The 72,089-nt window shown below is 30.6% G+C and overlaps 4 protein-coding genes, 1 long non-coding RNA gene and 2 other non-coding genes across 9 annotated transcripts; 3 read left to right on the top strand and 4 right to left on the bottom strand.

Moving 5' to 3' along the window:
• Positions 1–17,602: 17,602 nt before the first annotated feature.
• On the top strand, positions 17,603–22,427 carry LOC114416623 (glycine-rich cell wall structural protein 1.8-like). 3 transcript variants are annotated; one of them, XM_028381564.1, is made up of 5 exons: positions 17,603–17,766; positions 18,357–18,507; positions 18,626–18,694; positions 18,815–18,921; positions 20,503–22,427. In XM_028381564.1, the coding sequence occupies exons 2-5, from the start codon at positions 18,366–18,368 to the stop codon at positions 22,162–22,164; spliced, it is 1,980 nt and encodes a 659-aa protein (XP_028237365.1). In that variant the 5' UTR covers positions 17,603–17,766; positions 18,357–18,365; the 3' UTR covers positions 22,165–22,427. The 3 variants fall into 3 exon arrangements, with proteins under 3 accessions (XP_028237365.1, XP_028237366.1, XP_028237364.1); XM_028381563.1 differs by lacking the exon at positions 17,603–17,766 and adding an exon at positions 17,782–18,250; XM_028381565.1 differs by lacking the exon at positions 17,603–17,766 and having other exon boundaries at positions 17,781–18,507; positions 18,626–18,701.
• A 5,013-nt stretch (positions 22,428–27,440) lies between these two features.
• Positions 27,441–31,772, bottom strand: LOC114416622. The gene is made up of 3 exons (XM_028381562.1): positions 30,172–31,772; positions 28,944–29,365; positions 27,441–28,222 (listed from the first exon to the last, which is right to left on the bottom strand). The coding sequence occupies exons 1-3, from the start codon at positions 31,070–31,072 to the stop codon at positions 27,518–27,520; spliced, it is 2,028 nt and encodes a 675-aa protein (XP_028237363.1). The 5' UTR covers positions 31,073–31,772; the 3' UTR covers positions 27,441–27,517.
• Positions 31,773–61,301: 29,529 nt separating this feature from the next.
• Positions 61,302–62,163, top strand: LOC114414159. Its single transcript, XR_003667137.1, has 4 exons — positions 61,302–61,355; positions 61,733–61,786; positions 61,925–62,002; positions 62,109–62,163. It is a non-coding gene; the product is annotated as an uncharacterized LOC114414159 (long non-coding RNA).
• A 1,611-nt stretch (positions 62,164–63,774) lies between these two features.
• Positions 63,775–63,970, bottom strand: LOC114417580. The gene has a single exon (XR_003667840.1). It is a non-coding gene; the product is annotated as a U2 spliceosomal RNA (small nuclear RNA).
• A 938-nt stretch (positions 63,971–64,908) lies between these two features.
• LOC114417568 lies at positions 64,909–65,069 on the bottom strand. The gene has a single exon (XR_003667829.1). It is a non-coding gene; the product is annotated as a U1 spliceosomal RNA (small nuclear RNA).
• LOC114416621 lies at positions 64,930–69,023 on the top strand. The gene is made up of 5 exons (XM_028381561.1): positions 64,930–65,061; positions 65,260–66,029; positions 66,134–66,430; positions 66,641–66,814; positions 68,824–69,023. Exons 3-5 carry the CDS (start codon positions 66,170–66,172, stop codon positions 68,842–68,844), a joined length of 456 nt encoding a protein of 151 aa, XP_028237362.1. The 5' UTR covers positions 64,930–65,061; positions 65,260–66,029; positions 66,134–66,169; the 3' UTR covers positions 68,845–69,023.
• On the bottom strand, positions 66,988–68,284 carry LOC114416620 (glutamine--tRNA ligase-like). The gene is made up of 4 exons (XM_028381560.1): positions 68,142–68,284; positions 67,962–68,048; positions 67,167–67,364; positions 66,988–67,077 (listed from the first exon to the last, which is right to left on the bottom strand). Exons 1-4 carry the CDS (start codon positions 68,280–68,282, stop codon positions 66,994–66,996), a joined length of 510 nt encoding a protein of 169 aa, XP_028237361.1. The 5' UTR covers positions 68,283–68,284; the 3' UTR covers positions 66,988–66,993.
• Positions 69,024–72,089: the final 3,066 nt, after the last annotated feature.

The following is a 72,089-nucleotide window of genomic DNA, read 5'->3' as shown; positions in this document are numbered from 1 at the left end:
AATTTGTCTTGTTAAAACTCTATTGGTTTAGATTTTATTTCATTTTTTTTTTGTGTTTGGTTATTGCTTGTCTCTTTGTTTCCTTGCTTGTGAGTTGCCATATAGGGAATTGGAAAGGAGGATTGGTGCCATATCTTGAAGAATTTGAGTCAAGAAGCAAGGGGCCAACCACCTTAAGAGCTATTGGACTAAGAAAAACTCCAAATTGAGTGAAATACTAAAGAGATAATAGCCACCACAATTGAGGACTTTTTTTTTGTAATTTTGTAATTGGCAATTTGTTTTGCTTTCAAATTTTATAACAAAAAGGCCTTTCATTGGAAGTAAGTTGGGAGCCTCCAATAGGTCACCCTACTTCCATTTGTGTGTAATAATTTTAGGCAATTTTTCCTTAGGATAGTGAGTGTTTTGTTGGGAACCTTAAATGAGGTCATCCAAACACTCTTAGGATCCGCCTAGTTTGCATTTCTTGCACTTTAATTTCTTGCTTATTTTCATAGCTTATTTCCTTTACCCTCCATTGTCAAACCGCCTAGATAGCTTGCCTTTTACCAATTAGTTTTTACCTTATCTTTCACACCTCTTTTAGTGTTTATTTTGGCTAGTTTCAACCATAGTTTATTTTTCCTTTTGTTTTCAAACCCCCAACAAGAAAGAACCATAACTTAGGAACCAACATGAGTCTTCATTCTTCATCTAGTGTTAATGGTGAGGGTTCTACTCCTAAGGACCCCTTGTATAAGATATTAGATGAGTTGAGATCCCTTAAGTTGTGGAAAGAAAAACAAGAGAGAAAAGAAAAAGGTAAAAAAAGAGTGGAAGAAATAAGTCAAGATGAAAGAGAGAAAATAAGAGAGGAAGAAAGAAGAAAAATAATGAAAGAAATGAAAAGAGAAAAACATGTCTCCTATAGTAGTTATAACTCTTGCAAGAGCCTAAGTGAAGAACTTCGTGACTATTATGAAGGAAGGCATAGGTCACATCTTAGACCTCACTCCCATAGGAGAGAAAATGAAAGAAAGCCTCAAGAGGTTAACATTAAACTCCCATACTTCCATGGGAAGGACAATGTAGAGGCTAATTTAGATTGGGAAATAAGGGTAGAGCAACAACTTAAAAGGAAGTCTACTTCAAAATCTTATGGCTCTCACTCTCATCCAAAGAAAGACCAAGGTCAAGGAATCTTAGGGGTGAGACCTTCTAAGCCCAAAGATGATAAGGCGAAGACAATAGAAAAGCAACCCCTTAAGGCTAGTATGCAAGAGAAGACTAGCTCCATGAAGTGCTTTAAATGTCTTGGAAGAGGACACATTACTTCTCAATGCCCCACCAAGAAAACCATGATTATGAGGGGCCAAGACATTTATAGTAGCCAAGATGAGGCTACTACTTCACCTTCCTCTAGTAAAAGTGAAGAAGCAAAAGGGGAGGAATCTAGTGAAGAGATCTACCCCCAAGAAGAAGGACAACCTTTAATGGTTAAGGAGGAGTGTAAGGAGGTAAGTGTCTCCTCCAAGAGGTTAGCTAAGAAGGAAAGACATTTTGAAATAAAGACAAATATTAAAGAAATTTCCCTTCTTAGACAACCTCCACATTTTCTCCTTTGTAAAAAGACACTTGTTAGCATTGCCACATCTCTTAGGCTTGAGTTTATTCCTCAAGTAAAGGAGTTGTTGGATGAGGGTTTGGTTCGCAAGAGATTAAATCCTTGTGCTTTTTTGGTGCCCAAAATAGGTATTATTAGGCACCAAATCCCTAAAATAGGTGGTGTGATGAATGCTTTGGGTGGTGCAACACTCTTTCGTAAAATCACTCGTGCACCCAACATCTTCATGATTTGTGTACATAGGGACTCATTAGGTAGGTTTGTTCTTATTTTTAGTTTCAATACAAACTTAGGCATTCATATGGGACACCTTAGGTTTGTCATACTTTTTGGTAAGAATAATCAACATGAAAATACAGAAAAAGGTATGTTCTATTGCTTTACTTTTCTTAATTTTTTAAATTGTGATCAAGGGGTTCCCATGAACCCTAAGAGAACAAAGGTCATTCCTGAATGGCCCGCTCCACCAAGTGTAAGAAAAATTTAGGGCTTCCAAGACTTAACAAACTTTTACAAAAGGTTTGCCCCATATTTTTCTATACTTGTAGCACCACTCATTGAGTTGGTGAGGAACCATGTTCCTTCATGGGAAGATGCCCAGGAAATGAGTTTTCAGACCTTACCTTACTTCAACATACTAAACACCACTAATACATATGTTTTTGTTCTTTTTACAGGTGTTGAGAAAAAAAGCCCAGAGTTTCAAGAACCTCGGGATTTGAGGTCAAATCCTTTTCAAGGGGGAGGGAATGATGCAATCCTACCCCGCAAGGGCATTGGATAGAAAACTCCAAGTTGATTGGGCCAGAGATGCAAGAGAAGGCCCTAGGGTTCTTATGAGCCTTAGGGTAGATTTCGGGCCCATGGGCTAAGTGTGAGCCCACTTATCTTTGTAAATATTAGATTAAGGTTTCATTATTTTTTGGCCTTGTATTTAGGGCTCCAAAATGTAGGTAGGGTACCCTAGAAATATAGGATTTTTCAGCCCTTGTATTTTAGGGCACCTATACTAGTTTTTGTATTAGGGGTAGTTTTGTAATTTCACATGCACTAAGTGGATATTTGATGTGTGTGGTTGGAAATAAATTTAATTGAATTGGTAGAAGCCCAATCCAATTAAATTTTAGAGGGGGAGGTGAGCATTTGCTTACTACACCCCATTGCCACATCATATAGTCACACTTTGTGCATGTCTTTCATGCTTTTCATGCCTCATGACACCTAAGCACACTTAGTGGAGAATCTTGGAATTGATCTTGGATTAGTGGGTTGAACCATAACTAAAATTCACTAATCATAATTAGTGAAATTTTGGCTCCAAAGTTTGGCTCCACAAATTCAATTTCAAATTCAAGTGAAATTTGAATTTCCCTCCAATTTTGTGTGACACTTAGGCTATAAATAGAGGTCATGTGTGTGCATTTTTTTCAACTTTGATCATTTGAATATTAAACTTCAAAGTTCAGAGCTCTCTTAGAGCACAAAATTTCGTGCTCTTCTCTCCCTCTCCCTTCATTCATCTCCTTCTTCCCCCAAGCTCTTATCCATGGCCTTCTATGGTGGTGAGCTTCTTCTAGACTCATCTTCTCCTTGAAGTGGCATCTCCTCTCTCTCTCTTCCTTCTCCATTCCGCTGCCATTCATTTTCCAAGAAGCAAAGGAATCCATTGATGAAGAAGATCCTAGGCCTACAAGCTCCAATGGAGCTTGCATCAGTTCGTCTAATGGAATTTGGACCTTTAGTTGTGGTTGTCATGCTTCTTGAGGAGTGAGTATACCAAGGGGGTGCCTTGGATTTTGTAGGAGTGCGTACCAAGGGTGGACCTCGGGATTTTGTACCAAGGTCAGACCTTGAGTTTTTTATGTTCTTGTATTCTTGCACAGATAAAAGTTAGGAATAGGAAAGATTGTTAAGGGTAGACCTTAGGTTTGATGAGCCTAACGCACGTGTCGTGCTCTTGCATACCTATCACTCGTGGAGTGTCACGTACTAGAGACGTGGTGTGTGAGCCTGTAGGACTCACCAAGGGCAGACCTTAGGTTTTGCGAGCCCTTCGGAGAAATGACCTACGACTCATCCATCCTGGATTTTGGCGAGACTCGCCAAGGGTGGACCTTGGGTTTGACGAGCCTGTGGAGTTGTGACCATGGATGTACCTATCTTAAATACACAAGAAAATTATGAAAATGAAGGGATGTAGAATTTTATTCAATGTATTTGATTGTATACAAATTCCCTTTGTTATCCCAGATATGCCTTATTGAAACCTTTCAAGCCAAAACCTTGATTGTGTACAACATCTGGTTTTGCATTAGGTCAACTGAAGTAGAACTTCAAGTGGGTGGCGTTCCATGTTCTTGGAATTGCTTTTCCATCCAATTCTTGCAGTCTGTACGCTTCATTGTTTAGGCTTGTTGTGACCCTGAATGGGCCTTCCCAGTTAAGACCAAGCTTTCCTGCTTAAGGGCTTTTCTAGCTTCACCTCAGACTAGCCATACGAGGTTGTCGAGTTGAAAGGCTCATGGTTGAACCTTTGTGTTGTATCTCCTTGTTGCTCGAAGCATGGCAGCTTTTTCCTTGATTTGTCCATTTCTTAGACTTTGTCTGTTGTTTCAAGCTCTATCCTCATGTTTTCTTTAGTTTGTTGTTGCTGGAACAACAACCTCCTTGTCAATGGTTCCCTGCCTTCAATGGGAATTATAGTGTTTGTGCTATATGTGAGTCGGTAAAGAGTTTCATTCATCGTTGTCTGGGGTGAACAATGGTAGGCCCAAAGTATACTAGGGAGTTCTTCTTTCCATAGGCCCTTAGACTTATCGAGTCTCGTGCGCAGGGCCCTGAGGATGACTCTGTTGGCTTCCTCTGCATGGTCGTTGGTCTAAGGATGTTTGACAGAGGTGACAAGGTGCTTGACGCCTAGCCTAGTTAGGAAGTCTTCATAGGTCTCAACTTTGAATTGGGTGTCGTTGTTAGTGACAATGGCATATGGGAGGCCATACTTGCATATGAGGTGTTTCTAGGTGAACTTCTCCACCTCATTGGCTATAATTTCTCGCAGTGGTCTTGCCTCGATCCACTTGGTGAAGTAATTGATGTCACTAGTAGGTATTTAACTGCTCCTAGGGCCTTTGGCAGTGGTCCCAATATGTCCATTCCTTATATGGCAAAGTGCCAATGGGAGCTCAAACTGTGGAGATTATCAAGAGGGGTGTGTGGAATGTCTGCAAACTCTTGGCTTCTTCTACATCTCTTTGTGAAGTCAAGGGCATCTGCCCTGAGTATTGACCAGTAGTAACCAACATGCATCACCTTTGTTGCAAGGGATTGTCCCCTTGTATGGAAACCACAAATTCCTTCGTGGAATTCTCTCATGACATAATATGCCTGTTGGTTGTTCAGGCGCTTTAATAAGGGTGCTTTCAACCCTCTTTTGAATAGCACGCCATCAAGGATGGCGTAGTAGCTGGCCTTTCGTTTCAAGCTTCGGGCTACATTCTCGTTTGATGGCAACACCCCCTGAATTAGGAAATTCTTGTAAGGGGTCATCAAGTTTGGTTCATCCTCTTCTTCGGCCATAACTTCTTCACTATCTATGGTAGGAGTTTGGAGCGTGTCCTAGATGATAGTCTTGAGATGTCCGATTTTTTTAGTGCTAGCCATCTTGGAGAGCAAGTTTGTTCTGGTGTTGCTCTCCCTAGGTATGTAGTACATCTCAAAGCATGCGAAGTTGGCAATGAGAGTTTTGGCAACGTAGTAGTACTTGAGCAACATTGTCTCCTTGGTCTGGTATTTGTTGGCAACCTGCCCCTGGACAAGCTACGAGTCTATGTAGCATCGTAGCTTTTTGGCTTTGACTTTTCTTGCTAGTTTTAGACCTACAGCGAGTGCCTCGTACTTAGCCTAATTGTTTGAGGCTTTGAAGTTGAGCTTGAGGGCTTGCTCTAGGGTGACATTATCAGGGCCTTCGAGTGTGTAGCATCATAGCTTTTTGGCCTCGACTACTCTTGCTAGTTTTAGACCTACAATTAGTGTCTCATACTCGATCTGATTGTCAGAGGCTTTGAAGTCGAGCTTAAGGGCTTGCTCTAGGGTGACATTGTGAGGGTCTTCGAGGATGATTCATACCCTGCTTCCCTTCATGTTGGATGTGTCGTCAACATAGAGGCTCCACCAGTCTGGGTGGTTTGGTCGTTCCTAGCGAATTCTGTCAAGAATTTTGCCATGAACTGTGTTTTCATGGGGACATGGGGTTCGTACTAGATATCAAATTTTGAAAGTTCTACGAACTAGGCCACCATCCTCTCTGCTAATTAAGGCTATTGCAAAACCTATTTAATGGAGTAGTTCATCTTGACTACCACTTGATGACTCTGAAAGTAGGGCCTAAGTTGTCGAGTCAAGGTAATGAGTGCTAGTGCCACCTTTTCTATCATTTGTAGCGCTTTTCGGCGTCATAGAGTATGCGGCTGGTGAAGTAGATAGGGAGCCTGTACAAGGGTTGAGCTAATGGCTTCGTCAGGTACTAAGAGATATAGGAGTAGGGGTACTCCTAGCCTAGGTCAACTCATGATCGACTGTGTAGCAATGGTCCTCTTGAAGGCTAAGAAGGCTTGTTCATTGATTTCGTTCCATAGGAATGACTCAGTTTTCTTGAGCAATTTGTAGAATAGCTTTGTTTTTTTGGCGAGCTTGGGGAGAAACCTGGATAGGGAACAAGTCTTTCATTCAGCTTCTGGACTTCCTGGACATTAGTAGAACTGTGCATCTCCAAAATAGTAGTGTAACATCCTATTTTTTGTAAAATAAATTAAAAAGTTTTTTATTTAAAAATAAATAAATTTTTAGAAAAATAATGAGGTTTTTGTAATTAAATAAATAAGGAGAAATAGTTTTATTAATTAAAGTAATGGTTTTAAGGTAAATAAAATAAATGTGTTTTTAGAAAATAAAAAGGATATTGTATTTATTCATTTGATAGGGAGAAAATAGAGTTCATTTTTATAAAACAATAAAATAAAGAAAAATAGAGTAAATAATAGCCCAAAGTACCCTAGTTATAAATAAAAACATATTAGGTCAGTTCTTACATTAAGATGTGTTTTTACGCTCTCTCTTCCTCCCAAATTCGTTTTCTCTTATTCCTCCACCAAAACCCTTTCTTTTTTCTGCATACACTCAATTTTTTCCTAGTAAAACTACGATCCTAGACTCATTAACCATTGGATCATCTTGAAATTTGGACACTAGGTTCAAAACTCATTTACACATTTTCACCGTTGGGATTTTCGAAACAATATCTGTAGAGAAAAAATTCCCTTGCACGAAGACAATGAAATTGAGGCTCTAATCTCTTCTCCTTCTCTCTAATGCTTGGAAACCCTAGCAGAGCAACCAGAGGAAAAACTTGAGGAATCTTAGGAAACTGCTAGAGACACCGCTATCGCTGTCGGACTACGCATGTGAGCCCGCTTAGAGGTAAGGGATGAGTTACTCACTCTTGGGGATTAAAATGAACATGTGTAAGGATCCCTAGAGGATAAATTTTGGGTTATTTTTGGTTATTTTATGAATTTCAATTATGTTCTTATTCTTTTTTTCGTGAATTGATTGTGTTTGACGGACCAATTGATGTTCCGATGCGAAATTGTTGTGAAATTGATATGTACTTGTGTTGGGTGTGACACCTAAAAATTTGGTCTTTTCTAATTAGCTTGAATTGATGAAATTAAGTAAAGAATGATTTACCGTAAGAGTGAGTGAGATATTGATTTTGTATTTTTTCCTTTTTCGTGCTTTTTAGGGTTTTTTATAGTTTGAAATTAATATTATAATTTGGAATTATAATAGGCTAACCGAATGACATTCTTAATTATTGTTTTAGTTTTAATATTTATTATGAGTTTATATGTTGTTTCATATTTTTATTTTTTAAAATTGGCCAAAGTCCATTTAACTATATGGTTCTTCGAAAGTTTTAGTGAATCCTTGGTGCAATTTTGTTTGATTATATTTCACTTTGTAAATTCATGATTTGAATATTTGTGTGTTTAATTATTTATATATCATGTATGTTTATATATGTAATACTACTTGTATATTATGAATTGTGATTGAGATTGACTATAAGTGACAAGTTGAGCATGTGTTAATTTGTGAGATGCACGTGAACATGTGATGGTGGATTGTGACGTTGGGAGGTGCTAAATTGTGGACATGGGATATGGTTGTGAATGAGTGTGTGGTTAATACTTGATGTGATATTATTTGTGTTTTGAGTTGTGAATTATACAATAACCCAACTGATGTTTACCTTGATAAAAATGTTTATGTGCAAGGTGTTAAAAGGAAAGTATAGGGTTCCAAGTTAGGAACCTGAGATGTTAAATTGTGGCGCAATGCACAAGGTGTTAAAAGAAAAGTGTAGGGTTCCAAGTTAGGAACCTTAAGTGTTAATTTGTAGCGCAATGCGTGAGGTGTTAAAAGGAAAGTGTAGGATTCCAAGTTAAGAACCTGAGGTGTTTAATTGTAGTGCATTGTGTTAAACGTGTTTTGAAAATAAGTGTGAAGTCATGGGTATTGGATAATTCATTAGCAGTGTCTGCATGCAAAATTTATTTTAGGGGTTGGACCTGAATCAAGAAGGTGAAGCCCTAACAGATTCTTTGGAGTCTAGACCTTGGGGTTAAATACACTCAGTTTGAATGCTCTTTTAAGCTTATGTTGATCGCATATGATTGGAGCATTCTCATAAAACAGAGTAACCCTGACTGTTCACCTTATGATTTCATTTAGTGAAAGTGACCTAACATACCCATTGTGTGGTGTGTCTTGTCATGTACTCCTAGGCGCCCTGATGTTGTTTTTCACTGACATGGTATCACATTGCATATATGATTGAGTCTTAGTGTATCTGTTGCATAACACCAATGTAATGATCATTGTGACTTGTTACATGATGGTGGATAATGAATTGTGTGAGTGTGAGATGTTATGTTGTACTAGAGACGTGTTGTTTTGAACACATGATTAATGTGAAAGTGTGGAATGTGATTTGTGATTAAATCCTTGGGGGCAAGTGACGTTATGCAATGAGTGATAAAATTATGTGAATTGTGATAAGTTGAGCTTGTTATACTTATATTATATGTATATATGTGCTTTCTTTTATCTCTACCTATTTAGGAATGTGATAACTCACTCCATGTGTGTTGTTTGTATTTGGATCCTGTGATGATCTTAAATCTTGTGTTCGTGGGAGCAGATGACTAGGTCGATTGCTTTAAGGAACCTTGTGCTGAAGGACGTTAGGATACAATGCTCTGATAGGATGTGACATTGGAGCATGAGTTTCTATTTTAATTGCATGATATTCTAAACATGTTATTTTACTTTATTTTATTCTGCTGCTTAACTTGAATTCTTTTGTAAACTTGAACGACCTTGTTTTGAGTCGAAAATATTTCTAATAAGTTTTATTTGGTAACAATGAAGTGAAGTGAATGTGAACCTTTTATTCACGTGAACCCTTTTATGCTTAGAAAATAAAATCTCATTATATGAAATTTCGTATTTTCATGTATTTTATTATATAAATATGTATATCAAGGTAGAATGTGTCACAAGCAGTGCATTTGTCAGGGTTGACTTCTATTCCCCAATGTGTGATCATAAATCCCAAGAACTTGCCTCCGCCAACCCCAAAAGTACATTTTTCCGGGTTGAGGCGCATGTCATATTTACATAGCTCTTTGAAGACCTCTTCTTGTCTACCATGTGTTGGGCTATGCTGAGACTTGATGACTATGTTGTCGACATAGACCTCGACGTTTCATCCGATCTACTACTTGAAAATTTGGTCCATCAATCTCTGGTATGTAGTGCCTACATTTTTTAGGCCAAAGGGAATGACCCTGTAGCAGAAGTTGGCATCTTCAGTTATGAATGTCGTTTTTTCCTCATCTAGAGCATGTACCTGATCTGGTTGTATCAAATAAATCAAAGTTTACATTAAAATATAACAAAGTCATTACATGTTGAACGATAAACTAAAATAATAATATCCAAAACTAATTGGTTAGTTGTTGTGAAAACAAAGTCTCGAGACTTGTATGATGTGCCTGAGATAGCTACACCCGAGGCTTGTCAAGGAAATGATGATATTGGCTCGATCCCCTTTACATTTAATGCCCTAGATAATGATCAAGGATTGTCTTTGGACAGGAATGATTTAGTCCGACCCATAGTTAATGGAAAACCGGTGGTACCTTAAGAAGTTGTTGACCGTGAAGAAGAAAGTAATGATGGAATTATTGATTTAGCAAAAGATGAAGAAAATGATTATATTGACGAAGCTAATAATAGTGATGATGATTATTAGTATTGTATATATTAGTTTTTGTACACCAAACTTTATTATTAGTTACCTTTACTATTTTTTAACCATATATTATGTTTGTTGCTTGTTATAATAATTGTTATTGTGAAGGTTATACTTTCGTTATTTATTTTAAATAAAAAATTCTACGAATACAATCGAATTTAAAATTTTAATTTATATTTTTAGTTTGATAAAAATAATAGATGAAAAATTTGATTTAATAGGCTAATATTAAAAGGTAGGTGGTGTTTTAACTACCTCAAATCCACCACTAGAAGGTGGTTAATAGAGTAATGGATCTAAGGGAAAAGAAGGAAATCAGGTGGTTATGATCGTTATTCTAATAATACTTTAGTGATTTATTTGTTCACACAATGGAAGTTGATTGTCCAAAATTTGTTGTCACTAGTCCGGTAACATTCTATTAAAAAAATTACCCATAGAATCAAAAAATAATATTTTAAGGTCACTAAAAAATTAATATATGTGCTATAAAATTTCAGTAAATAATTTAAAAGATAATAAATAATTTAAAGTTATTTTACAACAAAAATTCAAAGGTTAGTAATAATTAATATACAGAAAATTAATGGAGTTTGAATAAAGTATGTGATAACCAATATATAATCGAAATATTTTAATATTTTAATTTTTTTACACATCATAAGTATTTTTAATTACTTATCTAAAATCTTAACACACCAAGTATTGTAATATGTTGATAGATATTTGTGTTCATGACCAGTAATTAATTTTAAAATATACATTTACAACATAACTAATATTTCATTGATTACATTTTATTATTTATATTTGCATCATTATATTTTTCTTATTTATATTTATATTATATTTTATTATTTATATATTTTGTTTATATTTTTATTTATGTTTTATTATTTATAAATAATAAAATATAATTAATAAATAAATAAAATTATATAACTAAAAAATATAAATAATAAAATACTAATAATGCAATATTAATAATACAATGTGTAACATAAATAGAATGTAAAGAGATTAATTGTCAGTTAAGTTAGCATAAACAAAGGTGGCTTAGTGGTTTGGTTTATTTTTTATAGTGAGAAGTTTTAAGTTCAACTTTTTTTCTGCTTTAAATTTTTAATGACGAATAATTTGTGAATAATAATTGAAAACAAATAGACTAATGAAATATAATATAATTTTTATGACAAACTCAATTTTTTTTTTTATCACAAATACCTTAATAATGTTGACTATTTGACTAGAACGTGCATTAGTGACAATTTTAAAATATGAAAGTAAAATATATAGGTATTAGTGACAAGTGACAAATATTTTTTTTGTCACTAATAATAAAATAAAATTACAGTGACAACTTTTTTGTTGTCTCTATTATAAATAATATTAATGATAAAATAAAATTTAGTCACTATAAGATATTATTTGTGACAACTTTAATTTTTGTCATAATTTTTTAGTCACTAAAAATCTTTATAATGATTGCATGATATGCGATAGATCTATTCATATTTTTTGTCATACTTTAATGAATAATAAAGAAAAAAAATGAGAGATTTTATCGTGAGAATGTGAGATATACAATATATTGAGTACATTTTTTGTTTGTTTTTGTTGATCTTATAATACAATTATTTATTTTATGAAAAACTAACGTCTTTAATATAATAAGAATATTTTAGTAATAATACATATTCTTAAGAGAAAAATAATTAGCTAAATATATGTCTTAATTATTTCGGAGAATATAAAAAATATTCTCAAGTATTTTATAGTTAGAAAATATTTTTTTATTAAATATCATAAATAGCATTCTCATATTTTATTTTCAAAGGATAATATTCTCGGAATTAAAAAAGTTAGCAAACGCCCCCAAAACGTTTATATATATATATATATATATATATATATGACCAGGACTCAACTTTATTGTGCGTAACTAAAAGCCTAAAAGAGCACTTAAAAAAATATTTGTCTTGCTTTATTTAATTTATTATTTTTAAGAAGAGAAGTTGGACTAAATATAAATTTTTAATTAAAAGAACTTTAGAAAAAAAGGTTAACTTTCAAGACTTTTCTTTCTCTTTTTTAATTCAAAATCAAGGTTTAAGAATATATTATTTAAAAATTTAACTTAGAAATAACTTTAAGCTAAAAAAATTATTAAATAGTTTTAACTTTAAAGTTATTTTATTTTTTAATTTAAATGGACTTTTTAAGTTAAATGCTATTAACTGCTCTCATATGCTCTCATATAATAAACTCTTGGGAATAGATGACGAACTTGATTATTTTGATAATAGCCGCCAAAGAACCACATATTTGAGAATATCTTGGAGTCCTATTAGAGAATTAAAGATTTTTAGAATGGTGGTTATAAAAAAAATGGGTAAATATATTTTTTGCTTTTACAATTTTATTTTTTTTATCCCTAAAAAAATATCATTTTAACTCTGACACGAAATGTGTTTATTTTTTTTTTTGTTAAATAGTAAAAAAACAAATAGTGAGAAAAATTATTTTGATAGTGAAAAAAATATTATCTAAAACATTTTAAGAATAAAAAACAAAACATACATTTTGTAATGACTAAAATAAAAAAAATTAAAAAACAAAAAATGAAAAATCTACAAATTTTATATTTAAACCTAAAAAAAATGTTACTAAATGCCGTTGAGAAGAGAACAGCGTTGCATGTGGGTATTCTTTTACTAAAATTTGTATACAACATTTACATTTAATATTTTGTCATAAAATACAAAATTTCAATGTTGGGATTTTTTAAAGAATTGTAAGGATCCAAAATAGTTTTTTTCTTTTATTTCTTTACCATACTGGTATAATTTACTTTTAATTATCTAACCAATACAATTATCTCGACTTATCTCGAAGTCGCCAAAAATAAAATAGAGCAAAATCGTATTCATCAACTACAAATACAATTTTTATATAAAAAAACTACAAAATACAAAAAAAAATAAAATGCATTAATTTGAAATTTTAAAATTAAAAAAAAAATTCACTAAAATATGAATCCTTAATCATATAAAGGCAAGGATACAATTGCATAAATATTTTTCGGGTGAACTAAATATTCATTTTTTAAGAGTCAATGACTAATTCTTTAATATACTGAAATTTATTCAAAGAATTGACATCATTCAATAGATATTTTTTCATACTTATAAGTTAAAATTAAATCCCTGACCACATACTTTTAGTTACTAATGGAGTATGCGAATTCTCTCTCTAACACTTAAAATTTTCAATAAGCAAAAGATACACACCAAGTTAATAAGTGTGTGGAATATTTTTGTCATTCAATCTTTATGTATCTTTCTCTTTATGAAAAATTTCAATGTTAGAGAAGATAAACACTCACTAATGAAGTAGATTCAGAACTTTAGATGAAAAAGATTAGTCTCTTATAATATAGCGAATAAAAATTTAATTCTTTTGTTGAGAAAATATTTATGCTTATTAGTGTCTAATTATAACTATAACAAAAGCTTTTGAAGGTGAAAGAACAAAAATAAAGCAGGGATTTAGGGAGGGACAAAAGAGTGGATAGACTAATTGAAGACAAATTCTATGGTGGATTATTGTGTTAAAACATGTGAGCTTAGTGCAATGCAATATTATTATTCTCGACTCTTTGGATCCTCAGTTCAAGTACAGAACATGAATGATACTCTGGTCTCTGAGGTTGTCGTTACATAACATTAATGCTTGTGACCCCGCAGCATTAATGTTTAGGATGCTATGCGTTATTCATCATCATTGGCAAGTAGCAACCAACCTTTCCATGTTCTGTGACTCTCGTTGACGATCATGCTATAAGTAGAAAGGTCGGTTGCTGTGTCTATTGTTCTCTTCCTTTGTTACCGAATGACAACATGGATCATATTAAAAGTGGTCCAACGTGATCAGATTTATTCAAATCGGTCAATAAATCAATAGAATTTAATTCAAATATACTTACTATAAAACATTAAATAATATAGAAAAATACCACTAGGTGACACAAGTGAGAGTCACTTCTATCCCTTAATCAAGTGATACTTCACACCAATACCAAAAAAAATATAAAATATAGGTTAATAGAATTAATTAATATGAAAAAATTGAAAATGATTTTGACAAAGAAAATAGCAATATAGTCTTATCAATTAAAATTGTTATTTTTTTAGTTTAGGAGACTAAAAATATATACTCCTATATAAAATTTAGTAGTGTATTTAGATGGAATAATTTAGCAGGCGAATTCATTTTTTTTGGAAATTTAAAATAATTCATAATAAAATAACTTGTTTGGATAAAATATTTGGAAAGGAATTAAAATTTTGATATTTCTATGAATCATTTCGAATATCTAAAACAATAAGATTTCAAATTCTCTCAAAAATTAAATAATTTGATATTCTTCTTTAAAAATTTTCGGAGACACTCACTCTCATTCATGTTCCCGCTCGTGACTCTCTCTTGACCCTCGCAACTAGGGTGGTCAAGGTTTTTATAACCGATAATGACATGAGTTGTTTTTCACCAATGACAACCAAGGTTTTTTAGGTTAGGATTTTTTGTATGAAGTCGGCCAAGGCATTTTTTTGGCCAATGTTGGCTACAATTTTTTTGGGACAATGTTGGTCGTGGCTATTTTCTGATTGACATCAGTCATGATAATTTTTTACCAATGTCAGAAAAGGAAATTCTTTGATCATTGTCATCCAAGTTTTTTCGATTGACCTCAACCAATAATGTTTTTGACCGATGACGTGTAGGTTTTTTTTACCAACATCGACCATGACTATTTTTTAGCCGACAGTTAGTGATGTTTTTCGATCAATGTCGGCTAGGGTTTTTTGGCCAATGGCGGCTAAGGTTTTTTTTTTTGCCTAGCATCGACTAAGAATTTTTTGGCTGACATCGATCAGAACTATTTTTTAGTCGATGTTAGCTAGGGTTTTTTCGTCAAACATTGACCAAGGCAATTTTTTAGTTGACATCAGTTAAGGTTTTGCAACCGACGTTGACTAGGGTTTTTTTGGCTGACGTAAGCTAGGGTTTTTTTGACTGACATCAACTAGGTTTTTTGGCTGACATCGGTCATGACTATTTTTTAGCCGACGCCAGTTATGTTTTTTTTTTGTCGATGTCAGTTAGGGCTTTTTCTACCGACATCGGCCACAACTATTTGAGCCGATGTGAACTAAGGTTTTTTCGGCTTACATTAATTATGTTTTTGTTTTTTGCTGACATTGGCTAGAGCTATTTTTTTTGCTTACATCAGTTATGGTTTTTTTAATAGACGTCGACTAGGGTTTTTTGATTGACATTAGCTAACAAGGGATTTTTTTGGTCGATGTCGTTTAAAAAACATCATCGACCAACATCATCAACTAAAAAATAATCTTAGTTGATATTAGTTGAAAAATAGCCTTGATTGAAAAATATTCTCAACATACTTTGGCAAAATAGACTATAGTCGACATTGGCTAAAAAATAAGCTTGATTGATGTTAGCCTAAAATCATCACTAGATGTGGTCGATTGAAAAAACCTGGACAAAATTATCAATATTTGTATTTTTAAATTATTAAATATTTAAAATATTTTTTAATTAAATATTTCAAAATTAGATTGTGTGTTTATTTTCTATAAAGTTTAATATTGAAATTTAATCTATTTAAAATATAAAAATGAAATTTGAATAGGGAGAAAGTTGAATTGTCCTATCCAAACAAAGAATTTAAAATTTAAGAAATTTTAATTTATTTATCTAAATAAAGAATTTATAAAATGAAGGAAATTAAAATAAAAGTAATTCAAATTCCTTGAAAATTTGAAATTCTTCCTCCAAACACAAGGTTAGTAGAAGTCCTTTATTTACTATGGTTATGTTCAACCATGTATTTCAATTAGTTTTTAATTTTTTTTACTAGTGGAAAAGTTTTTTTTTTACTATTTAGTAAACAAGTTTTTTTAATAACTTCTAACATTTTTTGAAATGATACTTTAAGTAACATTTTTCAATAGTTTTTCTTTTTATCCTTAATATATTTATTAAATTTTTTAATTATCTTTTTTAAATAAATCATAATTTTATTTTTTTAAACTACTTTAACAGCTGATTTTACTAAACATTTATAATTTAATAAATTAAATTTTAAACCTTCAATTATCAACTTTTAATTAGATTTTTAACTTCTAGTTAACTTTTGAAATAATATTTTTGAACAAACCTTCTATTTTAAAAGTATGTCCTCTTTAGTCATATGTCAACATTTCATCCGCCATGTGTCAACTGAAGCTCTAAATTTTCTTTTTAATTTTTTTTATATTTTTTTCTTTCATTTTCTCTTATGATTTTTTTAACGTTTTCTTCTTCTTTTTTATTTTTTTTTCTTTTTCTTTTTATGTTTTTTATTTCTTTAGTTTTTCTTTCTTTTTACTGGAGATTTTAAATTTTTTATTAAATATTTTGTAATATTTTATATAGTATCAGACACAATTAGAAAAAATAATTCTTAAGTTATTGACAATGATCAACTAGGGGATGTTTTTGGAAAAATAATTCTTCAACTCTTAAGTTATTTAATTTAAACTCACAATTCACTTTTATTGTAATTAGGATAGATAATATAAATAAAATAGTTAAGATATAATATTTGATTAAAAATATGCATTTTAAGAACAATTTTCAATTTATACACATTTTATGAAAAAAGCTATTTTCTTCTTTTTTTCTCTCCCATTTTCTTTTTTCTCTTTTCCTTTTATTAACACACAATTTTTATAGTAATATTTTTATTTTTATTAAAAATAGATTTAAATAAATATTTTTTGTAGATATAAATAAATCTTTAATAGTATCAAAATTTTAAAAAAAATCTATGATAAAGAACACAAATACCTTCTATAGGAGTAGTATTTACACTATTGCATACTCGACAATATCTTTTTAATTTGAAGATAAATTTGCATTGTCAATTTATAAAATATATAATTTTATTTTTATTCAGTTATTTTTAAGACTTAATACATATTTTTCTACTCTTACATAGTATTTCCAACATGTTAACTTATCTATCTCCTTCAACATTTTTTTTTCACCCGTCTACTTCTACAAATACTCACATCATTTTTTTTTATTGATTATTATAAAATCCAAAAAACGGAGTCCAAGTAAATATTTTTTGAAATCAATATTCTATCAAGACATGTAAAAGATTTTCGATAGACATAATACTAATTAATTTCTTAGAAGGAATTGTGCAAAAAATTGTCATTTAATATTACTGAAAATATGTTATTGCAAATATTAATTATGTTTCTAACAATATTTTTATTTATTATTATCTCACCTAAATATTTAATAAAATTACAATGCCTATTTAACTCTTTTAGTAAAGACAATTTTATAAAAAAAATATTTTAACTGAATTTAAGCTTTTTATTTATTTCACACCATTTATACTCAATAAGGAGTGAAAATAATAAAAAAAAAACTCCACGGTAACGAAAGCGTTGCATGGCGACTACTATTTCACAGCAAATGAATATTAATGTGAATAGCCAGATCCAGTTAAAATTAGGATATTTGATAGAGTATAGTGCAAACTCAGACTAAAAATTTCATGGGAAATTAGACTATGTCTTTTAAAATGTGCCCTAACATAACCTATTTCCACCCTTACTTAAACCCATTGGAGTAGGGTTTTAGCATATCTTCACAGAAGACAACACGGAAGAAGAACAGAGAAAAGAAAGAAAGAAAGGCATCTACTCTTTGATCAATAATCATCATCATTCCTCGCGCTTTGATTCTTCTCTTTTTCTTCATTTCCTTTATAACTATTTCCTTTTCTTTATGCTTCTAGCTGTATTTATAATATTTTTGGTTTTTGTTTGTTGGCCAATGTGTGTGGCTGTAACTACTCTTTCTGAATCAAAACTGCAAGAAACAGTGCATGAGAATGTTTTGAAGCTTTTTTTTTTTTCAATTGATAGGAGGATCTATTAATTAATTAATTAATCAATGATGACTTGTAAATTATTCTGTATTTTTGTGGGGGCGTAAGCAGGTCCCAATTGTCGACAATTTTAATTTTTCTGTATTTTGTTGGCACAAAATCAACGATTTTTTTTTTTTTTTGTAGTGACAGCCAAAGTTTAAATAACTTGGAAGATTTTTATTTTTTTGGACGATCTATGTTAGATAGTTCATTAATATTTCCTTTAGGGTTGCGTGGAGAATTTGGGGTATTATTGATGTTTGATGTATAGATTAATTGTTCAAAATGTTGTGTATATTGTGCTTTGAATGTGGTGTGCAGAATATAACTTCAGTGTTTATGTCGTTTCTCAGGTTGCAGGAATGGCTTTCTTTGGTAGAGTCGGGAATATACTGAGACAAGCAACGAATCAGAAGATCGGTTTGGAGATACGTTCTTTGTCATCTGTTTTCCAGGCTACACGGTGGATGTCAAATGCTCCAAATTCAAGGCTGTTTATAGGAGGTGTGTTTGAACTAACATTTGCTCTGTTTTTAATCCATGAAGTAGGTTATTTGTGTCTTTTCTTTGGTTGATGATTGTAACGATTGAGAATGAATGTGTTGTCATTTTTCTGTTGCAGGTGTTTCGTATTCTATTGACGCGCAAAGTTTGGGGGAAATTTGTTCACAATATGGCCAAGTTGTTGATGGTAAATGGTCAGATTTGTTGCTTTCTTTTTCGTGTACTATAATTTCTTCTTCGTCCTTTTTTGGCAAGGTTGTTTCCAATTCAACTCTATTAATTGTTGTTTACTCTCATCTTTTTGTAGCAAGGATAATTATGGATCGTGAAACTGGTAGGCACAGAGGATTTGGTTTTATCACTTACAGTAATGTTGATGAGGCATCGCGTGCCCTTCAAGCCTTGGATGGACAGGTAAAGCAGATTTTCACCCTTAGTATTAGAATTTCATTATTAGCAATGACAGTGCTGTGCAGAATTATCATATATACTTATGTATGCTGAAGCTACGTACATAAGCTATTGAGTATTTGAATCAGCTGAAACTTGTATATGTACTTCAGTATAAATTGTGTCTGTCTTTGACAGTCAGTGCTTTGTCTTTGAATTTGTTGAGTTTGAAATATTGATTTGTGGTCCCATTTCCTAGGAAATGCAGTGGTTTTTATTAACATATCTAGGTTTTGGATTATGTTAACTCTTAGGTGATGACTTATTTATGTGACTGCCACTGTGGCTATTGCTATTAGTCGGTCACAATGACAACAAAAACTAAAGTCATTTTTTCATTAGGTGGGGTTGGTTACATGATTCAAGATGCCATAATCTCTATTTGTCTATAGACAAATTGTCGATCATAATAGCAGTTATCAGGAAATATTGCAAAACTCATGTAAAGATAAAACATCCAGGCAGATGCCTGCTATTGTTGTTTTTTTTTATTTGATAGGCATATCCTGTTAAAAGATATTCGTGTGGTGGTCTCCAGTTAAATTGTCATTGTTAGGAACTTACAATAGATCTGCTCGTTGTATTTTATATGTAAATCTTCAGTAACTTATCTGCTGTGTAAGCTACTTTTGAACTTTGCCAGTGATGCTTAGGGCCTGTTTGGATGCATTTTTCTAAAAGCACTTCTAGTAGAAAAAATAAGAAGAGAAAAAGGAAATGAGCTTCTCCATAAACTAAAATGAGCTTTCCATTAGTTAATTTATAGAAGCTCTCTCATATAGCTTCTCTAAAAGATGAGAGGACATCTACAAATTAGCTAATAGAGAGCTCATTTTAGCTTACGGAGAAACTCATTTTCTTTTCTTCTTATTTTTTTCTCCTAGAAGTACTTCTAGAGAAGCTTACCCATACAGGCCCTTAGTATCTTATAGTTCATACTTTTAACTCATTCATTGACACAGTTCATGTTAATTTAACTTTGCAAATCTGGATCTTCACACTAGTGGTTCCAGCAGCATACCTAGCACTAATACTGTAATTATAGTACCTCTGGTACTTTCTTTCATTTATAATATAATATATTTTGGCTGATAAAAAAAAAAAAAAATTTAACTTTGCAAATATAATGACTAATCATATCACTGTAACCTTTAACTTTTTCTTTTTTACTTCTTTATGAGTGTAAGTGTTTTTTTCAGGACCTGATGTATTTTATTTGTAAATTTTCAGTAACTTATCTGTGTTATAAGCTTGGTTATAACTTTACCAATGATGTCTAATATCTTTATTGGGAAGCACTTAAGTCCCACATCGGCTAGAGATAAGGCCAATATAGAGTATATAAATGAGGGACAACCCTCACCCTTTAAACTAGCTTTTGGATTGAGTTAGATCCAAAACTCACATTTTAAGAATCTTGTAGTTACATACTTTTTCAGTCATTCATTGACACTTCATGTTAATTTAATTTTGCCAATAATGATGAATGGTACTACTGTTACCTTCCTTTTTTTTACTTCATTCTGAGTATAAGGTTTTTCTCAGGATCTTGACGGTCGTCGGGTTGAGGTAAAATTTGCAATTGAAAGATCCCATGGATTTGGTGGCGGCGGCTTTGGTGGATCTTATGGCAATACTCCCTATGATGCTGGAGCTGGCACTGGGCATCCAGGTAGTTATGGCAACACTCCATATGGTGCTGCAAGTGGTGGGTATGACAATACTGGTGGTGGCAATGCTGCTGGAGTTTATGGCAGGGGTGAAGATGGTGGAGGTGGCAATTGGCCGAGTGGTAATTTTGGGGGAAGCAGCTTTGGTAATAACTATGGCGATGCTGGTGTCTATGCTGGCAATTCTGCTGGAGGTTATGACAACAATGGATATGGTGGAGGATCTGGCGGTGACGCTGGTCCCTATGGTAGCAATGCTGCTAGAGATTATGACAACGGCGTTGGAGGATCAGGTAGCAGTTTTGGGGACAGAAGCTCTGGCAAGAACTATGGTGATGCCGGTGCCTTCAGAGCCAATGCTGCCAGTGAATATGGTGGAGGATCAGATGGCAGTTTTGGGGACAGCAGCTCTGTCAACAACTATGGTGCTGGTGGTGGTTATAATGGAAGCGGAACGAGTTACAGGAATGCTGGTAGCTTTGCAACCAGTAACCCTTACAACGATGGACCAGGTGCTGCCGGATTTGGCAAGAATAATAATTATGACAGTTCTGCAGGATTTGGTAGTGGCAGTAGGTATGGTAGTGCTGCTGCTGCTGGAGGAAGGCAGAGTTTTGCCGGTAGTCAGCACCCTGGAAGTGCCATGGCGAATGCCAGTGACGGTACAGATACTGGAAATGGCTTTGCTGGTGGAAGTTATGGGAATGCTGGTAGCTTTGCAACCAGTAAAACATACAATGATGGAACAGGTGCTGCTGGATTTGGCAAGAATAATAAGTATGACAGTTCTTCAGGATTTGGTAGCAGCAGTAGGTATGATAGTGCTGCCTCTGTTGGCAGCCATGGCAGCCAGAGTTTTGCCGGTAAACAGCACCCTGGAATGGTGAATGCCAGTGATGGTACAGGTACTGGAAATGGCTTTGCTGGTGGAAGTTATGGGAATGCTGGTAGCTATGCAACCAGTAACACTGACAACGATGGAACAGGTGCTGCTGGATTTGGCAAGAATAATAATTATGACACTTCTGCTGGATTTGGTAGTGGCAGTAGGTATGGTAGTGCTGCTGCTGGTGGAAGGCAGAGTTTTGCCGGTAGTCAGCACCCTGGAAGTGCCATGGCGAATGCCAGTGATGGTACAGATACTGGAAATGGCTTTGCTGGTGGAAGTTATGGGAATGCTGGTAGCTTTGCAACATGTAACAGTTACAACGATGGAACAGGTACTGCTGGATTTGGCAAGAGTAATAAGTATGACAGTTCTGCAGGATTTGGTAGCAGCAGTAGGTATGGTAGTGCTGCTGCTGTTGGCAGCCAGAGTTTTGCCAGTAGTCAGCACCCTGGAAGTGCCATGGCGAATGCCAGTAATGGTACAGGTACCGGAAATGACTTTGCTGATAGATATCATGGCAGCGGTGGCCAATTCGGTAGCAATCAAAGCAGCAATGTGGGTCAACATGGTCGAGATTTTGGAGGCTCGTTCGACGAAGATTTCAGGATCGGCAATTATGAAAATGATGCCTTTGCTGGACGGGCATGAAGGAATCTTAAATGTCTAGTGCTCTGTTGCCTACCCCTCATCTAACTTTTTGCCTTACAAGCATTTATCAATCAGCAAATACAAAGTTTAGAAGAAAGAAATGTCAGTTCTCTTGTGCTTCATTCTTTCCTTTTACATTCTTTAAGGTGATTTGTGTTTTGAACAGAATGATATCTTTTTTCAGCAGCTTGTAAATAAATGTACTGTTGCCACAATAAGCTTTTAAGACTGGCGTGGGAATTTTCAAGTTTTTCACTCAGTAACGCTTGCGCGTTAAAATAGTGTTTAGTGCAGTTAACTAAGAATGGAATAAAAAAACATGTTTATGTAATTTAAACGAAAATATGATATCTAATAATTTTTCTATCAAAAAGTAATTAAACTAGTTTCCTAATATTAACTTTTATTCGCTATTCGCTGTAAAAAAAAAAAAAACTTTGATTCAATTAACTTTATGTTTGTCCCTTGGCAAAGTATATATTCAATATTTTAATTATTACGTTTTAGTTTAGAGTTTTCTAAATAAAATATTGAGATTATTTTACTAAAATATTTAATTTTCTTTTTTTTTGCACTGCAAAAATCTGATAGTATTAATAAAACTTCAGTACTAGATGTACTAAAAATGATATATAATTACAAAGGCATATTCTGCCTATCCCATCTGCAAAAAATCTCATAAGATGAGAACCCATACAACAAAATTCTAAGACATTTCTTTCTTTAAGTCTAGTAGACCACTGATTAAAATGAAGATGGAAGTCTGTCTCCATTCCATTTAACCAAGACCAAGTATGGAATAGAGCTTCATCCATAATTTTTTCGGAGCAAAATCTGATTGTTGAATACCAAAGAATTTCTATGCTTCCAAATAGTTATAGATAGAGCTACCTAAAGGACCTGCCATCTTTTATCCACTGAAGTTTTCCCACTCCATAGTTATTAGTATGTATCATCCTTTTGGGAGAAATTATTAGGTGGTCTAAATTTATAATCTCAACCACTCTATATTCAGCTATACCCCATGTATTATATTAGGGGTCTAGATTTCAAGAGAGCTTCCTCCCGATGCAACAAGTCCTTTATTAAACAAAAGAAAATATATAAATGTGATTTTTTTATGTAATTTTGCAAGTATTATACTCTAAATATAATTTAAATATGATAAGATTATATATTTATATTTATCTATCTATCCGAGTTTGTATTTACTACTTGTCCAAGTTTGTATTTGTACTTCCAATTTTAAACTTTAGAATTTATCAGCGGAGATTGGCATAAGAAATTTAAAATTTGAAATCCTTTTTTTAAAAAAATTGAATGATAGTGAAATGTAATTAAATTTCTCATAAAATCATAAAAATGAAATTACCTATCTAAACACACCTACTATTTTGACGACTAGAAATTTTTGAATGTCGAATAGATGGTATTGTTGAACTTAATGTAACTTTATGTTAGACTGAGTAGTCAGTAACCAACGTGTGCACACTAAATACCTTCACGATATTTATCACGTGCGCACATTTATTTTTATTTTTTCTAAATAACTTGTATAATACTATATGTTTGTCAAGCTTTCTAACTTGGTCTATCTTTTTTTATTTTAACTTTAATTTTTTTTAGCTATAATATATGCATCGATCTGACTATCATTTCCAGTCTTCTACATACTTTTTTTTTCTTTCTATTTTCTCTAATATTATATTCCTTGTTCTATTCGTTGATATGGTAATGAAGAGAAAATAAAACAAATTAGTTTGACTGTTTATACTTTATACCTTGAATTACTTATTTGACAAGTTTTGAAAATTAATTTCCTTTGACTAGCATGACTGTTAGCAGGCTATTCATATAAATCATAGACAGTGTCGTGCTAGAAGAAATACATATCTATTCGACAAAAAAAAAAAAAAAAATACATATCTTATAAGTTACCAAACTTAGGTCTGATGACGTCTTCAGGGTTCGTACTGAGATTTTTTAGTGTTATGGACGATTTAAGAAAATTATGTCTTTGCAATCATTTGAATATTATTGTTTTTGCAAAATTACTAATAATTTATTTATAATCAAGATTCTTTAAAAATTATTTTCAATAGAATCAAAGAAAAAATATTTAAGCGACTTTGTGATATAATATGACGCAAATAAGATTTTAATAATTTCAATTTCGATAAACTTTTTTCAGCATATGCAATATTAACAAAAATAGTAATACTACTCTATAATATGTACATACATTAAGGAAACAATTAAATATCTTCAAAGAACTCAATATCATAAAGCTTAATTTTTTTACGTGAATTCTACAATGGACCCATAGAACAAACGGTTCATAGGTGAACCATGAAGTTATAACTCTTCAGTTTATTTTGTTTTTTAATTGAACAATATAGATTGTAATGGATAACTTGGTATGTCAACATGATATCTGTTGTCATATTAAATGAAAATTATATTGTGGTAGTGAATGGTCATCTTAACTTTAGAAAAACCATTAGGATTGATTTAGAGTCAGTTTAGTAGTGGGGTGTTTAGGGGTAGTATACATGATGTTTTAGGTTCAAACCTCTAATTTGAGTGACTCATTCACATAAATGAATAAACCTATATCAACATTGAAGGAACATTAGACTAGGACATTTTAAATTGTTCATCATATTCAACTTTATCCCATTTTCTTTTATAGTCGAAAATGTATGTATAGTTTTCTCTACTTCCTTTCAACACAAACTAAGATGGGATCAAGGTACCATTTTCTTTGGGTTTGGGTGCCAACGACGACAACTTCTCTCTCGCCAAAGGGAATGGACAAAGATATCTTTGGGGTGTCACTTTCTCTTTCTTACCTGGGGTTAAAAATGATCTCATTATAGTATTTTTTTAATATAATTTTATAATGATTAGAATTTCATATTATTATTTTAATCTCAGCTATTCCTTTATTTGAAATTATATCTAATGATATTTAAGTTGTTCTCCATCGATAAACCATATGTTATATGTGTTCACGCTAGAAATTGTCTGATTTTGATTCAATTGTTAAATTACTCAATGACTCTTAATTCTTTAAATAACATTTCACCATCAAGATCATAAGAATTATTATGTTTTATATAAGTTTTAATTTTTATTATTTTTTATATATTCCTAACTTATCCCTCTTTACATTTGCAACACAACTAAACATAAAAAATTCAATGACATTGTTACATTGTAACATTGAGTTTTATGATCTTGCATAACTGTGCATTCGAGTGATATGGTGGAACGACAAGGAGATTAATTAAAAATAGAGAAATTAAAGATGGAGAAGACATTAGAAGGAAAGAAGAGAAATTTCAAGACCCTTATTTACGTAGTTAGGTTAACATTGATAGACATGGAAATAAATTACATAACACTATCTTCCTTATGTTAAGCATTGTACATAAATTGATTATTCATTTTTTTCAAAATTATAGGTAGACTTTTGTTTAGAAGTAGAAACATCATCTATTACTTGACTAATATGATAGGTAATTGTTTCCCATTATTGGTAATTATTTTATTCTTTTATAATATTTTTTATATAATTTAGAAATTATATGGAAGTTTTATTTTAATATTTATATAGACTAATTAAAAAAATTTGGTGTTACTACAAAAATGAACCTTTGGGCGATCGACCATTTTGATTGAGTTCGGGCCACCACTCTATGCCTAATGCCTTATGTAATCATAGAGATGAGAATAGTGACTTTGAGCTTTTTAGAGTTATATAATTTCTCATGATTTATGAATCATTCAGAACAGGAAATTTTCATATATGCAAAAAGTAAAGTGAACAAAATATTTTCTAAAAAAATTGTTGGTAGAATAAGTTATTAGTCTATTTGGATTATATGCTCAGTATAAAAGAAGAAACAATGGACGTGTCATTTAAAAGAATATTTTAGTGATTGATGACACAGGTTTGTTATGTCATAATAGATATTTGTTCTTGAGATAAAGTGCACATATATAATTAATCTTATTTATCAAATATTTTTTTCAAGTACATTAACTAAGGGCATCACCGTGTTATTGCAAGCTTCTTCTTTTTTTCTTATGGGAAATATGTCGATGAAATCATATTATATTTTTTGTTTGACAGAATGAAATCATATTATATTATGACCATGGATATTTGTTTTCAAGTGAGGAAGTATGAAGGATATTTTCGTTTGATATTAATTTCAGACAATCTCACCATAATAAAAAAAACAAAATTCAGACAATCTCTTGTTGAGAGATTTTCCTTTTATTTCTCAAACAAATTCTAAGATTAACTCCTAACTAAAAGATAGATTCATAAAAAAATATTAAAATCAAACTTATTTGGTGAGATGAAACTCTCAACTTATAGTTATAAGAAGCAATAAGATATTTGTTGAAGTATCATCTTAATAAAACATTAAAGTTTTATATAATCAAGAGATAACTCATTTTTAGGGATAAAGTGATTTTTTCAATTGTCAAATCCATTCTCAAATCGAGAGTCGAACCTCAGACTTTAAGGAACCAAATGCCAAACTACTTGTGTGAATAACTTTTGGTATTGAAGTGTTTTTACAATCAACTTGGTGTCACATATTATAAATAACCTTGTCCCTAAAGTACGTGAGTAGAGGTTCGATTTTTTATTTGTGTGTACCGAGAAATACCCGGGTTTAACATGAACAATAATACCGCAAGGAACAATAATACCACTAATCGTGAATGGAATCAACTTTACAGAGAGTCCAAACCGAACTTCCGTACATATAATTACATTTCTATCATTGAATTTCGTTTTATTTTAATATTGACAGCTAAATATCTAAGCAATCCATAACTTTATTTGTAGCATCCATTTCATTGTCGCGGGTTTGTGTATTGTAGGAGATGCAACACAACACCTCATTTACCAGAGAAAATTCATATATAACACCCCGGACAATGTTTCACACACAACAAAATAAGCCCTATTATCAAACACATGCTTTATCAAAATAAACTTGGACACGTGGTCTAATCTAATTACTTGTAGTGTCACTAGTGTGTTCATTCTTCCACTTCAGGGACAAAATTGAGTAATGCAATATTTTGTTGTTTCTCGCAAAACTGTACTTTAAACGTGCAATATATTAACCAAGCATTAATCCAAACATACACTTTATAGGCCAATGAAACAACTTGAGTTATGAATCTTTGGTGGAAGGATTTAGGCCTTTTGCTTTTGAGTTAAAAGAATTTATAAGCAGGGGAAAAGGTGAAAATAAAGGAAGCTTTTTGGTATTAATAAATGTTACTCTTTTTCTATTCCTAGATGCCTAAAAACTATTTGATATCATTGTTCATCTTCATACACAGAATATAATATCCTTTGTGCATTTTTAAAAACAGGAGAACCTTTCTTGGTCCTTTCAACAATTTGCCTAATCAATTGCTGTTCCACCTCAGTATCATCAAAACCACAAGTTTCATCTGCAGTACCATCTAATTCATAAATGCTCCCTTCCATCATTGTTACCTTACTAGAACCATTTGCTCCACCATGTTGAACCCCTAATGCATGCCAATCATTTGCATGTGAATCTTCCTGGTGGTCACTACTATCATGGATGCCTAATGGTGAATTTTCTTCAGAGTCATTTATCTTTATTAGTTCTTCGTAGGCTTCATTGTATGCATCTAGAGCTTCACCTGATAAATTGAGGATTAAGGGCTGGGACATAAGGTCACAATCATCATTTTCTTTACTAAAGGAAGATGCCTTTTGAAGATAACTCTCTTGCTTTGATTCGAAAAGCTGTACTTTCCTCTGGCTATTTTCAAGGGCAATCTCAAGTTCTTTCACGCGTTGCTCAAGTTGGGATTGTATAACTTCATGCAAACGCAAACTCAGTTCATGAGGCAAAACTGCATAGTTGGCAGGGAGAGGTGTTGCATCACCAGCATCCTCATTTGATTTTGGATGGAGAGAATCTTTCCCACTGACCATGTCAGCTCGCAACTCACCTTGAGAAAAATCTGCTACAAACTCTGGGTCAAGCTGCAAGAATTTGTGCACCATTAACACCCATTAATCCATTTAAGAACCATTGACTTCAACCACAAAAAGATGCATTGGAACTTCCAAGAAAAACAAGGCATATAAAATTGGCAAAGAGAACTAAAACCAATATCTATAGCCGTGCAAAGATTACTTGTTCATTGTGTTACTTAGCAAGCCAATGCAAGTCAATTGCTAGTTATAGCTGCAATTCTGGTTTCTACTAGAATAAATTAGTCATACGAATTAAAAACTCATGTTGCAGCATAAGTCAGAACAAGTGGAAGTTTGTAATTCATCTTTCATGTTACAGATCAAGGTTATACTTTGTATTCTCAGTACAGGTGAAAACTGAAAACAGGTAAACAGGGAGGAATTGAGTAACATAACATCTCTTTCAAGACACATAAATCAGAAGGGATCACATTTCCATTCCATTTTTTATTTCCTCCACATCCAAGGTTGAGACCAACTAAACTAGGAGGTGAACACATGGCACACAAAATCTGTCGTTAGCTGCTGAAGGCCAAGCACAACTCTCTTTCTTTACCCAGACTTGGGACTGACTATGATATCATAGGCGGTGTTAGGAGGAGAATGCATGGAAAAACTAATAATAAAAGACATCAAAACAAATATATTTCAAGACAATGTTTTGTCGTAAAGGATAATGTAATTATTAGGAATTGTGGAAATGTGAAGATATAACATTTATTCTTACCTCAACAAGCTCGGATAGTTTTCCTTCTAGGCTTGATGCATTCATATCCAACCCCAATCTCTCAAGTTCAGCTTCAAGCTCAGCTTCAATTTTGCTCATGGACTCTGAACTTTGTTCTACCTTTTGATGATATGATTCTTTGGAGTCAATTCTTGGAGAGTTATCCACATGCTTTTCAGGGGAAAATTCATTTAGCTCCTTGTCATATGAAGAATGATCCAATGTATCCAGTGAACCATAATTTTCATTCTGTAACTCCTTTACAGTCATTGAATCTTTCATTTCCAGTTCCTCTTGTAGATCTTGAACCAAGTTTTCATTCTGCTTCAACAACTCTCTTAACTTGTCTATTTCTCTTTTATTTGCCATGATGGAAGTTATCATCCCGAAAGAAATCCCAAGACTGAAGAGAAATGTTTTATCTGATGAATACAGATGTGTTAATAAATGTAGTTATCAAAGTAATACATGTTGTCCACCCATGAAATAAATAGCAACCTAATTCATTTCAAAGATCAATATTTGCAGTTGTCAATGCAGAAGATATTTTTGGGTTAGAATTTAGAAAGTTAGGCTTAATCAAAACATTAAAGATCAGATAATAATACCCTTTGCTCATTCCACCTTCAGTTCCCATGAAAAATCCATTTGCAAAGGAAGAATGAGATACTCTATGGTGTGTTTCAATATCAAATTATCAATTGTCGTGAATAGAGAAACAAAAAGCTACAATATCCCTCCAATATGAAAGGACTTTAAAATTTGAAGTTTAAACTAGTTTAGAAGCCACTCCATTTTAATATAACTTATAAGCCTCATTCTCAAAGATTAGTAAATTGCATAGAAATATCAAATATCTATATTTATAACTTAATCCATGAGAAAAATAAAACAAGATTCCTTTACAATTTTCATTCTCACAAAACAGGAGGAGACAGTAACTAAACATGATACCAAAAAATCTAAAAAATATCATATTGAAAGGCTGATCTTTTCCTCAAGAAACTAACGAGTGTGTTATTGCTACCACAAAAGAAAAAGTTCTAAACATAGCCATGAACAAGAAATACATAAATCAAACATTTGCAACACAGCACAGGCTAAGGAGGTATTGTTTAAATCAAGGAAAGAAAAAGTTCTAAACATAGCCATGAACAAGAAATACATAAATCAAACATTTGCAACACAGCACAGGCTAAGGAAGTATTGTTTAAATCAGGGAATATACCAAATTGTTGAGTACGGATGATTTTTCCACTTGATACATTGTCGGAAGAGCTCAATCTTCGACTTCTCCCAATGACTGCATTAAATGTCTCCTTAGTATCATTTACTGATATGATTTTTGGCAAGGAAGAAACCCCAAATACATTTTCATCCTTTACTTGACCAGCTTCTTTTTGCAACTTATATTCCTTGCTTCCAATCGGCACGCTGAACAGATTATTATTTGCTCTGTTGATTATTTGGCTTCCATTGCTTACAAGAAATGACCTCGTGGCAGTGGACGGTGATGAAAGAGAACTAAAAACATATTCTTCTGTTTCGGCATGCTCCTTGTACAGCTGAGCCATAAAGCAACTTTCCAATGAACTTAAAGGTCTATTAGCACGCCCAGACAAATGCTTCATCTTGAGAAAGGTTTTATGTCCAGAAGAGTTGTTGATAGGAACCACTTCAGCAGAAGAATCTGGAAAAAGGAAACCATGGTCACCAACAAAGCCAGAGCTTTGCTCATTTCCATCATCAACATCATCATATGGTGATAATGGCATTGCTAAATTTGATAAAGATAGCACATCATGCTTGTTATAATTCCGAAAATGTCGCAATTTTTCGCCATCAATCCCTCTGGTAGAAGCCACTTCTCCTGTCAAAAGACCATCCATTGTGTTCAGATCTGAAGACTTCCCTTCTAAAGCTCTTCCATCATAACAAAAATCATTGCCAAACTCATCTCTTCGCGCTTGTTTGGTGAATGGAGAGGAGCAGCTAGGGGGCCCAGGATTCTCAAAACACGAATCCTCCAAAGCCATGTGACACGAGCCATCGCCATTTTTTGAAATCCTGTTCCAATATTTAGCCAAATAACCAGCTCCAGCAGCAGCTGCAACAACCCATAAATCCATTTTACCCTTCCTGCCACAGTCCCTACTCAAACTCAACAGCACAAGTCACCCCTTTTCTTTCAAACAAAGGCAAGAACTTTCCATGAATTAGAGAAATACCCTTCAACTTTTCTAGCAATAACAAACTAAGCACCACTTCAAGCTAAACATCACCACACACATATTCCTTCTCACAAACCAAAAACCCCACCATTCACTACTCTAAAGTCAAAACCACAAAAAACCACTCCTCAGAGTGCCCAACAACACTTGAAAACACACAAGAATAACTAAATAAGAACCTTAGAATACCCACACCAAGAGGAAATCAAAAAAAGGGAAATTCGCAACTTTCTCGGAACTTCATATGCTAGAGACAACAATCACAGTTTATTATTACACCAACAAACGCTACCCTTTTGAGCGGAAAAAAAAATCGAAGATAACGCCCACACAGTTTACTACAACAACAAACGAACACGACCCTTTAATTTTCTGGCATTGGAGAAGAAAAAGAAAAATAAAGTTTTCTTTGTTGGGAATTAATTGCTCACTCTTGTGAAATGAAATCTAAGACATGAAAAATGATGGAATCTCGCAAGTTGGGTACCTCCAAACACAAGAAATGAGACCCGCTACAGCTTTATCTCCGCAGAACGGATACAATACAACACAACCTACAATGTTTTCACGACAGAAAAGGAAAAAAAAAAAAAAAAAAAGCACTGGTCGCTAATAACATATCACACGGAAAATATAATAAATGTTTTTCCTTTTCTGCAGAGAAATTTCTATGCTTTTTATTTATTTTTTTATTTTTCTTCTCTCTCTCTCTCTCCAGTTTTTATAGGGTCCAGTGGAGTCTCGTTCATATTGGCATATGCCTTGATTCTTGAAAAATTGAGAGAGTGTGTGTGGTAAGAATCATAATAAAGAGACATTAGTTATTTCTAAGATTTTGTAGAATTACATAAAAATTTTCCTTTTTTTATTTTTATATTAATCTCATTAAGTTTTTGAAAATATATACACTCACACCTCACTATATATTATATTAATACCATCTTTTAATTATTTGAAAAATGTTATACCATCTTTAAGAATGTAATTTACTCTTATAAAGATTAAAAGTGTCATCTATGTTTTTCTCTTTGGTTATCATTTTTAAAAGAAATAAATTACTATTTTAGTCTTTAAGATTATAAAATGTTGTCTCATTTTAGACTTTGAAAATTTTGAAAGTTATATCAATAATCATATTAGTACAAAATTCAAAATAACTTGTGATTACAATTATAATATTAACATATATTTAATAACTAAAATGATAAAAAAGTAATTAAATTTTTGTAATCATTCTAAGTATGGTCTTGAATTCCTTGGTATGACTGTGTCTATAAGCTTTGACTCTTTGTATCAATTATGAGACTAATTCTCATTCTAAACAATTAAAATTTATTGCTTCTCTCCAAAAGTTTATTTTATTAAAATTAAACTCAAATTTTCTTTTACAAACTTAATATATATTATCAATTAAGTTATAGCCATTAAATAAAGAAATAATTAAATTGAAAGACTTACATTATAAAAAATTGTTTGACATTTTCTCCGTTTCATGACTAATATAATATCTAAAATAATTGTTTAGTCCTTCTGCATCTGTTTTCCATTTATTCAGTTTTTGTTTCGTTTTTTTATGCACAAAAACTGTCTACCCAATAGTTGCATAGACATTATTAAAGTACTTCAATATTAAGAAAATTAATTAATTTAAGTAATAATATTAAATTTATTACTAATGATTTATATTTTTTCTAAAATTATTATCATCGTTTCATTTTTTTACTTAATTATTTTTTAGTAAATAAAGTAACGTGTACTAGTCATTTTCCTTTTCTATTAAAATTCATTTTTAACCTCACAAGAAAAAAAATGAAATTATCTCATTAATTTATAATATTTATTATTTGGTTAAAAATATTTTTAATCCCTATATAAGTTTATATTTTTTTAAATTTTGGTTTTTTTTTTTATTTTTAGTTCTTGTAAGTTTGTATTTTTTTAATTTGATATGGTAAGACTTTTTTTTTTCATTTTTAGTCTATGTAGTTATGTGTTTTTTTTCCAGTTTTGATCCATGTGAACACAAACTTATGGGACTAAAAATGAAAAAAATTGAAATCTTAAAAAAGCTAAAATTAAAAATATGGAAACTTATATGGACGAAAAATAAATAAGAAAAGGTCTTATAGAAACCAAAACTGAAAAACACAAATTTAGAAGAACTAAAAATAAAATAAAAAAAACTTACAAGAACCAAAATTAAAAAAAAAGTTAAAATTTATGATTAAAAATATATTTAAATCTTTATTATTTATAGAATCCAAAAATTATAAAGTAATTCAGAATATTTTAATAAAAATAATAAATATAAAAGATTGCTTTTAAAAAAATCTTATGAATGGGAATAAAAAAAATCTTATATATAAGGACGGTATATTTTATCTCATTTGACAAGGTTATATTTATAAGATATCAAATATCAAAGGAAGGATTTGTTTACCTGCTAACACGGTGTTCAGCTTTACTAGATTTAAAAAAAAAAAAAAACCTTTAAGTCAATATTTAAATAGAAATAATATACCTAGAACATAAAACAGGGATATAATTTTTTTTTAAATATGTTTTTTTCCTTGATGTTTTTTCAAATTTGATATCTAAAAGTTTTTTTTTTCATTTTTAGTATTTGTAAATTTATGTTTTTTCAATTTTAATCCTTTTAAGATTTTACTTTTTTTCATTTATTGTCTTCATTTGTTGGCCCTTACAAAAACCCTAATTAAAAAAAATACAAACTTACAAATACTAAAATTAGAATAATGAACTTACAGGAACAAAAAAAAAAGACTTATAGAGACAAAAAAATATTGAAGTCAAAATTTATATCAAATAATATTGTTGACAAAAACGTTTTAATTTTTATTTGATTTTTTTGTGAATTAATGCTTATTTGATTAATATTTGGGTCCAACATTAATGTAAACACATATTTTATCCATGTTAGTCAAATTAGAATGTACTAATAATAATATAAAGACTTTTCCGTGTTCGAATATGGGTGTGTGAAATCCCTTGAATCATCGCGGGTGGATTAGTCTTTAACCAGTGAGATAAGGTCACTCTTAGTATATAATCTAGCTAGAACAAAAAAAAATATTAAAGCTTTTTATATTTTATTTAATTACAAACCATGTTTGATAAAATTAACTTAAATAAGTTAATTGATTTAATTGAAAATATTTAATGAAACTAACCAATAAGTTAGCTGATAAATGTCAAATGATGTAAAAATATATATTTAATATTTGAATTTTATTTCTAATAATTTGTCATCTTAAAAAGTAGGATAATAATTTTTAAAATTTTGTATTATAAAAAATAATGAAAATTTGGTGATTTTATTCATATTGTTTTAATTTTTTTGAAAATTAAAATTAAACTAAATAAAATTTATTAGAATTATATTGCTTAAAATGATTTTTTTAACATTTAAATACTTTATTATTAATATTATTTTAAAACAAAAAATATATGAAAGTGTTTTTTCTTTATAAATTTTGTTAAACATTCATTTTTTTTTATTTGTACAAGAACTTAGATGAGTATATTTCTCACTTACATTACTATGAAACATGATAATGTAAATCTATTATATAAGTGTTGTTCTGTTATTATTGGTTTGCTTCTATACAAACTTTACGAAAAAGTTAGATTATTGAGTGCCCCAACCAGAAAAAGGTTATTGAGTCACTCTCCCAACCACAGTTCATGTGTCTCTAACATGTTTATTTATAACGGGATTAAAAGACTATAATGGGTTTGGTTTAGCTATAAAATACTTGGCTTGAAAGGATGGAGTTTTACTTCTGTTATCAATTTCTTTTGGTATACCAAAATATATATCACTATAACCTTTTTTATTGAAATTTATTATATGTTTTTAGCCTTTAAATGAAGTCGTCCGTCTTTAAATTTTTAACCTTTTTTGGGATTCTTTTAAGGAATACATTAAAGGAACTAATTAAACAATCATGCCAAAGGAGAAGGTGCTTCCATTATTGAATCTCTTCTGATTACGGTGCCCCTAGAGATATTCTGTGACTAACAGAAGGTTGGACTTGAAAGGAACGCAGAGAGTGAATACCGAGAGTGATGACATGATCTCTTCGTAAGAAGAAGATCTGTTACGTAGAAGTACAAAGAATTAAAGAGGGAGAAACAGGTGAGGATAAACTACATGGAGAAACCCATACAGATGTGGTTCAGTATAAGGATATACTGCTGAAACCGATGATCGGGAGAGTGACTATGCTTCCATATAGATGGGGAATGAAGACTTGGCTATGCTGGAGAATTTGTCGTTGGATGCTACACAAAAGACTCAAAAGGACCATGATGGGATCGTGATTCCTATTAGTGATGAAAAACCATGGAAAAACAGGTTGCTAGTCAAGGTGCTAGGTGCATGGGTGAATTTCCGCATAATTGAGGCAAAACTTCAACGAAGCTGGACAAAGAATGATACCATATATTCAGATTATTGATGTGCAAGATGGGTACTACCAGGTGATCTTTACTAGTGCAGATGACTACAAATTTGCATTGTATGAAGGGCCATGGATGGTAGCAAACATTACTTGATAGTCCAAAGATGGAGGCCGTTCTTCTTAATGCAAGCGGAGGAGACAAAGAAGGTAGCTGTATGGATTCGTATACCCAGGCTACCAATTGAACTATACAATGATACCTTGAGGGTTTGGCATGTCACTTGGAAATTTTTTGAAGATTGATAAAATGACATCCATCCATTCAAGAGGAAACCCTTAGTTACACACATAGTTATTAAAGGATTTCCTTTGTTCTTAGAGTATGAAGGGTTGCATTCTATTTGTTTTAACCGGAAGATTTGGTCATAAGAAGTCGGGTTGTAGGGAGTTAATGCTATTGGGTTTTTTTTTTTTCTCTTCCAATGTGAGCAAAGATTCAAATGAGAAAATTCTTTTTGTTTTATTTATTTAAGTGAAGAGGGGTCAAATTAGGATGAGAGAGACTTATTTGTGAGAGAAAAATAATTACAAAAGATTGAGAGAGAAAGGAGAGAAAAAATCATTGTAATTTTCGCATACGAGAGAACATTTTTCAGATTGTAACGTTGGATCGGATTAATTTTTCAGGAGATAAGTATTTCACATTCTTTACTCTGCATTTTGAGATTTCATCTTCTTGTCTCTGCTATAAGCATTAATGCTATGTGAATTGACGAGACTAGAACTATGATCCTTGGAGTGAATGACACACTCCTTTGCCACTACACCCACATAACAATTTGGATATTTGGTGCAAAATATAATATTAATATAAGTTTTATGTTAAAATAGTTTAAAATTTAAATTTTATTCCTTTTTAATTTATTATATTTTTATAATCATATATAAAATCTTTTAAAATATAATATATAAGATTAAATTCTATTTTTGCATAAATTAGATTATGTGTACTTATATAAGTTATATTTTTATAATCTTATGTATTTTTATCAAATTATTCAAAACTTATTTTATGCAGTAAATATATGATATAAATTTAATCTTTAATGTATATGTTTTTATATAAATTATAATTTTATAAAATGATAACATTTTATTATATTTTAAAATATTTATATATGTGATTTAATGACAGTATTTTTTACCTATATTATGATATTCTTGTTATTTATTATAATAATATTTTTATTTATATTTAAATTTATTTAATCAGGTATGTAATTTTTTAAAAGAATTAAATTATATAGTAAAGATACATACTTAAATAAAATGACACTATTTTCTATTTTTAAAGTATTTATGAATATGATTTATTGACACTATTTTTTATCTATATTACAATAAATAACATGAATATCTTAATATAAATAAAAAAAATTGTCACTAAATCACAAATATTATTTTAAAAGATAAATATAATATATAAAATAAAAATAAAACTTATATGAATATACATATTTTAATGTGAAAATAGAATTTAATCTTATAAGTTATATTTTAAAAGATAATATATAAGATTATAAAAATATAATAAATTACAAAATAATAAAATTTGAATTTTGAACTATTTTCACATAAAACTTATATTAATACTAAAGTTTGCACCAAATATTTAAATTATCACTTGAGTGTAGTGGTGAAAGAGTGTACTCCTTGCTTCAAAGATCATGGTTCTAGTCATTTTTCAAGCATGTGAGATAATCTCTCTTCCTATCAACTACTTTAGTACCGAAATGCGCTCATGATAAGTATATTGAAGACCAACTACAAGACTAATTTGGAGCATCAGCTTGACAATGTCACAAATTATTTTTTTAAAAATGTATAAATAATGGTATGTTATTCCTTATTCTTGTTTCCTAACATCGTCTCCCTCCCCATCCCTGATTCTTGACGACGATAATATACAAATATAGAAGAAAAAAATGAATATTAATAACAATTGTAATTGTGTAGACTTATTTAATGAGAATCAAAACTAATATGGTTGAAATATGTAATATATTTTATAAAATAACATCATCTATTTAGCTTCCATGATATACATGGTTATTCATGTTTTAAAATTTTGTAAATAATGAAATACACATTTAATTTTATTAAAGTTATTGTTGTTAGATACGTTGTTAGTATATTATTTACAAAAGACTAAACTATAAAGTACAAATCTAAGACTGCTAACATATTGAAATGCATTTTTGATAACTATATTGAAGAACAATTGCAAGCCTAATTTGGAGGATTAGCTTGATAATGTCATATGATAAATGATTTAATAAAAACATGAGAACAAATTAAAGTATTTTTTTTAAAATTTAGAAAATAAAATTAAACCCAAAAAATAAAAAAATAAAAAGTATTTAATCTTATGTTTATATATAATCATTTAAAAAAAAGTATTAAGATAAGCATGATAATGCAGCACCATGAGATTGTATGTCGTTTCTTATTCTTATTCCTTAACATCGTCTTCATCTCCGTCCCTGATTCTTGACAACGATAATAAATAAATATAGAAGAGAGAAAATGAATAATAATAATAATAATAATAATCATAGATACTTACATAGTATTATTGTAACCATGTAGAACTTATTTAATGAGAACCAAAACTAATATGATTGAAATATATAATATATTTTATAAAATAACATTGTCTATTTAGCTTCAATGATATCAATGGTTATTCATGTTTTAAAATTTTATAAATAATAAAATACATATTTAATTTTATTGAGGTTATTGTTGTTAGACATGTTGTTAGTATGTTATTTACAAAAGACTAAACTATGAAGCAAAGATCTAAAACTACTAACATATTGAAATGCATTCATGATAAATATATTGAACAACAGTTATAAGACTAATTTGGAGCATGAGCTTGACAATGTCATATGATGGGATAATTGGTGTCGTTTCTGGTACATACCAAATATCAAAATGACATTGATTTCATATAAAAAAAAATATACTTATATTTCTATTAGAAAAACATTGTTTATTATCATAAGAATTAAACTTAGGTGTTAAGAAATTTATAACAACTAACACACATTATTTAACTAATTGATTTAAATTCCTTGATGTTGAATTTAAGTATAGTCAATAATATAAAATTTTAAATAAATTTTCTATTACTAAGTTAAAATAATTAAATAATATTGAATTTAATATTATACTTAAATTTTATCTTCTTTTTTATTAAAAAATCTTGTAATAATTTTATATCATTTCTTTTAAAAAGTTACTAAATTAATCTTGTTTTTACCTACTTTTGTTATTTTTTATCATAGATCTCATATTCTTATTTGTACATTCACTTTTTTTTTTAATCACATACAACCACTCAGTTAAGTATATCTATATAACATGACCAATATTATATACTATTTATGTTTTTCATTTTACCTGTTTTGTGTGCAGTTATTCATTATAAAAATTAATTTAAGAAATAAAACTAAAGAAAAGATAAAATAGGTTAATTTATTTGATCAAGGATATATTGAATAAGATAATATATTTTTAATCAATTTAGATATGAATTTTATTTCAAATTTTCGTTTCTTTCATACACAACTACACATTATTTAATAAATTTTCAATATATCAAGCTATAGTTATAGATATGATAAAAAATAGTACATTTTAATTTAAATATCTTGATCAAATTAAATTTAAATTATTTTGTCTACGACTGATATCAACTCTACTACATAGATATTAAATAGTAGAATTTTTATTTGCAAAATTATAATAACAACACTTTTATAATAAAAGTTTTATGTAATAATTCACCAACATTTGTGTTTAATTTGAATTGTTTACACACAAGTCACAAAATGAGAAAGAGAGATGAGGGATTAGGTCCACTCAATGCAATTTGACATTAATGGTAAGGTTCGCACTTATGTTCAACAATTTTAATAGTAAACCACACTAGTTTCATTACATATCATTTCTCCCATAGCATGCACAGTGCCCATGTGATGTGTGTCCTAATGAGGATATTAGAGTAGCTTTTCATAAAGTGTTGAATTATAGCAACCAAGACCCTGGCAGGTAGAAGACGATTTGGATGAGTTTTCCATGAAGTGTCGAGTCATTTTAACCTAGTATAAAGTTTATGAAAACAATTTTTATTAAAAATAAATTTTGCAACATCAATAATATAAAACTTTAAATAACTTTTCTATTACTATTAGATGTTAAAATAATTAAATAATATTGAATTTAATATTATACTTAAATTTAATCTTCTTTTTTTATCAAACCATCTTGTAATAATTATATATTATTTCTTTCAATAAGTTACTAAATTAGTCTTATTTTTATTTACTTTTGTTATTTTTTTTCATAAATCTCATATTTCTATTTGCATACATCCATTTCATTTTTTTAATTGCATACACTCACTATGTTAGGTACATCTATATAACATGATCAATATTATATACTATTTATGTTTTTTATTTTACCATTTTTTGGGTGCAATTATTCATTATATAAATTAATTTAGGAAATAAAACTAAATAAAAAATAAAATAGATTAATTTATTTGATCAAGAATATATTAAATAAAATAATATATTTTTAATCAATTTAATATGAATTTTTTATGTTTGTTTTTTACTCGAGAGAATGGGTGAAAAAATACTTCAATAATAATAGTTTTCTCTCTTAAGGGATTCAAGTCTCATTAGATGTAGGACTTCCTTGATGCAAATTTTAATGCATGTTATTTTTGTTTATGTAGGTTATCAAGTGTTCAATTTGATGATGAATTTCTTTCAAGGAGGAGGGAATGACGATACCTAAGGATATTCATTCAAAAGAAAATAGATTAAACATGTTTTATATTTGGGTTTTTTTCGGGACTTGTCATTTGTATTGGGCTTAAGCATCTTTCATTAGTTTGTTTGGCTTGTCATCCGCATTATGGTGATGTTTTATCATTTCTCACCTCAATCCATATTTTTTGCTTTTGATTTCTATATTTTTCTAGAAAATTACCAAAAGAAATTCATGTGTGAGATGCTGAATTTGTGATCCATTTTAGGTTTCTCATCAAAATGTGAAAATTGATGAATCAAAAATCAATAAATTGGCAAGAATATAAATGACATTATTGAAAAATGGGTGAGAACATACACATCACTCAATGAACTAGTAGTTGTAATCGTAAGCATGTGTGGTGTTACAGAGATTTAGTGTAAGTGTTTTCAATCTAAGAAAAAAATGGCTATCTAGTTGATATTTATAGATTTTTGGACTACCAATTGAATTATAAGATTTCAACACGTGTACAATTAGACCTAACCCCTATTCTAAGATTTTGACTCTTGTCCACAAAGTTTTGAAATTGATAACTATAAAAAAGCTACCTTATAAAACCTTTTTTATGACACTTCTGGAGAATAACCATTGAAAATTGCATCTGGACACATTCTGGACTACTCCTTAATAATGTCCTGAAAAACATGCTTAATCTTTTGATTTTAGAAGTCCTAAGTCTTCATGATATTATCTAACACTAAGTCATGTTTTGCTCTGGGCTTCAACATATCATTGAAAAGCAAGTTTTTGAAAAATAAATTTTCAATAATGACAATTTTCAATGAAGTTCAATTTGTACTCACATCTAGAAAGCGTTTTTTGTTGCTTTCATAAGTTTTATACTTCTAGAAAATTTCACACCAAGTCATTTTTCGAGCAATGTACTATTCGAGGAAGATAATTTTTGAAGAATTTTGATATTATGTTTTCATAACTCTGAAAATATTTCCCCTTGTGTTCAAAGAATTTAGACTTAGCATATGATTGCATGAAGTCACTTTTAATGACCCCAAAAATTAAACAATTTACTTAACACCCTTAAAACATGTCACCCCGAAAATGTTTACTTGAAACATTTTGAGAAATGACATATTTTTTATCCTTTCTCGTGAGAGTGAAAATACCAAAAGATATTTTAACACTTAGTGAAAATAATATGCTAAAATGCTTAATTGGAATGGTCTACTTGAAAGGTCATTTTTTACGCTTAGTAAAATATGGTGGCATCAACAATCCTATGTGTATGTATAATTTCAATTTATATAGAGATTTATTAAATTTGCTTGAATAATTTATTCACGAATAAAAATGATTTATTGACAACAATTGTTGAATTGTTGTTGTTGGTGGTGTGAATAAAATTTTCTAAGTATAGAGATTTTGTCATGTTCAAAATTTGATCTCTCATGAAAACATTGCTTTCGATAGGTGATTCAAAGAGGAGTATATTATGATTGAATCAAAAGCAATTTTCTATAAGTTAATGTTATGATTAGTATTAACAATAAAATCAAGTGCATATATATTGTTTAGTAAGATTTGGAAGTCATTTGATTGCATGAACAAATGAGGATTTGATTACCAATTCAAAAGAAAGTTTATTAAAGGTGTGATACTCATTTCGATGGAGAATTGAAATGTGAAAGTTGAAATATATAGAAAGTTTCTAAGTGCTTGGTGATTTTGATTTGTGAAAAGAGTTTCTGAAGACAAATCATTCAAAGACATGAAAGAAAATCTTTTTGACAGAAGAAACATAGTTATTAACAGGTTTTTCATCAGACGAACCAAAAGGACAAATGAAAACTTCTTAGATAGTCTATTTGAATAAGTTGTTGTTAGATTTCATCTTAAAACCAATTGGCATTAAGTGAAGTTGCCCAACAGGTATATAAGTTGCACTCCAAGGATTGAGGCAGCCGATGTGGGACTTGGGTATTTTCCCAATACACCCCCTTCATGCCCAACACTTATTGGGCTTGGTGCGTGAACCACAAATGGTGGGTGCTTGTCGCAGCGGAAGCGAATGCGAGGTCCTAGGGTTAGAGCCTGCTTTGATACCATGTTAGATTTCATCTTAAAACCAATTGACATTAAGTGAAGTTGTCCAACAGGTATATAAGCAGCACTCCAAGGATTGAGGCAGCCAATGTGGGACTTGGGTATTTTCCCAATAAGTGCTGGGCGTGAAGGGGTGTATTGGGAAAATACCCAAGTCCCACATCGGCTGCCTCAATCCTTGGAGTGCAGCTTGTATACCTGTTGGGCAACTTCACTTAACGCCAATTGGTTTTAAGATGAAATCTAACATGGTATCAGAGCGAGTTCTGACCCTGGGACCTCGCCTTCGCTTCCGCTGCGACGAGCACCCACCATTTGTGATTCATGCACCAAGCCCAATAAGTGTTGGGCGTGAAGGGGGGGTGTATTGGGAAAATACCCAAGTCCCACATCGACTGTCTCAATCCTTGGAGTGCAGCTTATATACTTGTTGGGCAACTTGAGATGAAATCTAACAGTTGTACATGTGTATAAATCTTGTAATTCAATCATTGAGTCAAAAAGCTATAAATAAGAACAACGATAGTCATTATAGGTTCTAGGAACAATATGTATGTTCGAACCCATATTTTAATGTAGTTTATCTTTTCTACCATTCATTTTCTTTTGATCAATTTACTTTATTGCAACTCTCTACTTCTACAATTCTTCTCAAAACTCTAAACTTTATTCAATCTCCATTTCTTCTATGAAATCTTACTCTTTTGTTTTTCTTCATTTTATATTGTATTTTGATTACACAATCAATTAAACTTTTACTTTTGCACAATTTTTTTTATTGTGAACATAATAAAAAAAATATTTCGAATAATTATATCTTCATTTTTTAATATACTTGTTTCACATAATTTCCTTATTGTGAAGTAATTGAAGGTTTTTATTTTTATATCTTCACTTCTAAAGATACTAGTAACTTTGCATGACATTATGAATGCATTGTTCCTTGTTCAAATAATTTTATAAATTGTTCACATTGTTCTCCTAGTTGAAAGATAAAACACTTCTAGTTTAACAAAAATGAACTCATAATTGCGATTATGCCTCACTAAATAAAATAAATTTGTTTGTGATTGATTAGAATCAAAAGTGGAAGATCAATATATTTATTTTCAATTACCTGAAGAAATTCCCACCATAAAAACTATCAAAAGCAACTAGGAGCCCAAAATTTGAAGAGGCATGACCCCAAGTTGTTTCTTTGAGACACATGTCATCACAATGTGTTATTAATTGAAATGGGGGAAATTTTGTTTTACTCAGAATTTAAAAATAGAACACAAAGAAAAATTTAATTAAAAAAAAATCAAAGAAATAACCAAAGGATCCAATGCTTGGGTAAATCATCATGACTCCAAAAACAAAAAATGAATTTATGATCATGCATTCCAATTCGAAATCATGAGATAATCACCTTACATTTGTTCATCAAAATAAAAAATACAATCACATCTCTCCATTGAAATGAGTTCAAGCATAATTCAAATTGAAATAAATAGTCAATTGATCACTATGAAAGGATTAAACAATCCTACCCCTAATCCCAATTCAATTTCCCAATTCTCAACATAATCATGCATTAACTCAAAAAGGGGGAAAACATAAATCATAATTTGAAATTCAAAGCATAGAGAAACTCAAATTTACCATAAGCTTAGGATCCTTGGATTGAAAATGGATTTAGCTCTCCATGATCATCATCAATGAGAGCTTCAACAAAAAAAAAATTAAAAAGAGGGAGAAAGGGAGAAGAAGGAAGAAGATGAGAAAAAGAGAGCAAAACCTAATTAAATTTTTGAAATGTAAAAATTGTAGTGTAAAGTGTTGTGCCTACAAAAGAGTAAGTGTATTCATTAAGAGAGTAGTTATAAAAAGAATGTTGGCCCTTAATTACAACTGAAAACCACTCATAAAATCCCTAAAAGACCTATTAAAAATGCTAATGGGCCACTAAACACAAAACTAGACCCAAGAATGTAAAACTTAAATTTTCAAGTGAAGGGCAACCACATTGAAACTCAATTTTGACCCTTGAGACCTCCAAATTAGATTGATCTCCTAAGACACTAAATTGTACAAATCCTCATTAGATTTCAAATAAGGCTAATAAGCTGAATTAGAGTTCAGTGTAAAAGGTTATGGCATGTATAGTAAAATCGTGTCAAGATGAAAAATATGCAAAAATTATTAAAATTTAACACTTAGCCGAATGAGGACCAATGTCACAAAATTCAGCTAAAATGAAAAAAAAACATTAAAGTATTGTCATTTTATCCCCAAAATGAGCCACTAATGAATGCTAAATTATGCTCTATCAGTCATACAAATAAGTTGTAACAACATTTATTAGAGACAAAATCATGCTATTATAAGAATATGTTGATTCACAATCTATTTTGGTTCTTTGTGAAAACCTTTAGATAGTGTTTGATTGGGGGAAATGGAAGGGATGAGAGGGAAGGATTTTTTTAAAACCTTTCATGCTTGGTTCAATTTTTAGGAGGACAAGGGAAGGAAATGGAAGGAAGCAAAACCCTTCCTCATTCAGTTTTTGCTCTCCTTCAATATTGGGGGAGAAGTGGGAATTTTAGAAAAAAGTTAGATATATTGAGTAAAATATGTCTACTTATGCTTTTAAATTTAATATTATAAGGGTGTAAAAGTAAATTCATTTTTAAAATCCAATCCCCTTTTGTTAATCAAACAAGAAAAGATCTAATCTCCCCCCTCTCCGGCCCCCGGTTAATTGAAATAATAAGTTCCCTTAATAAAAGGTAATAGGGCCTAAATGGAACTCTAAGACATAAGACTAGGCTGAGGTCCATTAGCCCATACATACCCACACGATTATAAATTAGAAGTGGAAGGAAGGGTTAGAAAGAGAAAAAGAGAAGAGAAAGAAAGATAGATAAAAAGGAGGGGGGGAGGAGGAATAATTTTGAAGGTACCTAGGGCATTGAGCTAGTCCCCGTATATTCCACAAGTTTGGAGATTTATTAGTTTTGATGATTTTGCATGATTGAAGGGTTTCTTAAGTAGATTTATCGATTTGAAGTGTAATAGAAGTGATTAAGACTTGATTGATATGCTTTAGGATTGATTAAAAATCATGGATGACCCTTAAGAGTGTGAATTTGTGATTCTTGCAAGTTACAGATCCCATACCTACGCTAAGCATGTTGATGCATGCTCAATGCATGTCTTATGGGTTCATGTTCAAGGGTCAGGGCCCATGCTAAGCGCAATGAATATGTGTTCAACACGCATGAGTTTTTGGGTTTAGGTTTGATCACCTATGCTAATTAAGCACGCATCAAGCATGCTAAGCATAAAGGTCACCCATGCTAGCATAAGAAGGGCACATTAAGTATGAAGACTCATAGATCACAAGGTTAGGTTGGTGCACTTAGCACACAATGGGCATGCTATGAATGAGGACCTCTAGAAAGCAAGTTTAGACCTCCCTCATACCTACGCTAAGCATGTTGATGCATGCTCAATGCATGTCTTATGGGTTCATGTTCAAGGGTCAGGGCCCATGCTAAGCGCAATGAATATGTGCTCAACACGCATGAGTTTTTGGGTTTAGGTTTGATCACCTATGCTAATTAAGCATGTATCAAGCATGCTAAGCATAAAGGTCACCCATGCTAGCATGAGAAGGGCACATTAAGTATGAAGATTCATAGATTACAAGGTTAGGTTGGTGCACTTAGCACACAATGGGCATGCTATGAATGAGGACTTCTATAAAGCAAGTTTAGACCTCCCCCCCCCCCTCCCCCGCTTGCACTATTATGCTAAACACAAGTTTGTTTAGCACGAGGGTTCTGCATGCTAAGCACTACACATCCATGCTGGGCATGGGACCCCTAGAACAACATTGTGCGTTTTGCTTATTTTCATTCTATAACCAATATTTACACGATTAAGGATAATATATGATTGTTCTTTGTATTCTTGCCATTAATTGGTACCTTGAGGTGTTTGATTATTGTATATATACTATGTAGCCATAGGTGTTGCATTCATGTGATTATTACGTCTTCCTACAATTATACGTATAGAAACGATAGACTACATGTAAGAAGATACTTAATACACCTAAGATTAAATGATGCCTCCTTAGCAAAGGTTGAGAGTTTTTGTGTAGTTATAAAAAGGCTTTATGAAAGGAAAAGTTTTCAAAGAAATATGTTTTAGAGATAGATGTTTTCCAAGAAAAGATGCCTCCTTAGTAATGGTAGGACTTATTCAGATCTAGTCATGTCTGAATTCAATCCCTCAAACTAGAGGAGGATATAAATATGAGGTCAAGAAAGAATGACACTTTTTGATGATGGAAGTTAAGTGAAAGATAATAGCAAGGTTAATATGAACTAAAGGAAAAATAGAAAAAGTAACCATGAAATGTATATTGTGAATGCTTATGTGAGGCATGTATATTTCCTTATTGGTATTAGATGATGTGTATGCCTAGTTGCTAGGTGAAAGATTTCAGATAAGCTTATACATTAGATGAAGACTTAGGTATGTTATGTACCTAAAGGAGGGTAAGTGAGGGGTTATAACCGATAAAAAGTTTTTGTGAGCCACAGTTGGGCATATATGAAAGTTGAAAGAGAAAGTAAAGGCATCTCCTAATCCAATGTGATAGGTAAGTAATTCTATAATGAAAAGGCAAGGTTTGTGTTTAAGGTTCTGACACTTAAGGTACTAGTGGAATTAGGTTTGACCATGAAGGTTAAATCTAAGTACCAAAGAAAAGAATAAAGACAAATATAGTGAAACTATGATAACATCATATTTAGGTAATAAATATGAGAGTGGATATACAAAGGTAAGATTGAGGCATAAGTTAGACAACATAGACTAGTGATAAGTCAAAGTAGTTCCTAGAAGCTTAGTAAAAAGTGAGACCTTAAGGAAATTATCATTAGGATAGTAAAGCCATATTAGAGTTCTTAGAGCATTCAATGAAATATTATGTCACATATATACCTTTAAGTTTCATGTTTTTGAAGTTTAACAAGTGGATGTCCTTGCTATAGGAACATGGAGCTTGGAGTGAAGCAAGAAAAGTGATAGTATAGTAGTCATCTCAATGCCAGGGAGTGATGTTATGTTTCTATATGTTTTTGTGCTAAACCCAAGTGCCAAAAGATTTGTATTATACTTATTTAAGTAATTCATGTTGATGTTCTATTTTCGTGTAATCTCAGATGTTTGTATATTTTGAGTTCTCCTTGTTGAGGCACATGAGCATATAAGGTAGCATCCCCCAGGATGTTACATATATGTCCGAAGTATACCTTGAATATGTCCTCAAAATACATTGAATCTAATTTCTAACATTTGAATCTATCAAAATTAACTCTAAGGGTCTTTGATTCGTTAAAAATTATGGTACTAGGTAAGACAAATATTTTTGTTCCACGCTTGATTTGAAAAAAAACATTAAAGGATAACACAAATCAAGCAAATGAGGACATGACAAAATCTATAATTTTTGTTACTCAAAAAATCATGGAATAACTTGTTGCTTAAGTACAAAGTATTAACAAACACATATATCTCTATTTCGATCTCTTTAATAATCAAAAAATAGTAATTGACCAATGTAATCATTTTAAGAAAGAAAACACCGAATCTTTTTAGATTTTACTATATATTTTGTCCCTGTAATTTAGCATTTTTTAATTTTCTTTCTTGCATTTTTTCTTCGGTTTAGTCTTTGTAAAATTTGTGTATTTTATTTTTTATCCTTAAAGCACTTAAGATATCATTTTTTCACTGGTCAAAGTAGTTTTTTTATTGTTCAAAGAACCATCTAAAGCACTTTAAGAACAAAAAACAAAATGAACACATTTTTCAAGGACTAAAACGAAAAAAAAAAATTACAGAGACAAAAATGAAAAAAATACTAAATTATAGGGATAAAAAAAGTATTTAACCCCTTTTTTATTCTATCTCTCTCTTTTTTTATATATACACATGAAATTTGATATAAATTATATTGAGATGATTAATATTAGGTATTTTAGTAAATTTTATATTATTATACTTGTGTTGTCTATTATTTGTCAAATGATGTACAAGATAAAAAAAATTATCATATAACTTATGTATTTATAATGTGTTGTTCTTATTACCTTGTTCAATATAATAATTTTTATTGAATCAAACGGACCCTAAGTATAATCTTGAGTTAAACTAAATTAGTGTCCCATGCATATCACTACTTATAAAGAGAAATCGAATACTGTAATATTTATGGAAGGATAGACTCCACAAAATGTTAATATTTATATTTTAAATTAGAATGTTAGTGTGCTGATTTACATCAAAGTTGGGCTCTGTAATAAAATAAAGGCTAAATTATTTATAATTTTGATCCTTTAGTTTTCCAAATTCATGATTCTGATCTCTTAATTTTTAATTGTAACATTTAGTCCCTTAATTTTATAAATTAACGATTTTGATTCTCCTAGTAGATTATTAAAAAATAATTCTTATTAATACAATTATTAAGTTAATTATGATTAATTAAAAACCATTAGTTGTTAAAAACTTTAACTAAAAATTATTAATGTTAATTCTTCGTGATATTGTGTCTTTTATTTCTACCAACACTTCTTTCACCTTCACCACTACGCAACTCCAACAACAACACCACATTTGAATTAGTAACACTTTATCAAAAAAATTTAATGATTAAAATTTTTATTTAATTTATATAGTTAATTTAATAACTCTGTTAATCATAATTATTAGTTAACAATATATCATAGGGACCATAATTATTAAAAATTTGAGAATTAAAATTACAATTTAATCTAAAATAAAAAAGAAAATTATAATAATAATGGATACATAACTCATATTCATGACTCACGAACCATTTCAGTTCAATCATTTGAATGCTAGACTTTAACCTTTGTCGTGTAAAGGAAGTGAAGAGGTTCTTATTGTATTATTGCATTTGTGCGGATTTTATGATTGGACTTATTTGTCAAATAACAATAAATGTTCATCTTATCTGACTGCTTATAATGGATATGGGGTTATTAATCATTATCTTGTAACTTTTTATAATTATATCTCATCTCATATATATAAAGAATCCTATGGAACAATTTGGTTTAATTTATTTTATTGGTAAAATATTTTATGAATTACGTGAATGAATGTTATTAACAGTTCATTTAATTATTTGTAGTAAATAAAATTTAAATTGCAATGTCTTATTTATAAAATAAAGAAACAGTAAATAAAAATGATTTATTAAATTAATTGTTAATATATAATAATAATTTCAATATTATATTAATAAACATTTTAATTTTTTTCCTTTAAAATAAATTTATAAATACTAATTGATTTTTTATTAAATATATATTTATATTTAAAATAATATATAATAATTTACAGTTATTTATTTCGAAAAAAATCTTCAATCTTTGAACATTGTCTAAGTGTTGGATTTTTTTTTTCATAAAAGTCTTGAATTTTTCTTGAAAAAAAATTATGTTTACATTCATTGAAAAATATCATTTCAATAGGTTGCCTCAACCTTGATTTTTCTTATTATAAGGTCTTAATAAAGTACTATTTTAATCTTTATCCCAATTCCTCGAATACCTTGGAATTATCGAACGGTCTTTAACTTCAAATCAAAGACCTCGATTTGTTCTTTTCAACATAAAAAATATGAAAAAAACTCTACTTGTTTGAAATCAATGTCTTCAAAGGAATTATCTACAACCTTGACTTCTTATATCTTCTTGAAATGTCACTTCTTCTTTACAACATATCTCGGGATTTTATCAAATGTTTTCATATGCTCCTTTCGTTTTCAAAAATCAAAATGTGTGTCTCAATTTTTTCAACACTTTGTCAAAATTTTCTCTTCCACCACCAACGATAATCATGAAAATATCAGTTTTAGTTGCAAAACTATATTAAAAATACTTAGACTTTGTTGGATATAGTTGTCAACCTTAAACTGAAATTTTAAAAAATTAAATAAATTTTCAAACTCGTAATTTTTAATTTAAATTTTAATAAAAATATTAAATTCACAAATTACTTCTAGCCTTACTTTCTAATTCAAGCATATTTAACGATAACAGTAATAATAATGATTAAGATAAATTTATGGTAATAAAAGTAATCGTTCAGAAAATCTTAATGGTAACAAAAATTATGATAATGGTAGGTTGGTGCTAGCAATATTTGACAATAACAACCACCCTCCTATGCGGGTCTTTATTTTATTTTATTTTATATTCTATTTATTTTTATTTATAAGATTTAAAATAATGTTTTTTTTTCATAAGACTCAATCTATAATGTTTTTTATATTAATTATTTTTATATTAGAAATATTTCTTGTTAAAAGAAGAAAAAAATATATTAATAAATAATTAAAAATAAAAATATTAATAACAATAAGATAAATTTATTGTTATGAAATTATATATAAGAAAAGAGAAATTATATATTTTTGTTTGCAATTTTACCCCATAGAAGAGTTTCTTTCCCGTTTTGTCCCAGTTTATGGTTAGTCTCCCTTCTCCCTTCCAAGTTCCAAGCCCTTTTCCTCCACATGAAGAACACCTCCCCTTCTATTTGCAAACTCCACAAAAAACATTGTTTAACTATTTCATTCTTAACACTGCAAATTCCAAATCTGGAGAAAAAGAAAAAACAAAAACAGAGCCATTGTTGGCAAAGGTGAGGCGGGCCGTGGGGTGGCTCGTCGACATATATATATATATATATATATATATATATATATATATATATATATATATATATATATATATATATATATATTTTAAAATAATAAATAAAATATAAAAATTATATTTTAAACAAATCCATACATCGCAGGTTTAAAATATAATATAAAATATAGTATATAATAGTAAAATTCACTTAAAGATTTTCTAGCCATTAATTAAAACTTAGACTCTATAATAATCATTAATCGCAGGTTTACTTGAAACTTTTATAACATTGATCAAAACATAGGACTCTATAGTCTATAACAACTGTTGGTTAAATTTGAGCTAATTTAACATTAATGAAAGATTAAATTACTTGCAAGAATGCCATTTATTATACATTTTTGTCCTAATATTAATAATAATAGCATAATTTAAGAATCAACATACCTAATTATAGTAAAAATGAAATTATAATGGTCATTGATAAATAAATTTCAAATATTCTTTTACAATTAATTTTTTTTATTCTTATTGAGTAGAGTATTTTATTATATCTTTTCTCAACTTTATTTGTTTTTTTTAAATTAGTTATTTGAAAATATATTTCAAAAAATATAGTAATTAAAAGTAATACTTTTATAAATATGATGCTAAATTTGAAAGAATAATAATTTTAGATTCATAGCAGTAGGTTCTTAACAAAAAAATGTGTTTCATAATACTCTCTCTCTATCTATATATATATATCACTTTAAAAAAAGATAATTAAATTTATGTGAAAGACTCCAGATATCTTGTTGGAAAATTCTATCAAATGGTAAATAATTAATATAAATATATAAATAATGTACAAATAATAATATTTTTTACTAACAACAAACTAAAAGACATTACTAGTAGTAAACATGATGAAAAATTTTATTTTAAAATAATTAACAAGCACATATATTTAATAAAAATCACACCATTTCAATAAATTAAAAATAATTTGAATTTTTACAAGAAATATATTAAAATAATTATTTATAAACATAAAAATTAAGTACAAATCATATTTATATTAAATTTATATTATACATTCCTATTTATTATATTTATATTTTTTAAAAATTATAATTTTCATAGAGATATTGTACTGCTACTATTATTTGGGGAAAAACAAATCATAATAAATTTTAATAGGCTTAAATTTTTAAGATAACATTTTTTTATTAAAATATAATTAATTACCTTCCTCAATTTTAATGTATTTATATTTAAATTTTTTTAAATATTTAAAATAATAATTTTATTTTTATATGCATACATTTTTTAAAAATAAAAAAATATTTTAAACAAACCCTGCGATCCACGGTTTTAAAATCTAGTCTATGTGATAGTTGTCGGTCTAATCAAATTTAAAAGACTTAATAGTATTGAATGGATAATTAAATTAATCACATAGTTAATATTAATGTAGTATTTAATATTATTAATTTTATTATATAGGTATTAATGTAGCATTTAATATTATTAATTTTATTATATATAAATTAATGTAATAATTAATATTATTAATTTTGTAGTTTTTATAATATATAAATAAATATCTTTATTCCTTAATAATATTTTTATTAAAATAGTATCAATTATTGTATTTATTAAGGGACGGATGGAGTATTGTTTTTTGGTACATAATGTTAATATATAATCACAAAAAAAAAATCCAATTCAAAGTTACAACATATTCAAATTAAAGTAATTAGAAATCTCTTTTAAAATCTGTAAAAAAAAAAAAAGCAATCTCTTTTAAAATCTGTGAAAAAAAATAATCTCTTTTAAAAAACAAAGGAAATTAGCATCCATCTATCTACCTATCTTGTAACAAAATAAAAAATATTTACCTATCTCTCTCTTATTTTTTTACTCAATTTACCTATCTATCTATATGTAAATGAGAGTGGAACATCTTATAATCATCGTATCAAAAAATTAAACTTGACGATAGATGTGAGTCTAATCAAATTTAAAGGACTTAATAATTTTATTACACAGATATTAATGAAGCAATTAATATTATTATTTTTTACCTTAATGTAGCAATTAATTTTTTTTAGATTTTATAAATATATAAATAAATATTTTTATCCTTTAAAAATATTTTTATTCAATTAGTATTAATTATTATATTTATAAATATAATATATTTATTATATTTTCATCATATACATATATATTAAACTATAATAATAACATTAAATATTACATGATATGATTTGTGCGTATAAAAAAACATTTGTTAGAACATATTAATTCTTTAAATAAATTTCATATCTTGGGGAACTAGTCATTTATAAGGGATATCCCAATTCATACAAAAAATATTTGACTAAATTGATAATTGAAATGAATATATTTTAAACATTTGACTAATTTTGTATTATGTTAACATATAAGTAATGTTAGGTCTATATAAGTAATGTTAGATCTATATTTTGTATTATGATATATGACTACTTTTGTCTTAATGTTAGGTCTATATAAGTAATGTTTGTTGGAATTTTAAGGGAATTTTTATAAAATATCAATAATCATCAGGAACATATCACGTTAGATTATCAAGAAGAGTTTTAAGAATATTTAGATTCATAATGATTGATCAAACAAACTCATCAATATTTGCATCCATAGGTAACTGGGGGCTTCATAGTTCTTCCTCAATCGGAACCTCTTTATTCCTCAATAGGACCATCGTAACTCTTCAGATTGGGAGAAGACAAACTATGTGTGACGGCTCGGTATATTGGGGACCATAGCCTTCTTAAAGCGTATTAACCTAATAAGGTTCCCATTATCCCCCTAATGGGCCAACACTGACATCATTTAAGTCCATATCATTTGATTTAGTTGTCTAATGGACTCACTTAATTTGATCACATAAATAAAACTCACTAATGATAAATAGTTAATATAATTGTTTTATAATATTAGTCCACATTAATTATTGGAATAGAAAATTCCAACCATTTTTCACTTGGGCTACATATTGTAACAATTATATCAATATCCTTAAGCGCACATTTGTACGCTATTTACCTTTAGATTTTCACCTTAACAACCTGGTTCATCTCATGTATTAATAATGAAATCATCTTTGTGGCTTTCGTCACTACAACAAATGTAACTAGACCCCAATGACCACCACATCAATACACTTAATGACATAGGTCAATATGGATAAGCAGCATGGAAATTACATGTAATGTGATCTCAGTTATGCCTATTTGCTATTGGTCCAAATTTTATTTTTTATAGAGATCTATCCCAATACAACATAAATATTGCAAACAAAACAAGCTGATAATGAAAATGTTAAACTTCAACTTTATTTCTGTAAAAAATCCAAACAATAAAATGTTTGTAAACTATAAGATATAGAACATAATCAAGACTCCCACTAAACTAAGATACTATCAGGAATTACACCCATATGAGCAATGTGCTCATGAAAAAACTTTAAGTGTCAGACCTTTAGTAAGTGGATTGGCTAGCATGAAATAAGTACCTATATGTTCTATACAAACCTGTATTTTCTAAATTATTTATTTAACAACCAAATACTTTATGTCAACAAACTTTTACTTAGTTGAATCCTTAATAAGACCGCTAAGATATTGTTTCAATAAACGCCTGATGACTTCTTAATGTTGGCAACAACAGGAAAGCTAGTTACAATAATTTAACAATCATAAATTCTAGTATGATGTCTCATAGCAAAAAAAAAAAAAATTCACTCCACCAATATGGTTAAATGTGAATCCTTATGTGCAGTGATTGCTATTAAGATATTCCATAAAAATCAAATTCAGAATCCCCAATGATCTCTAAGCTTTTAGACTATCGATATGAAAACATGTAACTTCTTGTTCTCTTCAATCAATTAATACATTATGCACTTTACTACTTTCTAGTGTTGCATACCAAGATTACTCATATATCACCTTAAGACTCACACTAAAAATTATTATAGGACGATAAAAAAAACTTAAGTATACATGATAAATTGCAATATAACTGTTTTGCTACAATAAACCATATGATGATAGTAAGATGTCATCAACATATAATACCAAAATAATAAATTTACACCTACTTAACTTTTAACATACACAATCATGAACTAAATTTAGCTCAACACCATAAGAGATAATCTTGATGAATTTTGTAATACCATAGATGAGAGACTTGTTTAAAAGCATAAACGAATGTCTTTAGTTTGCATACCATAGACTTTAGATTATCTTATACAAGGTTTTTTGGTTGCACCGTATAAATTTTTTCATTAATGTTTCCATTTAGAAACATAATCTTTACATTCATCTATGCAAAACAATCATCAAAATGTTCTATAGTGTCATTATAGTCACAAGAGAATCTTTCTAAGAAATTAGAGAGAAAGTCTCTTTGTGATCAACGCCTTCCTTCTTGTAAAACTTTTGACAATAAGACAAACTTTATATATCTCAATATTACTCATTGAATCCCTTTCAACTATAGATATTTTATCTACAACTTATGAGTTTCATACTTTCAGGAAATTTGACAATATCCCAAATGTCATGTTCAACCATCGATTTTATTACATCATTTATGGCATCAATCCACTTGAGAGTTAGAGCATAACATGACTTGACTAAAATCGATTAGACCTTCTTAGTAAACCTAATGTCATATTCATGTTTTTAAAGAAATATAATATAATCATTCAAATTATTATTTTCCTTTCTCTAGTGGATCTTTTTTATGATACTTCTTGAGGTTATTGAGTTTGAACTTTAGGTGGTGCTTGATAGAGAATCTCAGTGTTGTCTTGTCTTTTAATAATGATAGGAGTAATATCATTATTTAATTATCATATTTGTTTCTTGAATGATGGTAAGTACAAAGGCTTATCTATTGTCAATAATAGGTTATTCTTTAAAGACAACACTTCTTATGTTTCCTTTCCCTCCAAACTCAATTTCCTCACGGAGTCTTGCATTCTCATCTCAAACATAATCTTAAAGTCGGATTGTAAAACTTATACATACGAGAACTTTAAATGTAACAAAAAAAATTATAACTAATTATTTTTAAGTCCAACTTACCTTCATGTAGCCTATATGGCATTGCTTCAACTGGACATTCCCAAATGTGCAAATGCCTAATGTTGGGATTTCCTTTGCTCACACCTAATAGGGGTTCTTAGTGACTACTTTAATTGGTACCCTAAAAAAATATAAATTGCATTTTTTTAATATTTTTCCCCAAAGCAACTTTGGTAGAAAATAATTAAACTTCTTACCATATCTGTACAAGTTTAGTTTCATCATCTTGCAACTTTGTTCATGCTAGGTTTGCCTAACATTACATGTTGTAAAATAATTTCCTAGTTATTGAAGAAAAATATATGGGAAACTCCAAACGTTGTACTTATGTCATATATACTATAGTATTCTCCACGGTTACATTTGACAATCTTAATTTTCTTTCTTTTTCTTAGTTGAAGTTCAACTTCAGCTTTGAAAGACTAAATGTCTAGAGGCTAAAACTTCTCATAATTTAAATAAAGAGGAATCATCTATTAACATAATAAAATACATTTGTTCATTTCATGAATCCATAAGGAATAAAACATAAATATATGTATGTATTAGTTCTAAGACATCCTTAGTTCTTTCTACACTTGAATTCCTTTTTGTTTGTTTATTTTCCCTTTATATACTCAATGTAGAGTATATGGTCCAACCAATATAAAGGATCCAAAGTTTCCTATAACACTAGCATCCAAATTCTCTATTAAGAGATATGACTTAAGCGCTTATGTTATAAAGTGACAAAATTCTCTTTTAATTTTAAGTTTTGTACCACCCAAAATTGTTTGCAATAGAAACACACTCAAATATCCATAAAAGAACTCATAACTTGTAACATTTGAATATAAGAGAGACTAACTTTATTATTTCTTATTGAACAAGAATAATTGAATTTGTCCAAATTAGAAATAAAATTTGGTTTAATAAATAGTTCAATATATGTCTCAATCAAATTCAAATGAAATTGAGTCTTTTAAAGCAATATAAAAGTTCTTATAGCTTCAACTATAACTTTATGTCATCACCCATATAGATGAATCTTTCATTATCACTTGGTGGATGACTCCATAGGTAGCATTGTATAGACATGCTTAAGTAAGTAGTAGAACCAAAATCTACCCACTAACGTTTTTCGGTAAAAAAAAACTAAATTAACTTTAAAACAAACAAAAATGGTAAGTTTACCATTTTTCACACACTAAATAATGTAAATGGAACTTCATTTTTTTATATGCCTCATCCTACAAAAGCAACAAGGAAATTCTTTATCTTGTTCTCTTGTTTCTTCTCTAGAAAAAAAATTATGCAATATCCTCAACTCTCAACTGACTCCTTTCAAACTCTAAATTTTATACATGTAGCTTTGGGATTCAAATATGAGTATTTTAAACTGTAGTAGTAGCAACAACAATTAAAGAAGAGAAAATAAACATACAATGCAAAATAATCTTTATGGTAAATTTCAAGACCCAAACAAGATACCTAGCGCACCATTAATCCTCAATCTTTTGATTGAAAAAGACTAATTGCAAGTGGTACTCTGAACACATTGATCAAACATTGATAATAAGTCTTGTCAAATAAAGGTTGTCTTTGGACACTCCATTGCCCACATGGAAAACTTATATGATGATTAATTTGGTCAAATAATGATTGTCTTTAAATATTTTATTATTCACATGGAAAATCACACTTTATAATAACCACATGTTTACCATTGCAGATATATAATTATTCTACCAAATTGTTTCTTCCTTTGGGACGAACACATTTTGCATGAATAATTCGATGTAACATATATGTATATTCAATCAAATCAACTTACGCAACAGAAGTTACTTTGCCAACATGTTGTTTCAATCAATTTAACCAAAAAATACAAGATAATTTAATATAATAAATGGGAGGTCTTAAAATCACACAACTTTCACATATAGTTAAGTTATATAAAAATATATATAACAAAACGTGCAAATATTTTGCATAACAGACCCATCACAAGATACTTAGCACAACATTAATTCCTAATCTTTTGACAGAGAAATTAATTTGTAATTGATACTCTTAACACTGATTAAATATTGAAAATAAATTTTGTCAAATAATAGTCTTTCTTTAGATTGACTATTATTCACATGAAAACACCTTATAATTGTCACACACTTATCATCACAGGTACAATATTAGTTGGCCAAATTGCATCTTCCTTTGGGCCGAACACAATTCGCATAAATAATTTCATACAAAATATATGCAATTTTAATCAAATCAATTTTCATAATAGGGATCACTTTGACAATATATTGTGTCAATCAATTTAATTAGAAAAATTACTAGATATACAAATAAATGGGAATGATCTACTACTGCTAAATTTATACCCAATCATGATAGCAGAAAAATATAAAACATTAATTATGACAAGTAAATATTATATCCTTAAATTATATTTAACGCTATTATTAATTTATACTTTAAAAAAATTTGTATCACATCCATAAATAAAACTATCACAAATTCATGAAAGAAATTAAAAAAAAAATATCAAACACAAACAATACAATAAACCAAGACATTTCAAAAATCTCGTGTCATTGCTTCTGATCTTTATCGTCTATTCCACCATACCAATGCAAACAAAAGAATGAAAATTAATCCATGTACACAACGTGATAATGGCATCCAAAGTATTCACAAATCGCACAAAATAACTTTATTAAAGCCATAACCCATGTGGCTTTGAATTCAACGTAAAAAGGTTTTTGGAAACCCAAAAAAACAGTGTAGAGCTTCCTCAAATATATATCACAAGCCACATGAACAAAAGTTATGCATAAAACCCAAAAAGGATGTCGAAAAAACAACAGAATTGTATTCAAAGCAAATATGGAACATTGTAATATTTGAATTTACCGACAATTAATATGTATTGTTCCAAAAAAATAGGGTTCATATAACCAAAGCAATTCAGGTATAATTAGAATCAAATAACTTTAAATCCCAATAATCTAACAGTAATGGTGGCTTTGATACCACTTGTTGGAATTTTCGGGGATCCTTATAAAATACCAATAACTATCAAGAATACATTACATTAGATTATGAAGAAGAGTTTTAAGAATACTTGGATCTATAATGATTGATCAAACAAACGCAGTAGAATCTGAATCTGTAAGTAACCGGTGGCTTTATGGTTCTTCCTCAACCGGAATCTCTTTATTCCTCAATAGGACCTTCACAACTCTTCATATGGGGAGAATAGAAAATATGTGTGACGACTCGATATATTGGGGATATAGCCTTCTTATAGCGTGTTAACCTAATAAGGTTCTCATTATCCCATAATGGGCCAACATTGACATCAGCTTATTTAAGTCCATATCATATGATTTAGTTGTCTAGCGAACTCACTTAATTTGATTGCATAAAATAAAATCCACTAATAAATAGTTAATATAATTGTCTTATAATATTAGCCCACATTAATTATTGGAATAGAAAATTTCAACAATATTATGCTACAATGGTTAATCACAATTCACAATTTCATAATATTGAAAATAAAGTCATATACATATTCAAGGTAAGATGGGAGGGAAGAAAGTTTTGGCTCTTGTCATGCTTGTTATGACTTATGGTTTGGAACACTACTAAAAAAAAGTTATTTTACGACGCGCGTTCCACATCGTTTCCGCCAAAGACGTCGTAGTAGGAGTAGCGGTGGCAATTCCGTAAATAAGTGAGCATTTTATGTGCCATGTGCATGGCGCGTGACACATTCAACCACGTTGGCCTTGGGTGCCTGTCTTTGTAGGTAGCGCGCAGGTAAGTTAAGACGGTGCACTTGAAAACACCGTCGTTGAAATTTTGAATTTCGAAGACGTTGTTCTTAAGCCACCATCGTTAACATTGATGTATATAATGTTGTTCGCGCTAATTCATGAACACTCGCGCTCGAGCTCCCGCTTCCCTGTTTGTCTGAAATTTCTGTGTACTGTGACCTCGCCGTGAACTCGCTGTGACCTGTGGCGTTTGCCCGCACCCCCGTGACCTCATCCGACGTCTCGTCTTGTGGCGGCACCGCGCAAGCCAGTGAGTACCCCTTTTCAGAGTTGTCGTAACACGGCTGTGTTTTGAAGGTAAGGTTGTGGATGTTTGAAATTTCTTGTGGATGTTGAAGAAGTAATTATTGTGCACTTGGAATGTTGTTGTAAGTAGGTTAGTGAACTTGGAATGTTGTTGTAACTAGGTTGTTGTGCAAATGTTGCCTTGCCCTAAAAAAGTAATGTTTGAATGCATGTCTTTAGGAACCCATTAAGATAATGTATTCGTATTTATGCTCCCTAGCTCTGATAGAAATTGGCAGTTTCTCAGAGTCACCTGCTATAGCACATAATATTTGTCCATAATATTTGCATTCTAACCAACCATAAACCGCATCCATTTATTAAGAAAGATCAAGAAGAAACAAGTAATACTAGAAAACAGAAAACATGAGATGCAGATTTGGGATCTTGCTGGTTTTTCTGGTTTTTATATCAATGTTGCTAGGTGCTGGTATATGTCAATAAATTATTGGTTCATGTCCTTTAATGTAGTTGGGTAGGGGTGAGGGGTCCTTGAATCTTTTGTTCTCATGTTAGATGCTACTATTTTTGCTTCAGGCTCTTCTTTCTGGATGCTCGGCTGGTGGTCTGGCTACTATTATACACTGATGAATTCAGAGGTTTTTTCCCAGAAACTACCAAAGTGAAGTGTCTTAGTGATGCAGGATTATTTCTTGATGCGTATGTGATTAACTGCAGAAGTTCATTCAGTGAATGTCGTTTCCATTGTTACCACAGGATTTTTGGTCCTTAAATTTTTTTGTTAATTCGCCCCGCTCCCTTTGAATTACAGGATTGATGTCTCCTGGGGACATACCATCAAGAATTTATTCAGTGGTGTTGTAAGGCTACAGGTACCACAGTTTTTTTATTAGGCCACCAATTTCCTTAAGTATGAAAGCAAAATGTACTATAACATTTCCTATTTCATGGTCATCATGACAATTGACTAATAGTATTTGGTTCAACTATTTCAAATAAGCTAATGTGAAATAAAATCTTAAACTCCATGCTGGATACTGCTGTTTTAATCATGGATCTTCACAAGGTTTTTCACCAAACCTCAACAGGAACTTATTTTGTTTGCAGTTAAATTGAATTTCGAAAACCTTTGTTTAGTATGAAATGAGGATCTGCCACATGCTAATTTGCTTTTATGGTTTGAAACTTGGCTATTTTGACATGATTATAACTCTTACAGCTTGCTAAATATTTTGTCCATCCATTGCAGGGAGTGCAAAAGAATCTGCCGCACTTTTGTACTAATCACCTTGATCCCACTTCGGTAATGATAAATATATTTGATTCTGAAAATTTAGAAAAATCATTTTCATTTGACTGAATGTGCGAACATTTGATGCTCCATAGTTGTTACTTGCTCTGAGTTTTTCTTTTAGTGATGTATCTTTTACCCCTCTTTCAGTGCTTCTTCCCTCAGAATTTGATTGCCGGTATTAGAACCCCACTATTCATTCTTAATACTGCCTATGACTCATGGCAGGTAAATGTCTGATTTTTTCACCAGGTTGTCTTAATTCCTGATAAATCTTGCATTAAATCAATTGTAGACATATTATACTCAACAAATATTTTCTGTTTATCATCAGGTCCAAACAAGCTTAGCTCCTTCATCAGCTGATCCCCATGGCTTTTGGCATGATTTTAGATTAAATCATGGTAAATGTACTTCTTCACAAATCCAATATTTGCAAGGTGGTTTGACATATGAGAAATAGCTTTAATGATCAAGAGCCGTTAAACCTAATGTTCTTAAATTTATTATGAAGCTCTCTAGTGATTACAAAAATCTCTCAATCTCTTCTCTCTCTGTCTCACATGCATCACTGTAAGATAGGTGTCAAAAAGAAAGGATTCAAGTTAAATTTAAACCTAATGTTCTGAAATGAAGGAAAAAAAAAGAGATTAACCACGCTAGGGAACTTGAATGAAGAAAGAGAAAGGATTTAAGTTTGAAGATTTATGAGACCTATTCTGTATATTAATCTTGGGTATCATGTTATCATCATTATTTTTATTATTTTACATGAATCTTGGGTTGTAGCATTTGCGATCATTTGCTGAATTTACGTAAGATTGGAAGTTTTTGTTTTGTTCATTTTATATCTTGGCTAGATAAGATATTCAATATGCCTACAATCTATACTGTCTTGATTTTCAATGTCTAAGATGTTGCACTGTGGATACATTGTGTCAAAGAAGAAAATTTACTAATTACTAAAATACTATATGAAATGTAGATCAAAACAGCGGAAACAATGCAAAACAAGACCAATAATGATACCAAAGCCATATCATCTTCATTCTTGCAGATTCTTCTTGCTATCTTCCAGACAAACATGAACCAACCAGTTATGATTTAGACAATTTAAAGAATCAAGAACCATACAAATCACTTAAACGATTAATATATCAAGCTGGATACAGTTTGTAGTTTGAACCTCATTTGAGACATGTTTTTAGAGTATAAACAACATTTGGGGAACCATGTTTAAATAGAAAGAATGATATAAATAACAAAAGAGACTTAATGAGCTTTACTATGTGCCTTTTCTGGAGCTATCTATAACGGCAGACCAAATGTGACAAGTATAAGGTTTAATAACATCATAATGAAGACTTTCAATGTCAGTGTTAAGCAAATAAAATCTCGCTCAGATGTGCTTGAAGATTGTATAAGTTTGTCAAATAAGTAACTAGTTTATGCACTTTAAAGGATTTTTAGACTGCTACCTGTCACAATTTTTCATATATAATAAATTTGTTGACTTTTATCATAACTACCTTAAAAGTCATATTTATCATCATTTTTATTGGTTGACAGTGTAAGAAAAATTATACTAACAATGCATAGAAACTAGCCTGTTGTTACCTAAAATCTATTAAACCATAAATAAGGATACCCAAACCAAAGAATATATATAAAAAGTAATATCTTGTCTAAAATCCATGAAAAATATTTTAGAAAAGAGATGAGGCTTTTTAGAATGAACAATCATGTCTTCAGAAGTGAAAATCTTGAGCAAAAAACAGTGGAAATCTTGGAACATAAAAAATTGTTTTCTGAAATAAGTGAAAAGCTTAGATGAATGTGTCTGCATCAAGGCTTTTAATTTTGGTTAAAAAGCGAAAAGAAAAAGAAATTAAAGACAAAGCCAGCTAAGGTCCCCCAACATCTTCTCCTCTGGCACCATGAGAATTCTATGGTTTTCCCTTTTGCTTCCCTTCTTTTGTAAATAATTGAACTATCCTTGGGTGGGACGTGCCAGGCCCTTGCAGTAGTGCAAAACAAGAGCGACACTTGAGAGCCTCAATAGCAAGCTACTGTAATAGACCCTCTCCCTCAAAAAATAAATTTAATATCGTGTGAACCAATGGTCCACATATCAGATATTAAACTGATAAGAACAGATACTACACTTGATCTTAGCCAAAAGGCCGAGAAAGGTATGCTTTGTACAATGTAAGTATTCAAATTTTATACTGGGACCTTCTGCTTCCTGACAAAGTTCTGACAAATGTGGGACTAATTCTTCCCAACATCCTAGCCAAGAGCAACATGGTTAAAAATTTAGATCAGCAACATAAAAGTTCAAATCTGAGACTAATGAAAGTTCAAACACATTATAATCTTCCCGTTGATATTTTACTTGGATATGCTACTATTACGTACTATGTTGATTCTTCTGACTTTGCTAATCATCATGGATTATTAGAACTGATAGGACTGATTCCTGCATGGAAGAGGGTTATTTAAAATTCTACTAATAGAAGAACAAGATCTCTTGTATGTATTTCTTAGTGTTCAGATATGAATTTTTACACAGGTTGTGAATTAAAATTCATGCTAGTTATTTCTGAAAAATGTCAGCCCGGCACCTGAGCCCATCTTGTTGGTAAATAACACTAAGGTTGACGAAAGAAAAGACAATGAAAACAACACAATTTTCTCAGTTTTCATTGCCTATTAGAAGGAAGAAAAAAAAAGAGTTTTCATAAGTTACGGATATATATTGACCCTCGTGCATGGGTCCATAGAAAAATTTAAAACTGGTGTCAACTTCATCATGAGAGTTTTGCTGATGTTTTATTAAATAATGCACGCATTTCATTTAAATTAATTTATATTGGCTGATATCTTTTATTTATTCAATCTCCTTCCTCTTAGTATTTTGACCTATCATTATGACTAATCTGTTTACATTTGATTGGTTTCTTTAAATTACTATAATCTTCTTTCACATAGGAGAATGAAAAACTAACAAATAGCAGACCAAATTAGTGTAAGAGTAGCTTCTCCTGTAGCCTAGCGCAACTTTACCAGAACGAATCAAATTACGAAAGTTTTAGAAATCTAAATATAAAAACAAAACTTGTAAGTTGCATCGATAGGGAGCCGCGCGAACGCATGCTCCCACTACCACAAATTATGACGTAGGCTCTGCCACTTGGGCAGACCTTAGGAAAGCACCCCTCCAAAGTGCAATGGAAGTCACTTCCCTAGGCCATAGACCTTCTTGATCATCCATTGACCCCGCCCAGGTAAGTATGTTACTCAATGCCATACACTTCTCTTTTATAACTCATTCGTCAGACCACTTTGACTCATATTTTCGATGTGGGGCTAGCTCTGAGGGATTTGGCTTTCTATTTAATCCGTGGTCTCTACTCTCAAGTTGCAATATGCTCCTTCCAAACTTGAGTCATTATCAACATGTGTTGTGCTGAATCTTGTTGCAGAATCATAACTGAAAACAAACAATGGTGGCTTGAGAGGGGTTGGCTACTGCTTTGGCATGTAGAACTCTCTTCATATATGCTCTTGTGTCTTCTATTGTTTTTAATGGTACAAGATTACACAGCAGGTGATGTTGTTCTTTCAGTTTTTGGATTGTACCTTTAAAAGCCAAAAATGCTATGAAAAAAGGTAGCAAACCTTCTTGCTGAACATTGTAATATGTAAGTTTTTCTACATTGATTTTAGCATCTATGAATCAGTCAAGCCAAACCAAAATGAAGCAGCAACAAGTCCAAATGATAGCATCAATCTATTTCACAGGCTTTTGTTTCCTGTGTAAGTTAATTAGGAATGAGTTATTTCGCCAGCAGTTAGGTATGAACTACATGAATTCAATTGATTCTCTTGTTAAAATAACTGTTCCCTTGAACCGGGTGTTATGTGGGAATCATGTGTCCAATTTCTTAACTACAATGTGATGCAAGGTTCTTGAATTGGACAGTGCAGGGTCCATTTTGATTTCATGCATAAAGCTGGTATTTATTCTTGGGATTATTTCTACCATCTAGGAAGCTTACTACAAAGTTTACCCTATTGAGGAATTACATTACATTAAAATACTGACAAAATATTGAATTAGTCAGGTTCCGCATTGAAGGAAATGATGCAGATTTCAGTTAATCACTTAAATCTATTTTGTTAGTCGTCAAACATAACAACACACTGTGAAAGCAACATTTGTTGAAGCTGAAGCCTTCGTGTTGAATGAAATGTGAGTTTTGTGCATCATAACTATAGTTTTCAGTGGTTTGGCTTATAGTTGTCTTTTCTTATGATTTGGACCTTCTGATCTTTAACTTGCGATGCGGAATGCAGGGAAGAATCAAGATTTGTGAAGGAAAGAATGTTGATATGGTTTTGGATGAGGAGATTCATGAGTTGACACTGAAACTTCAGAGATTGCACAGGAGGTCGAAAGTCAAGGATTTAGGGGCCAGGAAGAAAAGAAATTTTGACAAGCAGGTTTCTGTTCTGCAGAGGCGACTGGAGCAGATTGGAGGGTCATCAGATGAGATTTGTTTGAGGGAGTTTCAAGAGATGGAAAACATAAGCTTGTCAATTAAAAGAAGTAGCATAGTTGATGATAACGTTGTTGCAAGTGGAAAACTAAATGTAAGTAAGAAAGAAACCTTAATGTTTTGCCCTCAAAACATGTATTGAGTTTTGGTTAACTCCATAAAATAAAAAAACATCCCGGTATTCTTCTACATTTATCTGCTACGTATTTTGTCCAACCATGCCATAGAGCATTTTGTTATTCTCCAGTTGTCTTTTGTTGTTATTTTGGTGTTTTCTTCTCATAGATTTTATTAAAATTTACAGGTGGAGATTTTGAGGAGGAAAATGGAGGGATTGTCAAAGGGCATATTATTACAGAGAATGGAGGAAGAGTATAATTCACTGCTGTCCACTGCTAGTAGTTCTCTTGCTAGTTCTGGTTCAAATTCCAAAAGACTTGAATATCAAGATTCATCTTCGGTACGAGTACCTCATCAGGTATATATCCTTCATTTCTTTGCTCATCACTAGTTGATAGTAGGTTATTGTTAACATTTAGTGTACACAGTGCACAGTACACACACAATGTTTTTGCTATGGTGTACCTAATCCTGTTTAATCCGACTAATAAATCCCACCACCAATAGGAAAATCTGGACATGAATTGATTTGACTTATTATAGTGTACCTAATGTGAGAAGTGCATAATCATAACTTGGATAGATACACCATTTGTCTCCAGCATGAGGGTGTGGGGTAAACTAAAATGCAGAAAGCATTCACATCATAAGAAATCAATCATTATCTTCCTAGAAATTTGAGCAATAAAAAAATGTAGTTGAGTACTTGCCTTAATTCTATATGCAATAAGGTCATACATATTGTAGTTATCACTCTGCATGTCTTGCTTCATTCTAAGTGTGGCTTTTCCTTCTTCTATACTGCCATTTTTCATATCCTCAAAGAGCTTCAATGACTCTGAAATTGGCCTGTCTCTCCAAGGACTGTTCAATTTCTTCTCCCTATGCTCCTTTATCTCATCAGGTGTCTACAATCAAGTCATTAATAAATAGTTTATTTTTGTTGCAACCAATACAAATTCAATCACATTATGCAATTATCTCAACCTCCTTTATCAACATACATATTAAAATAGCTTAGATTTAGGGAGAAAAAAGTTTATTTAAAAAATTAAAAGAATTAATTTGATAGTACAAGTGACTGATATTTGAGATGAAAAAGAAAATTTAAATATAAAAATTTAAAAGTAATTTAGATTTTAAGGAAAGAAAAGATATCAATGCAAAAGAAAAACATGATCAATAAAAAAATTATATAAAAAAATTCTAAATAGCGGTGAAGCCACACATAACAATAAGAAAGAGAATACCACAAGAGATGTCCTCACAATTAGGCATGAGGACACAAATTTATAACACAAGGGTTGATAATATAATTCCATGCAACTGAGATTTTCAGAGTAAACTGCCAAAGGGCTCAGAATTAGTGCTTTAAATAAATCAATTAATTAGAGGCTGTTACAGGTTATAAATCCACCCAAAAGGAAGAACAAAGGAAACATTTTACACAAATAAACAAGTTAAATATTTGAAGTAATAAGCTATTCAGATGTTTAGATACCAACCTGATGATCAACATAAGCATGACCCTTTTTTATGAGCTCCACTGCTAATTCGTACAATTCTTGGAAGTAATCACTTGTGTAAGTAATCTGCAAATATTATCACAAAGCTGTTAAACACCTAAATAGTTAAGTTGGAACAATCACATGAGCCAAGAGGTGCTACAAAACAAACCAACATACCTTGAATGGTTTCCAACCCATCCACTGAACAATTTCTTCAATGTGATCAATATACTCTTTCTTTTCTGCTTCAGGATTTGTATCATCATACCTGGAAGCGCCACAAGCCATCAACTTGGAACAAAGAAAGTTATAGTGCATTTAGTCAAATTATAGACTTGTTAAGGGCCTCATCGTTTTGGAAAGAAAAAGGTACAAAGCTCCTCAAATTTATAAGAGTATTAAAATGATACATTTTACTCAAATTATCAAACTAGACATAGAAATTTAAAAACTTTTCGAATGGCTTACCAAGAACACTCACAAAGAAATAAGAATTCCTCTTGAAAAAAAAATATAAAACGTGATCAATCAAAAGAAACTTATAAATTAATATTCGTTTGTTCGTAAGTTGAGCATACTAAAAGTTTGTGAGGAGATGATTGATATCTTCCCATGTACACAATTTAGATATGAATTGAAAGATAATAATAAGCCATGCCACATTCTTACACAATTAACAATTTAATTACAATTTTATACAAATATGAAATAGATCGAGCACCTGTGAAAGTGAATATTTTATCATGGTATACTCACTAATATATTGAAAATTTTGGTTTGATGATTGCATGCTTTGTTATTTTGGTTGTGTAAAGTGTAGGCACTCATGTCATTGCATGTTTGATTTTATCTGAAGCAGAATGGATCATCAAGGGCATAGCCAGAACCCATCTATGGTAGTGGAGCTCAATTAGCATATGGTTCTAACACCAGCTTCAGCAACAGCTCCAACAATTTTGGTCAAACCAGTACCAAGAAATTGAGAAGGTTACTGATTTCAAGAACCACAGTCTTTCCCTGACAACTAATATATTATGTTTATTGTTAATAAATTTAACAATTACCTGATAAATCTAATTATATATATTGTTAATTGTTAATATGATTAAGTTACAATATTTTAACAACTGTTAAATGGCTATTTGTATTCATAATCATTATTTATGTTATTGTTGCTTAAGATTAATATAAATTTAAATTAAGTAAAATGATAATATATACTACACAAATTTATATACTTTCAGCTTATTAGTACATTTTACTTTTTTTATTATTATATTATATCATGTTTAATTATTGTTATTTATTAATCTCATCAGGTTAATTACATTTCAAATACTGGTTGATATATATTTTACTTTATATAATATCATGCATTATCTTGCTTATTTATATAATATTAAATTAATTAAAACCAAAAATTTTAGCACAAAAATTATATTTACTTATCATAATAATTATTAGTTGACAATAATAATTTAAAAATTTCGAGTTCATATTATTTACGTTTATACAAATAACGTTTATAATTTAAAAATTTAAAATAGAAAAAAAACTTAATCTACGTCGTTGCTTACGACAACAACAACGTAGCTTTTCCCATGCAGTCAACGGCGGTCTCCTCCGCGAAATGGTGTAGTAGCCATGCATTCCACGACGTTCCTCTCCCAGACACGACGTCAAGGCCATGCATTCAACGACGTTCCTCTCCTGGAAACGACGTAGCAAGGTTCCTTTCGACGTTGTTGCTTTCGAGAGCAACGACGTAGTTGACCAACCATTCAATGGCAGTCGTTGCCGGTCAACGACGTAGTAGACCTTACCTTTCAAGCATTGATTGTTATACACTACATCGGTGCTGCCATAGCCCGACCTTAAAAGCTTACCTTTCAACGTCGTTCCTCGTGCTGGCAACGTCTTCGAAGGCGAACCTGCAACTACGGGCCTCCAGTCATCCCCGTCGCAGGAATCGTGTGTTTCTAAAACTGTGGAAGGAGACCGTCGTAGACTGGCCGGAGGCCTACGACGACTCATTCAAAGACGACCGTGCACCGTCGTTGAACTCCGAGAAGCACCGACGTTCGCGCTTTTTGTAGCAATGGAAGTAACAACATTCATTGCTTGTCTAGTTCCTCCAACGTGCAATGGGTATGGGCCATTACTTATTCAATGTGTGCCTTATTTAGTTAACAGAGGCTCTTCTACTCTAACTCCCCATTGTTGTGATGGAGCAAGAGTGGCATTTCAAAGAGCCAACAATGCTCAAGCTATTAAGAATTTTTGTAGTTGTTTGGTGGATGTTGGACCATATTTAGGGTTTCAAAACCAGAATTTGGTACTACTTCCAGGAGCTTGCGATATTAAACTGTGAAAGCATATATTAATGGTTGAATTGATAAGTAGATGTAATAGTAATGAATATTTCCAATGAAAATAGAGAAAGTATTGTTAGAAACCATTTATGATGTCACAATGAATCTGAATATTATGTAGGTTTAAATGTAATTTTGGTCCATCGATGTTTAAAAATATGTAATTTTGGTTCCTTTATTTTAAAATAAAAATATTTAATCCTCTGATTTTTTAAAATTCAAAAGGCATTGGTCGGTAAAAAATTAACTTGATGTATTACAAGATAATTTGTGTAATCTACGTCATATACTCATATATTCAATGTTAATCTCTTAAGAGTCAATGCTTTCTATTTGAGAAAATGACCAAAATCTACTAGAGTAAGAGACTAAATATCTTTGTTTTAAAGGGGATCAAAATTACAGATTTTTAAAAATAAGAAGACTAAATGTTTGTATTTTAAAATAAAAGATTAAAATTACAGATTATGAAAAATAGAAAAATCTAAATTACATTCAAAGTAAAAAAGATAAAAGGAAAAAGGAAAAATCTCAATAGTTCATATGTAATAAATCCCCGTTCATGAAATTTAGGGAAGAAAAAGATCCAACTTACACACGGTGCACCCTAGATATCGTCATGTTTGAATAAACCTCTAGAAAACAAATATCAAGGCAAACTTGACATCCCAACAACTTTGGTACCAAGCTTAAGCTATCATATGTCGTTGGCCAAATATTATTAAAATATGAAAAAGAAAAGTACAATAACAAAGTCTGGAGAGGAAAATAACATAAAAGATCAACCAAATCTAAAATTAAGTAACCCATATCTATCCCTACACTAAAGGGTTCTCAGACAAAACTAGGGATGGTGCCTCACCAGACTGAACCTTGAGAGTCACACCATAATTTGCAAGCCGATCCATGCATCCATTTCCTTCACGAAAAATGTGCGAAATAGAAAACTGCATGGAGCGAGTAAGTGCCCAACAATTCAACCAACGCGTCCTGAGATGCCAAGGAACTATATCATGTGATACAGATGCCTGAACTTGATACAAACCCTTTTTTTTCCAGTTCCAACCCAATTTGATTGAAAATCATGAACAAAATTAGGTTCAGATCATTAAATCAATTCAATTTAAAATTATAATCATGTTACATATATTTATTTATTTAATTCATGCCATTGAAATGTATTAAAAGAGGATGATAGAAATAAAATAAGATATAAGGCGATAAAACTCCAAAAGACATCTTCAAAGAGTCCAGAACGTTGGAGATGCTTTAGAGCATTAAGTTACTCTTTATAACACACAAAAATACAACTACATACTATAGAAATATCTTAATCTTTAATCCTTTGATGCTTATTCTTTATTTTTTATGCAAAAGCTAAAAAGTTGTCTCTCTTCCGATAGCATATAAAAGAAAAGGAAAACGAATTTAAAATAAAAAATTAATAATCTCTACTAATAGATATGCAGCTCACTTGTATAAAGTGATTTTTTTGTCAAAAAAAAATATAAAATAAAATTCACTATTTTCCTTCCCCAACCCCCACCCGAAAAACATTGAGTCTATGCCTCCTTCTTTAAAGATTGCTTAATTAAGGAAAATTTTTTTATCTACTTGATCCAATGAATTATAAGATATGGGTGTTGCTAGGTGCACCAGCTTTATTGCTTGTGCACCCAACAGCTTTTGGTAATTCTAAAATTACCCCTACGTCTTCTTCCTCTTTAATAAGTTGCCTGTGCCGTTTTCATTT

This window comes from Glycine soja, chromosome 6, assembly GCF_004193775.1.
Source record: "Glycine soja cultivar W05 chromosome 6, ASM419377v2, whole genome shotgun sequence".
In the NCBI taxonomy this organism is placed as follows: Eukaryota; Viridiplantae; Streptophyta; class Magnoliopsida; order Fabales; family Fabaceae; genus Glycine; species Glycine soja.
This window is presented reverse-complemented; position numbering and strand designations above follow the sequence as displayed.

Coding starts and splice junctions, on each gene's coding strand:
- LOC114416620 (XM_028381560.1), bottom strand. CDS start 68,282: ATGCACTATAACTTTCTTTGTTCCAAGTTGATGGCTTGTGGCGCTTCC. Junction 67,365..67,961: donor ATGCTTATGTTGATCATCAG/GTTGGTATCTAA, acceptor ACTTGATTGTAG/ACACCTGATGAGATAAAGGA. Junction 67,078..67,166: donor TTATTGCATATAGAATTAAG/GCAAGTACTCAA, acceptor TCTGCATTTTAG/TTTACCCCACACCCTCATGC.
- LOC114416622 (XM_028381562.1), bottom strand. CDS start 31,072: ATGGATTTATGGGTTGTTGCAGCTGCTGCTGGAGCTGGTTATTTGGCT. Junction 29,366..30,171: donor CATCCGTACTCAACAATTTG/GTATATTCCCTG, acceptor TGTATTCATCAG/ATAAAACATTTCTCTTCAGT. Junction 28,223..28,943: donor AACTATCCGAGCTTGTTGAG/GTAAGAATAAAT, acceptor AAATTCTTGCAG/CTTGACCCAGAGTTTGTAGC.
- LOC114416623 (XM_028381563.1), top strand. CDS start 18,200: ATGTTAGATAGTTCATTAATATTTCCTTTAGGGTTGCGTGGAGAATTT. Junction 18,251..18,356: donor GGTTGCGTGGAGAATTTGGG/GTATTATTGATG, acceptor GTCGTTTCTCAG/GTTGCAGGAATGGCTTTCTT. Junction 18,922..20,502: donor TTCAAGCCTTGGATGGACAG/GTAAAGCAGATT, acceptor GGTTTTTCTCAG/GATCTTGACGGTCGTCGGGT.
- LOC114416621 (XM_028381561.1), top strand. CDS start 66,170: ATGGTTTTGGATGAGGAGATTCATGAGTTGACACTGAAACTTCAGAGA. Junction 66,431..66,640: donor TTGCAAGTGGAAAACTAAAT/GTAAGTAAGAAA, acceptor TAAAATTTACAG/GTGGAGATTTTGAGGAGGAA. Junction 66,815..68,823: donor CGGTACGAGTACCTCATCAG/GTATATATCCTT, acceptor TATCTGAAGCAG/AATGGATCATCAAGGGCATA.